Source organism: Rana temporaria, chromosome 8 (genome assembly GCF_905171775.1).
Source record: "Rana temporaria chromosome 8, aRanTem1.1, whole genome shotgun sequence".
Taxonomy (NCBI): Eukaryota; Metazoa; Chordata; class Amphibia; order Anura; family Ranidae; genus Rana; species Rana temporaria.
This window is the reverse complement of record NC_053496.1, coordinates 97330694-97402782: the sequence shown is the minus strand read 5'-3', so window position 1 is coordinate 97402782 and position 72089 is coordinate 97330694. Positions and strand designations below refer to the sequence as shown.

At 42.2% G+C, this 72089-nt stretch overlaps 1 protein-coding gene across 1 annotated transcript; it reads right to left on the bottom strand.

Moving 5' to 3' along the window:
* Positions 1 to 44895: 44895 nt before the first annotated feature.
* On the bottom strand, positions 44896 to 61186 carry WNT8B (Wnt family member 8B). Its single transcript, XM_040362334.1, has 6 exons — positions 61091 to 61186; positions 58146 to 58284; positions 57516 to 57728; positions 52086 to 52211; positions 47303 to 47445; positions 44896 to 45663 (listed from the first exon to the last, which is right to left on the bottom strand). The coding sequence occupies exons 1-6, from the start codon at positions 61145 to 61147 to the stop codon at positions 45097 to 45099; spliced, it is 1245 nt and encodes a 414-aa protein (XP_040218268.1). The 5' UTR covers positions 61148 to 61186; the 3' UTR covers positions 44896 to 45096.
* Positions 61187 to 72089: the final 10903 nt, after the last annotated feature.

Below are 72089 nucleotides of genomic sequence, written 5' to 3'. Positions count from 1 at the left end.
ATTGGATTTAGATCTGGCAAATTTAAAGTGGTTCTAAAGACAGAAGATTTTTTATCTTAATGCATTCAATGCATTAGAATAAATGTTCTCTGTGGAATTCTTACCTGAGCCCCATCTCGATCCAGCGATGTTGCATGAGCATCTCTGCTGTCTGAGACTCTCCCTCCTCATTGGCTGAGACAGCAGCAGGCGCTATTAGCTCAAGGTCAGTGAGCCAATGAGAGAGAGCGGACAGGGCCCTCCCACGGCTCTGTGTCTAAATGGACACACAGAGCATCGGTTCGGGTGCCCTCATAGCAAGCTGCTTGCTGTGGGGGCAGGAGGGAGGGGTCAGGAGCGCCGGCGGGGGACCCGAGAAGAGGAGGGCCAGGGCTGCTCTGTGCAAAACCACACTGCACAGAGCAGGCAAGTATAACGTGTTTGTTATTTTTAAACAAAACAAAAAATCAAGACTTTAACCTCTTCCCCACCGAGCCATAGTAAAATGACATTGGTGGGGACCTCTCGTCCTTCAGACTGGACGTCATATGACGTCCTGGCTTTTCCGGCCGCTAGGGGGCTTGGGCGCCTTGCCGACGGTGCGCGCCCCAGCCGCATTGCTTGGAACCCGGTCCATGTCCTGTCAGCGGTGAGGAGACTGATGTGTGTTCCTAGTACAGAGGAACACACATGGATCTCCTCCCCTTGTGAGTCCCCCTCCCCCTAACAGAACACACTTCAGGGAACATACAGTATTAAACCCCTTCAGCGCCCCCTAGTGTTAACCCCTTCTCTGCCAGTCACATTTACACAGTAATCGGTGCAGTTTTATAGCACTAATCGCTGTGTAAATGTGAATGGCCCCAAAAATGTGTCAAAAGTGTCCGATATGTCCGCTGCAATGTCACAGTCCCAATAAAAAAAAGAAAATTGCAGATCGCCGCCATTACTAGTTAAAAAAAAAAAAAATGCCATAATTCTATTTCCTATTTTGTAGACGCTAGAACTTTTGCGCAAACCGATCAAATACGTTTATTGCGGGTTTTTTTACCAAAAATATGTAGAATAATACGTATCGGTCTAAACTGAGGGGGGGAAAAAACGTTTTTTTTTTAAAAAAAAATTATGATATTTATTAAATCAAAAAGTAAAAGATATTGTTTTTTTTTTCAAAATTGTCGCTCTTCTTTTGTTTATAGCGCAACAAATAAAAACCGCAGGGGTGAAAATGCCCTGTATGGAAGTGGTTAATATCACTTTAAAATGTAAATGATTCCGACCACATTATAAAGTAGACAATGGGAATGATCTTCGTTTTTGTATTCCTGCAGCTTCACTGTCTTGTTTTTCAGCTTGGTAAAATCTGGTTGATTGGAGTTGTTTCTCATATTGCTTTTTTCATTTCCTCATGTTGACTCCATAGACATTATTTAAGAACCTAAAAAGTACAGTAACCTACAGCAAATGTGAGTTTATATTAGGTTGACCATACATGGGTTGATCAGACTGCCCAAAGCATCTTTCCTCAAAGGCTGACAGCCTTATTTACAACAAATTTCACCATTTGCTGTTATGGCCAAAGCTGACAGATGCATATGTTTGGCACATGGATTTTCCCAATCAGGAAAAGTACGATCGAAATGGTCAATGGAAGACCAAATATACAGTATGTGGGGACACTACCCTATGAGACGTGCATCTTCTACTCTACCTTAGACATGAAATATGAGTTTCATTTGTCAGCCTTGATGATCAGAGTAGATTCTAATATTGAGCAGTTTTCTGCAAGTAAGATAAAAATAAAACTGCAAAAATGTATGTGGTTGCCTCAGGCAACACTGCCATGCTATTAAAGTCCTCATTGTGCTTATGAATGGGTTTCCTGCTTAACTAATAAACGTATCCTGAACTACATGTATGCTTTTACTCTGTGCCCTTGTGGCTATGAGGGGATTAACTCCAGCAGGCTCACAGTTAATGCAAATACTTTAAAATCCTTCTAACATGCTCATAGATGGGGATTACCTGGATTTGTCATGGTAGGTCAGTGCAGTCCATGGAACCATTTTCAGATCAGAGGCAATAAACCTTCCTCGGTGTGCATTTCTTTTAGATGGCATTTATCTTTCCAGTTAACCAATACTGGGTTACATCCGAATCTACACCCCTTTTTCTCCAACCAAATCCTTGCCCCAGGTTTATCCACCTAGTTGCAAAATGTGTATGTTTTATGTACCAGTGAAGGTTGGTGCTATGGTGAGTTCATGTTTATATATAGTTTTTTTTTTTTTTTTTTTACTTCTTGTTGAACACCAGGAGGCTGTCATTGCTGAGCTATCCTGCTGATACAGTGGTTTTAATGGTTTCTAAAGGCTCATACACACGGTAGGACATCCAACAAAATTTCCCTTGGATTTTTGTCTTAATTGATTTGTCCGATCACACCCATAGCATACACACGCTCGGACTTTTCTGCAAACTTTTCTAACACTTTCCCAACATCACGTGGTTTTACTTGCTCTTTACCGCCACCCTTTGGTTAACTTCTGCTATTGTTGGTTGAGTTTAACATTGGTTCTGAGCATGCGCATTTGTACTTTGTCCAAAAGTCCGATGGTTTGCTGTACACACGGTCGCACTTTGCACAATCGGACTTTTCGGAACAGAAAGTTGGTCCGTTCACAGACCCAACTTTTTGTCCGATTGAAGCCAAAAAAGTTGGTCCGATGGAACGTACACACGGTCGGACAAATACGAAAAGTGCCGGATTTTGAAGTTGGTTGGGCAAAAGTCCGACCGTGTGTACGGGGCTTAAGACACTTCCTTACAAGTATGCAGATCGAGTTGTGACTTCACTCTGAGCTAATTTTCATCTTCTTCTAGATCAGTGTTTCTCAATTCCAGTCCTCAGGCCCCCCCAACAGGTCAGGTTTTCAGGATTTCCATTATTTTGCACAGGTGATTTGATCAGTTTCACTGCCTTAGTAATCACCACAGCCTTTTCATCTGAGGGAAATCCTGAAAACCTGACCTGTTGGGGGGGCCTGAGGACTGGAATTGAGAAACACTGTTCTAGATCAATATTGAAATCTAAGACAGCCAAGTAAGGCTACGTTTCCACTAGTGTAACTTGGGATTGAAAAGTCGCATGACAAGTCGTAACCCATGATTTCCAATGAGTACCGTTCATATCTGTGCAACGTCAAATTAGTCCCTGCATTACTTTGGTCTGACTTTGATGTGACTTGATGTCCATAGACCTCAAGAATACACAGGCATATTGCTTCGAGTCGCATCAAAATTGTGGCAAAAATTGCCGCAAAATAGTGGAAACCTAGGCTAACTGGTATTATTAGAAGGAAATTAGCAATGGCAGTTCCTGTGTTTCTCAGTACAGGTTTCCTTTAATTTTCCTGAGCCAAGTGCCTCATTTGTGAACCTTTACTTGTACATCAAACTTTTTTGAGCAAGTGTATACAGGGAGTGCAGAATTATTAGGCAAATTAGTATTTTGACCACATCATCCTCTTTATGCATGTTGTCTTACTCCAGTGTTTCTCAATTCCAGTCCTCAGGCCCCCCCAACAGGTCAGGTTTTCAGGATTTCCATTATTTTGCACAGGTGATTTGATCAGTTTCACTGCCTTAGTAATCACCACAGCCTTTTCATCTGAGGGAAATCCTGAAAACCTGACCTGTTGGGGGGGCCTGAGGACTGGAATTGAGAAACACTGTCTTACTCCAAGCTGTATAGGCTCGAAAGCCTACTACCAATTAAGCATATTAGGTGATGTGCATCTCTGTAATGAGAAGGTGTGTGGTCTTATGACATCAACACCCTATATCAGGTGTGCATAATTATTAGTCAACTTCCTTTCCTTTGGCAAAATGGGTCAAAGGAAACACTTGACAGGCTCAGAAAAGTCAAAAATAGTGAGATATCTTGCAGAGGGATGCAGCACTCTTAAAATTGCAAAGCTTCTGAAGCGTGATCATCGAACAATCAAGCGTTTCATTCAAAATAGTGAACAGGGTCGCAAGAAGCGTGTGGAAAAACCAAGGCGCAAAATAACTGCCCATGAACTGAGAAAAGTCAAGCGTGCAGCTGCCAAGATGCCACTTCCCACCAGTTTGGCCATATTTCAGAGCTGCAACATCACTGGAGTGCCCAAAAGCACAAGGTGTGCAATACTCAGAGACATGGCCAAGGTAAGAAAGGCTGAAAGACGACCACCGCTGAACAAGACACACAAGCTGAAACGTCAAGACTGGGCCAAGAAATATCTCAAGACTGATTTTTCTAAGGTTTTATGGACTGATGAAATGAGAGTGAGTCTTGATGGACCAGATGGATGGGCCCGTGGCTGGATTGGTAAAGGCCAGAGAGCTCCAGTCCGACTCAGACGCCAGCAAGGTGGAGGTGGAGTACTGGTTTGGGCTGGTATCATCAAAGATGAGCTTGTGGGGCCTTTTCGGGTTGAGGATGGAGTCAAGCTCAACTCCCAGTCCTACTGCCAGTTTCTGGAAGACACCTTCTTCAAGCAGTGGTACAGGAAGAAGTCTGCATCCTTCAAGAAAAACATGATTTTCATGCAGGACAATGCTCCATCACACGCGTCCAAGTACTCCACAGCGTGGCTGGCAAGAAAGGGTATAAAAGAAGAAAAACTAATGACATGGCCTCCTTGTTCACCTGATCTGAACCCCATTGAGAACCTGTGGTCCATCATCAAATGTGAGATTTACAAGGAGGGAAAACAGTACACCTCTCTGAACAGTGTCTGGGAGGCTGTGGTTGCTGCTGCACGCAATGTTGATGGTGAACAGATCAAAACACTGACATAATCCATGGATGGCAGGCTTTTGAGTGTCCTTGCAAAGAAAGGTGGCTATATTGGTCACTGATTTGTTTTTGTTTTGTTTTTGAATGTCAGAAATGTATATTTGTGAATGTTGAGATGTTATATTGGTTTCACTGGTAAAAATAAATAATTGAAATGGGTATATATTTTTTTTTTTGTTAAGTTGCCTAATAATTATGCACAGTAATAGTCACCTGCACACACAGATATCCCCCTAAAATAGCTAAAACTAAAAACAAACTAAAAACTACTTCCAAAAATATTCAGCTTTGATATTAATGAGTTTTTTGGGTTCATTGAGAACATGGTTGTTGTTCAATAATAAAATTAATCCTCAAAAATACAACTTGCCTAATAATTCTGCACTTCCCTGTATTTGTTCATTAAAAATATGGTGTACTTTGATTTGGTAAATAAAGTTGCTTTGCCTAAATGTTTTATTTGCCTAAATGTATTATTTAGCTTGTGGAAACAGAGTATCATCTACATGACCCACATATACTGTAAATAAATCTGTCTTTTGAAGCCTTTGGATAGGCAATACTATCACCAGAAATATGTATAGATTCTGTTTTGAGAAAGGGGCTGTTGAAATATAATCAGAAAGAAATTGTGTCAGGGTAAATAAAATCTAGTAGGTTGTCGATGAATTTAAAGGCCGAGTTCAGCGGGTGGTCGCTCCATTAATCCCTGCTGAGCAGGCAGATGACCGTTCCGTCTATGCTCACTGTGCAGGGCCACGGACCTGTCAGAACCCTGCTGTTCTCTATGGCGAGATCGGAGGAAAACCTGCTGGACGGATGGCGAACGTATCGCCATCCGTCTGTTTTGAGCAGATCTTGACGAATCGGACGGCAGGCGGGTGTCGGCAAACACATCTCTGCTGATATCTGCCTGCCCATAGAAGTCAATGTGTGGCCAGGTGAAAAACGGACAGGCGGATCTGAGCAGGCCAATCATGTGAAAGGGGCCCAAGTTACTGACTTGACTAAATAGTAAATAAATTATGTCGATTCCTTTAAATCGATTAGGAAGCAATGATTGTGCTTTATATAGGTGCAGGATCTTTTGATTATTGCAAGAATTAATTTTCTCAAATTTATGTTTGCTATGAAGGGCCAGTATTGATGGCTATTCACTTCTAGATTGTAAGCTCTAACGAGCAGGGCCCTCTGATCCCTCCTGTATTGAATTGTATTGTGACTGTACTGTCTTCCCTGATGTAAAGCGCTGCGCAAACTGTTGGCGCTATATAAATCCTGTATAATAATAATAATAATAATACTACTGCTACTCTTCCCATGCAAGTCTATAAAAAACAAAAGCGTTAAAGCAGGGCAATTTCAGGTCACATGCCACTGCAAATAATTCTGAATCTCGGAAGCATTTCCATTTGATGTCAAAAGAACAAAACATTTTTTCCCACAAAGTCCAAAAAACACAGGCTCTAAAAGATTTAGATTTATTTTTTTGTCAGTTTGTTTTATTAGTGGGGTTGTGTGAATAACTAAAATGCCTAAATATGAGAGGTTTGGTTTGCTCTCCCACAGAGTTCCTGAAGATATGAGTTAAATACTTTTGCCTGTTGATGAACCAATGAGATAACGATGGCCTCCATGCCAGATCGTTAGAACACAAAGATCAAAGAATTCTTAGATTGGTAATGGATTGCATCGTCTGTTGTTACTTATACCAAAATTGTTTAGCACTAAGGCCCCTTTCACACTGGGGCGTTTTTCGAGCGAAACCTCATCTGCAATCCCAATGTGCTGGTAAAACATTTCTAAGACCCTAACGTTTTAGGGCGTTTTGCAGTGTGAAAGGGCAAGGCGTTTTTACAGCGCTTTCAATTCATTTCAATGGAGAGGGGAGTTTTTGGAGCGTTTTTTTTCAGCGCCCAAAAGCTGTTTCAAAGATGCTGCTTGCAGGACTCGGTGTGAAAGGGTCCATTGAGATGCATGGAGACCGTTTTTAATAGCGCTATTTTTAACGCTAAAACGCTTCAGTGTGAAAGGGGTCTTAAAGTGTTACTAAACCCACAACAGTAAAATTTGTCTATATATGCAGTAAAGCATGCTTGTTATACTCGCTGTGGAACCTAAGGAGTTAATCCGCCTCATTGAGTCTTCTCTGATCCTCCCCTTCTTTTACTGCCCCAAATCCATCTGCTGATAGCACAGAGCCCTAGGAGGCACGATCTACTCTGCACATGCTCAGTTTAGTGTGTATTGCCAAAGAGGTGTGTTTTTTTTTTTTTTTTTTTGAGGATGCATGTGATCAGCCCAGGGCCAATTGGCACTGCCCAGACAGAGGGTAAGGGGTCCTGCATTCTCATAGGATAGTCACAGGAGAGTGAAAATGCCTTCTGCAGGCTTTAACCAGTGCTTGGCCGGACACTAATAGAAGTCACAAGACTGTATATTGCGTATGAGAAAAGATATTTAGTAGTTTTTTTTCACTTAAAATAATTGCATTTTCATGTATTGCAGGAGACCAGATATAGTGAGGTGCTGGGTTTAGTAACACTTTAAAGAACTATTAAACCCTATCATTGCTAACTAATCGTTGCTATTTATGTACACTGAGGGGAAAAAAAAGTATTTTATACCCTGCTGCTTTTGTATGTTTGCCCACTGACAAAAAAATTATCAGTCTATAATTATAATGTAGGTTTATTTTAACAGTGAGAGATAACAAAAATTACCAGAAAAACGCATTTCAAAAAAGTTATAAATTGATTTGCATTTTAATGAGTTAAATATTTTAATTTCGTTAAATATCAATCAGCAACATTTCTGGCTCCCAGGTGTCTTCTATACAGGTAACAAGCTGAGATTAAGAGCACTCTCTTACAGGGAGTGTTCCTAATCTCAGCTTGTTTCTGTGTGTCTTTTATACAGGTAACAAACAATCAGATTCCAATCTCTCTACCATGTCCAAGGATGTCAGGGACAAAATTGTAAACCTACACAAGGCTGGAATGAGCTACAAGACCATCGCCAAGCAGCTTGGTGAGAGGGGGACAACAGTTATTTTTGTGTTTCTTTCATTTGTGAATAAATGCACTGTCAATCTCCCTCGGTCTGGGGCTCCATGCAAGATATCACTTTGTGGAGTTTCAACGATCATGAAAATGGTGAGGAATCAGCCCAGAACTACAGGGGATAATCTTGTCAATGATCTCAAGGCAGCTGTGACCATAGTCGCCAAGAAAACAATTGGTAACACTACTCTGTGAAAAACTGAAATCCTGCAGCGCCCGCAAGGTCCACCTGCTCAAGAAAGCACATGTACAGGCCAACTCGCTGTGTTTGGAGGAGGAGGAATGCTGCCTATGACCCCAAGAACACCATCCCCACCGTCAAACTTCGACACTTTACAGGCTCCAGAAGTCTGCGGCCCATTTACAAAGCGCATGCATAGTACGAAACCGGCTGTGAAGCTGCAAGTATTTGCTGCCAATTTGCCTTAGTGAAGATAGTCAATTGAAAAATTGGCTCGGGTGAGGACACCGCTGGATTCCTGGACAGGTAAGTATCCTAATATTAACAGCAGCTACAGTATTTGTAGCTGCTGACTTTAAGACCCCTTTCACACTGGGTCAGTTTTCAGGCGCTATTGGTCTAAAAATAGTGCCTGTAAAGCATCTGAAAAACACCTCCCCTGCACCCCCAGTGCAAGAGCTCGAGTGCTTTCACACTGGGGCGGTGCGCTTAGCAGGACATTAGAAACGTTCGAAAAAGTTCTGCATGCAGCATCTTTCGGGCGGTGCAGAAGTGGTGAATACACCGCTCCTCCAGCGCCCCTGCCATTAAAATCGATGGGCACCGCTGCAGAAGCGCCTGCAAAGCGCTTAGGCAGTAGTGCTTTGCAGGTGCTTTTGAACCCTTTATTCGGTCTCTAGCGGGGGGGTTAAAAATATTTAGTTATTACCGCATTAGTTAATGGGGTAATTTACTGCATTGAGCTGGTTGCTAAGGAGCAGGCTAGGAAGCTGGCCGATGCATCCCCCCAATGCATACCAGAGCCCATGCTCTCTGCGCCCTCCCCACCTCAAAGCACCTCATCCCCACAACCATGGCTGGTGGTTGTGGGAGTCTGCGTGCAGGGGGCTTATCGGAATCTAAAAGCCCCCTTTAAGAAATGTGAATGAGTATCCGGTACTTGGCACCCCTACCCATTAACCAAAAAAGTGTCACAAATTAATAAACACCGTTTTTGAAAATTCCTTTTTTTAAAAATAGTGTCCCCGATGTAAATCCATCATCAAAGATGCTCCAGCTGTCTAAGGCTTTCTGGCTACTGCAGGCTCTGCTGTTTGACATTTCTTATATGGGTAAGGGGCGGCCATCTGGTCCCGCCCCTTGTGATGTCACGACCTAGCATGCACCAGCCCGTGACAGAAGGGGGCGGGACCACCAGGTGATGTACCCAGATGGCCCTGCCCCTTACCTATATAAGAAATGTCAACCAGCGAAGACTGCAGTAGACAGCCAGCCTTCATCGTCTGCCTTTTTTTTTTTGGTTTTGATGGGCGGCGTGGAAGGAATCGTCAAACTGTGTGTGCTTTATTACTTTGTGACACTTTTGGTGAATGGGTAGGGGTACTATGAACCCAATACTAATTCACGTGGGGTTGCTGGGATCTGGTTTCCATATTCCAATAAGCCCCCTGCCCACAGACCCCAACAGTCATCGGCCATGATTGTGGGGACAAGGTGCTTGAGGGCATGTGGCCTAGTATGGTTCAGAAGGGGGTGCTCATTCACCCCCCTTTCCTGACCTGCCGGGCTGCATATTCGGATAAGGGTCTGGTATGGATTTTGAGGAGAACCCCACTGAATAAAAAAAAAAATTTGTTTAGATTTTAGCATCCATACCAGGCCCGATATACCAGACCTTGGATACATTGGGGAACTCGACACTTAAACTGTAATTGTAGATTATAATGACGTGGCTGTTTTCACAGAACACCGGCAACATATACACTACAGTACACAACGAGTCTGCTGTTTTGACAGACTAACGGCTAAGGAGTAAAAAAGTTGTCGCCGCCTTGGAGGCAGCCATGTTATTGGTTACTAGCGGGCGGACTAACAATGTCCACTCATATTGTGTACCGTAGTGTACAGTATATGCTGCCGGTGTTCTGTGAAAACAGACAAGTCATCCAAATTTTCTGCTACTGCTGCTGGAGAGTCACCGAAAGTAACGTGGCTGGAGATTTTGGCGAGTTGGCAGAACGGCTTCCTGGCCCGCTCCTTAGCAACCAGCTATTTGTCAAACAGCGTGTTTTATTTTTTTTAAAGCATTAGACTTTATTTACCGCATGCAATAATGTATGCAAATGAGTAATGATACCCTTATCACATGGGGTAAAAAATAGTAAATTGACCCATCAGTGTAATGCTTGACAGATGGCACTATACACTTCCAAACTTAAATCTAGAATGTTGGAACTTATTTATTAATAGTTTAGAAAAAACAACTAGTGCTCGTTGTATAAGAATTTTATTAACATATAAAGACCACAAACATACACAGCATGGGTCAACGATGGCGCTCAACAGGTTAAACATAATTCACTTGTGTACAACAGGATCAGTGAAAAGGCAGATTGTTGGGAAACGGACTCTTTACAGGTATAGAGTAACAAACCTGTGTAGTGTGATTACATCACAAGGTAGACTCCACCCTTACGCGATTCGTCCCAGGATTGTACTTCATCAGAGGGTCCCTTAGTGTTTCTTAACATAATTTACCTTTTGAAGAGGAGTATTTTTACTCTGGTTTGTGTTCCTTTTACTAAAAAAAAATTGGCACAGGACACATCTGAATATTTTTAGACATCATGCACATTGTACTTTAGGTTTCTTAATTTGTTGTGTTTCACTTTGTACATGCAGTACTGTATAAAAGTTGTAGACAGGTGTAAAAAAATGCTGTAAATTAAGAATGCCTTCAGAAATAGTGTTAAAAGTCAAAGTTTTATCAAAGTTTTATTAATTAACAACATTTTAAGTAAATGAACAGAAGGAAAAATCCAAATCAAGATTTGGTGTGGCCATCCTTTGCCTTCAAAAAAGCATACATTTTTCTAAATACACATGCGTACAGTTTTTGAAGCAACCCAGCAGGTAGTTTGTTCCAAACATCTTGGAGAACTAACAGATGTTCTGTGGATGTAGGCTGCCTCAAAGTCTTCTATCTACATGTAATCCCAGACAGAATCGATGATATTGAGATCAGAGCTTTGTGTGAGCCAAACAATCGCTTCCATTTTATCTTCACCTCGGTTCCTATGTTTTCTTGCATAGTTAACTCGCTTAGCCTTGTTTCCAAACTGTAGGCAACAGTGAGGCATGGTGAAGGTTACTTGCAAGTTGAAGGCTGCATTTCTGCAAATAGAGTTGGAGGTTTGGTCAGAATCGATGGTATACCCAATTCTGAGAAATACAGGCAGATAATTATCCACTATGACATACCATCAGGGAGGTGTGTGATTGGCCCCTAATTTCTTCTGCAGCAAAACAATGACCCCAAACATACAGCCAATGTCATTAAGAACTATCTTCAGTGTAAAGAAGAATCCCGGAAGTGATGGTATGTCTTTCACGGAGCCCTGATCTCAATATTGAGTCTGTCTGGGATTGCGTGAAGCGACAGAAGGCTTTTAGGCAGCCTTCATCCACAGAAGATCTGTGGTTAGTTTTCCAAGATGTTTGGAACTGTGTGCAAGTGTACCTAGAAAAACGGATGCCGTTTTGAAGGCAAAGGATGGTCACACCAAATATTGATTTGATTTGTATTTCTCTTCTGTTCATCCATTTTGTTAATAAAAATAAAGTATTAACACTTCTGTTTCTGAAGGCATTCTTAATTTACACCATTTTTTACACCTGCCTAAGACTTTTTCACAGTACTGTATGTATAGATTACAATATTCAAAGGTTATCTGTTTACTATTATTATTATTATTATTTATTTTTTGTGGGTGAAACTGTGTGTGGACGCTTGCTTTCATTTTTGACAATCTATATGTTGCTGCGTAGTGACATTTAAAGCATATCATAGGTAATATGTGCAAAAAACAATTATTTTTGTGTACAGCATAATAATAATATATCCTGCAAATTGGTGCAAAACATAGTTACATAGTTAGTCAGGTTGAAAAAAGACACAAGTCCATCCAGTTCAACATGGGTGAATTGGAGAGTAAAGAAGTAAATTAATGTACATTGTGATAAGTCCGTTTTGTTTGGGTCAGCCAGATTGTCATCCGAGACAAAGGCTAAGCCATTTATTGGGTATACCAAGATAAAATTCCTCTAAAAACCTTTTTGATTTAATGAGACAGAATATTTTATTGACTTTCTCAATAAAATTTTCTGAATGATCCACTTCCTTCCATTTTATTTGCAAAATATGAGAACATTCACATCTTTCCTGCTTAAAAAAACATGTAATTTTTCCACCACAGTAATACTATCGCTTACAATTATACAAACTATAGACAGGTTGGTGAAAATCCAGTTAAACTACATCTGTCTTTTGGGTAATGGAAGTGGGTCACCTATTGCAAATGCAGGAAATTGTACAAACATTTCCTGCTAAATATGCATATGGTCTATTAATCCTTTTGGTTTTTGTCACAATCAAAAGCTTAGATTGTTTAGCTACACAGTAACAATCTGTGTCCTTTCTGCCCCAAACATCTGTGTAAAACATAGCTGGCCCAGCTCCTCTCACATACAGAAATGGCATTTGTTATGACAAAAGGTACAGAGAGGTGACAGGGTGTTGGCTGGCAGCTCCACCGCATTGAGAGATCAAGCCTCTAATCCTGTTTTAGATAACATCGTGTCTGGGGACTAGAATGTTTTTGTGTCCGTGTGTGTGTTTGGGAGGGAAGTGGGGATTGTTAGGCAGTATTTGTTTGTAAAGCCACTTGCTCTGTGAATAATACTTGCACTAACTTCTATTGAGAGTGTTCTACGAAACCCTGCAAAGTATTTTCCCAAAGTGTCTTTGAAGCAAGGAACTCATTGAAAGACATAAAGCAAGGGAGAGGGGATTAGTGTGTTCAGCAGCTGTGAATTTCGGTGGGAGGTTGATGAACTCTGAAGTCTTTGTTTAAATACTAGTTGAAAAAAAGATATCCTTCTCTGTTGGGTTTAAACACACACAGGGGCCACAAACTTAACTCGAGAAGAAACACAATCTGCAGGGAGCTGCATGGTCTCGACCAAGATCTTGCTTTAACTATTCTGGAATGGGTGAAATCACTCAAAAACAAGACATGATAATTAAATGGATTAGCCAAAGTCATTACCATGCTGCACTGACATATTTGACAACGTTGTGTGTTACACACGGTCGGTTTGGTCCGATGAGAATGAACCAAAGTTAATTTTCATTGGACCAAACCGGCCGTGTGTATAGGCTATCGGTCTGGTTTCCTTCGGTCCAAAATTTCTAAACATGCTTCAAAACCGAACCGATGGACCGCTGCCCCATCGGACCAAACCGATGGTTAGTACAGAAAAGCATCGGTTCAAAACCCACGCATGCTCAGAATCAAGTCGACGCATGCTTGGAAGCATTGAACTTAGTTTTATTCAGCACGTCGTGTGTTTGACATCACCGCGTTCTGACCCGATCGGATTTTGGACTGATGGTGTGTACACATATCAGGCCGTACGGCCACTTCAGAGGTGAACCGATGAAAACGGTCTGATGGGCCAGTCTCATCGGTTTGGTCCAAACGTGTGTACGGGGCCTTAGAGTTTGCTGTGTGCTAATCATAAAAATGGCCCAAAAAAAAAAAGGAAAATGGCACCTGCTAGGTCAGTATATGACTAGTAAGGGAAGGAGCATGTGAAAAGGACATTTGTACATTACAAACATTTCTGAGCATTCAGCCCTTGCAGCCAATCTGGAAAGCCAATAAAAACATTCTACCAGTTTCATAAAAAACAATATCTCCTCTGCATACATTTGTCAAAATTTGTTGAAGCCATACTTCTTAAAGGTGCTGCCATAAGTGTGGACCTATTATGTGAGGAAACAAGTTATTTGGACATAACCAGCAATCAATTAATCAAAAGCTGGTTTCCACTTTGTCCTTGGTAAAGGTACAGCAATATGTGATCAGACTCGCACAAAGCAGGGAAGTTCTTGCCCCACATGCATACACCTTCTTTTCTAGTTAAAAATTGTCTGGCTGGCTATCACTTTCTCTTTCCTGTTTTTAAAGTTTTCAACTGCTTTCTACAAGTAAGCTAAAGCCTCGTACACAGCACATTTTTTGCATGGTTGTATGAAAAAAAAACTGCCAGCTCCGTTTGGGAGCCAATGTACTAAACATACAAGGTTAGTCCATCGATCTCCCCTGCTGAACTGTTGTGTTCTGAAAGGGGGACGCCACCCCCTCTCACCAGAACACTCCGATCAGCTCTCTCTGCTATTGGCTGAGAGCGCTGATCAGGAGTCGGTCGAATGCTGGTTTTTCAGCATGCACATCCGACATTCTGCCCGTGTGTATAGGGCTTTATTTTCAAATGTTTAATTGTTTTATATGTTGTTTGTTATGTGTGTTTTTTTCTTCCACAAATTTGACTCGGAGGCGGGGCACAGATTGCCAGACAAACCTATATACATCTACAGCAGTGGTCTCACGGACCACTAAACTCACAATTTTAAATCCCGCAGACCGCTAACATGAATTTTACATGCCTTATACACACAATGCTCCAGCTCTCTGCCCCCCTCCTAGCACTTTACGTCGAACTGACTCATTATTGAATCTCACCTCCTTATCCAGCCATGTGCTCGAGCTCTGTGTTCCCTCCCACAGTCTGATCAGGGCTGCCATTGGTAGTCCCCTCCTTTACCTCCCACTCACTACGCTACTCCCAGCGCCTCCCTCTGAGTTCACAGGAGCAGCAACTACAGAGAAGGCATTGGGCATCAATGCACACTGACAGTATTAACTGTCCGCATGCATTGAGAACACCACTGGAAACATTGGGCGGTATACATCTGCCACAATGTATCCAAACCCAACACTTTTCTCTCTCCCCTACACTTGTCATCTTCAGAGTGCTCCCTCTTATCAAAGTATTTATTCCTTTGATCTCCTTCACAACTTTTTTTTAAAGTCATTTTCTGTCTCAGGGTTTTCTGCTCTTCACCCATAGCTAGGTGTTGCCGTTTAGCACATATACTCCTACCTCACAGTATATGGCAAGCAACATTTATCTCTTGTCTGCTGGAATGCAGTGCTCTTGTTAAGTCCCCTGAGTGTCTCATATGTGGACTTTTTTATTATTAAATTGAGTACAACCAGACCCTTTTCCTATGAACGTATATCCTTTTTTCAATGCACAACAGTATCTTGGGTAAGACTGGAAATCGAATATGTTGGAGTTCTGTTCTTTCTGCACCTATTATCTCAAGAAATGTGGTATTTGAATCTGCTACTTGTATTCCTTATGCACAGAGCCTTGATTTCTTAAACTGTGTGGTATTAAAAGGGCTATACTAAATTGGCCAATAACACATTTGCAGTTGAGTGAGAATTCAAATTCCATGTAGTGCCACAATTATTTTTAGAATCTTTATATATTGATAACATAGCTGCTTGCAGTGCTTGTATAATAAACTTTGTACAATGTGGCTAAGATAGCGGACTCTACTCAATATGTCCGCACTCCATATTCTTCTACAATACCAATTGGCTATGATATCCAGTCATCGAGTGGTTCTTCTAGATCTAGTGTGCTAGGGACCACCATATAAGGATCGAACTCTTCTTTTTCAGTTCTTTAACTTTATGCTGTATAACCAAATTTAAACCATGAGCCTCAAGTAATCTAAAATGTTTACCGTGAAAGGTGGACTTTCTAGTAGCAACCGACTCGGCTATCTCTACTAATTAGGCCTTACTATTAACCTAAACCAACAGGGAATAAGATCATCGTTTTAGATTCACTCTACATTTGTAGATGCAACATTGTAAGCTCTTTATAACATGGCTTCCATACAAGACTTGTCAGGGAATAATGTGATCCTTTCTTCTCACTTTCTCTGTTGATTTTTTGTATTTTGCAGACCATTGTTTTTTGGATAAATGTACATGAAAAAAATAAAATTATTCTTGACGGGGTCATCTAAGCAGTGGAAGAAGAAAATGCACCCGTGATAGCGGTACCAGGCACCCTAATTATATGTGTTGATAGCATAGTTCTCTAAGAAAATGATTTACTAGTAAGCAAGGCAGGGAGATCTTTTCATAAGATATAAATTTGTATGAAATATACCTGGACTGTTTTGTATTTTATATTTTTTCTTGGTGATCAATCCATGTATTGTACCACACATTCTATATCAAGGACACTAATACTTATTGGAGTAGAAAAGACAACTTTTAGCTCTTGTTAAAGCTAGATTCAGACATGATTAGTCTTTTCTGTGATCTGGTAAAAATAATTTGGAAGTTGTGTGCAGTCATGTGTTCGAGCACATGATCTGATCCTTTTGAAATGCCAGGGCCGTAATTGCATATGTTATTTCTGTTTCTTCAGTTTACTTTCCCCTTCTGATTATTTCATTTTACTTTTTTTCATTAATTTGCTTAAGAAGCTATTGTATTTTTTATTTTAACTTCATTTCCATAAGTATAGCTGTACAAGGACAAGATCTAATGAGAACTTTGCAAATTGGTCATGTTTTGGTTGAAAATTGTTTCAATAAATTCAGCTCAATGTGAAAATGAGCAAAGAAATGCTATATTTGTCAAATCAGTGGATTCTTCATCAAAACAGCACCACAAGCAGATTTTTAGGGGGAAAAAATATTCGAATTTTCAGCACGTGAATTTAAATTACTATAATTATCAGCATTCAAAATACATTAGGATCAGTTGTAGATTGCGCTAACTTCAATGCCAATTTAAAATGTTATCGTGCCAAGAACATATGTAAAGATACATAAATGAGTATACCCTATTTAATGTGAGGGTCCTTATGGATAGTGCTCCCAATACCTACTTCTAAATCAATATGATATACCAAACAGATCAATACAAATATTTTTCTGGTTCAAATGTGCAATATTCCCACTGAGTTATCAATTATTAACTCAACAAAGTGCAGATGCAAAAAACCTGTGCAATGTTATAAACTTTTGCCAGTAATTAAACAAAGTCCAAGTACAGATCAAAAAAGGGTATAACACACAATATAAGTGCATATGGTATCTTCCAACTTATTCCAATGAATCCGTAAAGTGCAATGGGCAAAAAAGAATTTATATAAAATAACAGATTATAATGAATGTCCTTAGTGAGTGATCACTCCTTCCAATGTTGGTCCTATTACGTAGTCTGGTGATTCTACTTCCACCCTTAAAGTGCTTGCCACCACCACCTAGTAAAATTGGCCACTCGCCAGATAGATATGAGTATGCCTTTGGTTCATTACAGGATAACCACTCCGTTGCAATGGATCAGCCAGCAGCCTGTCCCAGCAGTGTGGTAGAATGTTTGGCTCTAATATTTCTCATAAAAAATGAATAGTCATGGTATATAGTATGTTACCACTATTTATTAAAAAGTATAATACAGATTTAAAACTCACATTTTATGGTGCCATTAGGCCGGCACCAAGCTCATACGGCCGTGTATGCAGAGTGGGTGATATCGGCTACTTCGCTGATGTGTGTACTCTGTCGGCGTGCGCCTCACCCCTTGTTCACATATGGCAGGAAATGATGAAAAACTCCCAGCAGCCTCTACGCGTTTCGCAGTATCGTTTGTGTCATCAGGAAAGCTAGGGTGGCATAAATCTGATTGCAGCAAACTAAATCACTAGAGATATATTTGTGTTTTTTATATAGCTATGAATGTGGCATTCACCAAACATTTTTCTGCAGTTTTTTATTCCTGGTGCATGTTTTAGAATTATTATTGATTCACCTCCAGTGAATGTCATGTTTACTGCTTTTAAAAATAAGCCCTAAATATCTGACAAATATTTTTATACCAATAGATTGATTACTTGATGTTAACATAAAATAAAATGTAAAGTTATCAGTGCAATTTCAGCTCAACTAATCAGACTGCATGGTGTATAGAAAGATGTTTATTAAAAATGTTTTTACCATCTTTGCATCCCCCCAATAGGAGCTTATCCTGCTTCTAGCTAAACATTCTTTTTTTAAAAACACAACAAGTTTATTAGGGCTTTTAAAAAGTTTTTAAACAAAAAGGACGCTTGATAAATGGATAGATAAGATAACAAGTTAAAAGGGATAGAAGTTTAAGGACTTCCTGTTCTGTTAACATTTTTTGTAAGTAATAAACATTTTGTATTTTTATTAAAAAGGCTGTATATAATGATTTGTTGGGAGCAGGATAAGCTCCTATTGAGGAATGCAAGGTTGGTCTCAATAACCTATGAAGTATCCAGTCGTGAATTTTATTAAAAAAAAAAAAAAAGGATTTTTGTGCATTGGTAACCGCTCCTGTAAAAGCTGTTATAAAAAAATATATATTTATATATGTCAATCAGCCAAAATATTACAAATTCACCTCAAACTGGTCCCCTAATCGAATTTACTCTAAAAATTTATGAAAACACTGCTGAATAGACATCTCCGTTTCAATAATGAATTTGTTTACTTTTGTGTTTTTTATTTTGAATTATACGGAAGAAGTAGACTGAGGGCTCTCCAGAGCCGCTGTGGGCCTGTATGGGAATTTTGGATTTATTTATTTTGTCTACTGCTCTCCAACTCTGAGAATTTTAGGTACATTTTTTTTTTCATCTGTGTGATATTTTTTTCCTGTGATAATAGTGTAGGATTAGTGGGTACAGTAATTCTACATATGAACATTCAACTTGCGAACTTTCACAGATACCAACATGCATTCTCATGTCCTATCTTGTAAAGCTGGGTACACACAGTTTTTTTTTTATCGTTCAACCCAGTGGGCTGAATGAAACAAAAACTGAAAGATCGTCATACCAACACAAGCAATGTTGGTGCAGCGATCCCCCCATCTTTGCCCTTCTGCTCTGACAGGGAGTCCCCCCACCAGAACACAATAAGCGCTCGCAGCCTTTGTCTGCATGCAGTGATCTCTGCTGGATTTAAGAACAATTGAACTTATAAACAAGCTCCCAGAACTAAGTAAGTAGGAGACTTGTACTAACTTAAGGTAAATGTACAGTATTTTCAAGGTTGGATTTGAGGGTCAAGGGTAGGGATGCACCGATACCAAGCACTTGCATGAGTATCGGTACTCATGGAAATGCTCCGATGCCTAATCCGATACCTGTTGTATGGGACCAGGCAGCCTCATAGGACATCGGAGTGGCGGTGGGGGCAGTTACAAGCACCGATCTCCCTGTATAGCTTTTCTGACAGCTGCTTCTCCTCTTTCCTGTGGCTGTCAGATTCTTTATTGAAAACTATACAGGGCAATCCGTGCATTATACACAATCACCCCTGACTGTCTTCCTCTGGGTCCCTTCTCCCTCTCTTCGGGTCCCCAGGTCTTCCTCCTCCCTGGCTCCTCGCGTCGTCCTCCGGTCCCCCTCCCCTTGTCCCAGATCTGTCAGGATGGAGAGCGGAAGAAAGAGTCGGTAAATCTGTCATTTACCGGCTCTTTTTCTGAATTCTGTCCATTTATAACTGAAACCTCTGTGTTTAAGATGCTTCAGTTTATGAATGGAGAGGTGACCTCTGCCCCCTCCCCATTCATTTTTAGTGCAGCTGAGGCTGCAGAGAAAGGGACAGGGGAATCTGTCTCTTCAGTCCCTTTCCCTATCTCAAAGGGGAGATGTCAGGGGTCTGTTCAGGCTCCCCAAGGCCCCTCTGTCCCCCTAAACAGGGCTGATAAAAAAAAAATTTAATAAGTATTTAAAGGTTAAATTATAAAAATAATAAAAAAAGAAAAAAAAAACTCTGACAACCTATATAGCTATATGGCTGTAAAGAAGAGCATAACCACGCTCTGGGTAAAAAGGTAGCTTACATGAAAAAAATAATAATGGCTAATGAGTTTCTTTATTTTTTAGGAAATAGATATATTTTCAAATCTGGTTTGAATATGTTAATATTTTTATAATTTGGGGTTATCAATTTCTTGAGTTTCACATCAACATTACCTGCAGTTTCTTTGTTGTTATTTTGGCTGCTTTGACCTGTCTCCCTTAAACTTCCCCCTCAGCCTGCCACATTGTCCATGGGAATTAAATAGCAGCACAACTGCATGACAAAGTTCGCAGCATAGCAATGGTTTGGTAGAACTACAGGAGGGCTCATAGAGTTTTGCTCTTGGCAGCAGGTGCCACTGTGGTGAAAAGAAACCTCCATAGAAGGTTCACGTCACGCGAAAACATGACATAAAGAGATGTGCTACCAGCCATTGTATGAAAGGCATTGAGAGCTGCCTGCTGGCCAAGACAGGGAAACACAAACAGTGAATGTGCAGAATCATGAAAAGAGAATTTATGAGCATTGATATCTGGTTTGTTTCCCTCACCCAGGGCTTTGTGTTGTGTACTATCCAAATTCTTCCTCTCCTTCTATGAAAGGTGGAAGAAAAGAAGAATATCCTTGCTAATGAGGAAGTTTCTGAAAGGCATAAAAACTGACACATGCCTTGGGAAATGGAAAATGATTGTGTTTTTCTGTGAAAAATGGGAGTCTGTGTTATCAGTTAGAAGAAGTATTTAATTATGCCCAGGCTCCAAACCGCTTATTTGCTTTGTAGCCACTTTCCAAAAGTACATGATAACTATTTAGACAGGATCAACTTGCCTTTTAAGACTATGAAAATACTAGGGCAGATTCAGGTAGACTTACGACGGGCGTATCAGTAGATACGCCGTCGTAAGTCCGAATCCCCGCCGTCGTATATTTAAGTGTATTCTCAAGCTGAGATACGCTTAAATATTGCTAAGATACGACCGGCGTAAGTCTCCTACGCCGTCGTATCTTAACTGCATATTTACGCTGGCCGCTAGGGGCGTGTACGCTGATTTACACCTAGAATATGTAAATCAGCTAGATACGCCTATTCACGAACGTACGCCCGGCCGTCGCTGTACAGCTACGCCGTTTATGTAAGGCTTTTTCCGGCGTAAAGTTACCCCTGCTATATGAGGCGTAGCCAATGTTAAGTATGGACGTCGGGTCAGCGTCGAATTTTACGTCGATTACGTCGTTTGCGTAAGTCGTTCGCGAATAGGGCTGTGCGTAATTTACGTTCACGTAGAAAGCAATTGACTATTTGCAGGTTAATTTGGAGCATGCGCACTGGGATACTTTCACGGACGGCGCATGCGCCATTCGTAAAAAGCGTAATTTACGTGGGGTCACGATGATTTTACATAAAACACGCCCACATCTTTCACATTTGAATTAGGCGGGCTTACGCCGGCCAATTTACGCTACGCCGCCTGCAACTTACGGAGCAAGTGCTTTGTGAATAATGCACTTGCCTGTCAAAGTTGCGGAGGCGTAGCTTAAATAGGAAACGCTATGCCCGCACAGAGTTACGCGCTCCCTACCTGAATCTGGCCCACTATTTATAGTTGTTGGTGATGGAGTTGGACATTTAGTACAAAATTTCACTCTGTCCTAAATATGGCAAAGCAGTGTCTTCCTAAAAGCTACTACATGTTTCATTATCGGCAGAAATCCCCAAAATTAGGGTTGTGTTCCACAGTTTATGATGGTGGGTAGAACCATGCAAATTGTTCCCCTATACCCCATGACGTGTACATCCAGAACCACTGGCACAGGTGCAGCCTAATATTAAAGAGCCAAATATTGTAAACTGCATACAGCTGTTTCAGGCATGTTGGCTATCGGTGTACAGTACACGGATACCATGGCACATGGAACTATTGTTATCCAGAAAAGGCAGAGATCAGTGAAAAGGCAGAAACTTATATTTTAAGAGGCAGCAAAATCATTTTTGTTGTCACATTGGCTACTGGATATGTCTTGTGCTTTATGTGTATGTACAGCTCATGGCCGGGGTGTATATACAGCAAAGCAAACAAGGTGGCATTTTTCAGGGTGGTGCTGCTGTCCCCTAGGCAACTGTGCTATAGCCGAATTACTGCTTTGGACACCGCTGATCAGTTTGGGTAAAAAAGAGCCAATCAAAGCGGCTCTATAACGCTTGATCAGCTGTGTCCAATCACAGCTGATCACCATCTAAACACACTTGTCGGATATCGCCATTCCTTTTCTCATGCTGTCACAGCGCGAGGAGAGAGCCAGCAAGTGTGGGACATCTACACTGATTATCAGTGCAGCCCCAACAATGCCTATCCGTTCCCATCAGTGCTGCCAATCAGTGCCCCCCCAGTGCTGTCTCATCCTCTGCCCTGTTGACCCTGTCCCATGTCCCGCTGATCTCATCCTCTGCTCCATTGACCACATATGTGGCACTTGGATGAATCATGTCTCAGGATCTGATGAGGAAGGCGCAGTAAGGAGTCATCCTCTCTTGCGCTGTCCATGTTAGATTCATTCATATCCTAGATACCTAAACTTAAGTCTTCTGCTTTTTAATTTCTAGGTATCTTTGGTTTACAAGGAAATTCTTTTATGTAAAATTCAGTAAATGTGTATTATTCTGTGTTGGATACAACATTTGAGTATGGATATTGCGTACTGCTTTTGTTATACACTTTGTCACATTTATGTACAAAGAACAAAAGTAGAGAAATATATCCAGAGCACCTCTTCTGTATGCTGGGTGCAAATCTCTGTCTCAGTTTATTTATTTTTTCTCTTTGTATAGATAATGCACATTAGAACTTGTCTTGTCCTGTATGCTGGGTTTAGAAGTGTCTGTTCTGAGGCTGCATGCATAGAGGATTCACATTGCCACTTGTATGCTGTATCTCAGTCCACATTATTTAATATGTATACATAGACATTTGCCCTTGCATCTTGCAAGTTTATAAGCATTCTTATAGAGCATGCTCCAATGATTGGAGGTGTCTGGCAATAGATACTTGGAAAATTTTCATATAAACACTTTTCTCTTTCGTTCATGGATGGACACAGCCTTAATCTTGACAAAGTGGGTATTAGCCTTCCTTTAGTAGTGACCAAGCAGAAAGTGTTAACAACTTCAAAGCTGAACAGCCCCACCCAGGGGGCGGTCCTACTGGCTATATCCCCTCAGCCTGCACCAAACAGCTCAGTTTTTTTTTCTGCCTAGTTAAGGAGAAAACATGGCTCCCTTCGGGCCCATAGGCCTGGAGGCTTTATTTCAAATCTCCTTTGGATTTTTGGTTTTATTTTTTTATTTTTTCCTGTGATCTTCGATCAACTGCCGACTGGGCGACAGGCTGGATCCCAGATCCTTGTAGTCCCCCCAGTTTCGACCATTGAGCGTATGCTGACCATAGCTACGCACTGGGTCATCCACGACAGGCCTGTTGCTCTATGGGTGGCCAGTGAGCTATACGCTCCAGGGCATGCATATGACCAGTCTATAGGACCGAGTTGCAGCAGTCGGGCCGACAGTCACCTCCGTCACCATGCGGGAGATGGTCTAGGATGCTTCCAACACAATCCTCAGAAAGGGTAATTGGTAGTCCCCTGCTTCGGTAGGAAGACAGAGCTGGGCATCCCTGGAGAGGTAAATAAAGGGCTCTATTCTTCCCTTCTCCCCTCCCTTCCTTCCCTCCTCCCTAGGCTCTCTGAGCTAGCTGCTGGGGTGGGGTTCACCTGGGGAGGGCTTCACCTGGGGAACTGTGCATATACGTCCGCCAAAGAATTGTTATAAGCTGCTTAAAGAGATTATGCTTACCTGTGTGTCCTGCTCCATGCTGTCGGCGACCTATGTTGCTTTGATCCATGCTGTATTGCTCTATCTGCACTGGCGGCCATGTTCTTGTGGCCGCACTATATTTGGCCTCTATCTTCTGCTCGGCAGCCATGTTTTTGATGATCCTCCTGTGTTTACTTTCTACTGCACTGGCGGCCATGTTCTTGTGGCCGTGCTGTAATTGGCTTCTATCTTCCGCTTGGCGGCCATCTTTGCTGTGATCCAGGGGGTGTTTGACTATTCATGCTCGGCGGCCATGTTTTTGTAGCCTCACTGTGTGGGCTTCTAGCTGCCGCTCGCCGGCCATATTCTTGTGGCCCGCGATCGTTCTTGGCCTCTAGTGGCCGCTCGGCAGCCATTTTGCCATCTATCGGACTGCGCTTAAACGGCACAGACTGACAGACACACGCTGCTGAAGGGTCAGACTGCTCATTTGACAAGGAAGCAGCTCTACGAAGTGGCGGATGGCAGCATACTACTGTTCCAGGGTGGTGAGTCCTCTGAGTGGGAACCTCTCGTCTCTGCTGCAGCTAGGAGGGTGGGTTACTGTGCCTTGCCTTGAAGTCCCTGTGTCAGGCGTGTGGGTCAGCATGGCATCAGAAGCAGACACTTTTTCCCCTGTAACACCTGAGCTTGCAATTGATGCCCCTGCACCCGATGTATCGGTGGACGCTAGGTCGGCAATCCTAGATGCCTTTGTTGCCAAGGTGGAAGCAGCGTGTGGGAAATGGGGGCTAGCAAGAGCCCCCTCCCACTGCCATTTTCTGGGGACAACTCTGATACGGAGCCGGGTCCAGCTACGGCTCATGACCCTGGCTCTGAGGTATCTGAGGATGCAGCCCGAGATCGGCCGGATAGTGAGGATGACTCCGGATTCCAGGTCAGCACGCAATAGGGCTCTGGTAAGTGACCTTATCACTGCAGTGCGAGATACTCTAAAAATAGAGCGGTCTGCAGAAGCAAAAGAAGCGCCGGTCACTTTTGGGTTCCGTAAGGCGAACCCGCACTGCTAAGGTGTTTCCTTGTGTGTCTTATTTAGACAAACTTTTATACAAGGAGCGGGACAAACCACAGAAGGTTTTTTCAGTCCCTAAAAATCTGTTACCCTCTTGAAGAGAGTTTCTTGAAAAGATGGACCTTGCCCCCAATAGTGGACCCTCCTGTGTCCAGACTAAACAAGCTAACCACCATACCGGTGGAGGGGGCTCCCGCCTTCATGGACCCTGCGGACAAAAAGGCTGAAGCGATTACCCGCAACCTATACACAGTAGTAGGTTCGGCTGTACGCCCAACCATAGTTGGGCCCCTGGTGTCTCAGACACTCACGGAATGGGCAAAGATGCTGCTCAATGGGTTACAAGCACGTCGGGCTTCCCCGAACGAGGTAGCTCTAGCTGACCAACTGGTACAAGGCCTGAAATTCATTTGCGAATCAGCCTTGGACACTATTCTTCTGCTGGCCAGGGCTTCAAGTCAGGCGGTGGTGTTGCGCCGTCTTTAACCAATCTTCCAAGAAGGCCCTGATGGACTTGCCCTTTAAGGGCGACAGACTTTTTCTAGCTTCCCTGGATGAAATATTTAAAGATGCCACAGGAGGTAAGAGCACACTGCTCCCACAGTCCAAAAAGGGGAAGGCGCCACGCCGCAGGCAAGGGCCCTTCTTCACCGCGCACAAGCGTTTTTTTCGTCTGCCCAGTGCGGCAGGTAAAAGACCTCAGGCCGATAAACGCCTGCTCAGGGACAATGACGTCCCTGGTTTCGCAAACCTGCTGAAAAGCTACGTCCGCATGAAGGTTTGCCCCCATCCATCTCTCGGGTGGGGAGACGTCTTCGCGACCCGGTGGACATCTCAGTTCCCCGACCGGTGGGTTTGCGAGGTAGTCTCTTCAGGATACAAGATAGACATTCTATCTTGCCCACCAAACAGATATTTTTCCCTCCAACCACAACCGACTTGTTGGGAGGCCCTATTTGCGGTAGTTCAAGACCTGCTGAAATGGGCTGCGTTGCGGCAGTTAACATCCTCGAAATGGTCGTCACTCCGCTTTTGCATGCGAGTCCTGGGCCTCATGGTGGCCTCCTTCGAGGCGGTACCATATGTGCAATCTCACACGAGTGCTACAGAAGAAAATTCTGTCCAGATGGGACAAGCGCCCATCATCCCTAGATTATCAAATCCGGGAAAGCCACCTGGTCAGGACCTCCCTTGTTTGGCTGACCTCACCGGCACTTCTGTCCGGAAAGTCGTTCCTTCCCTTTCACTGGATAGTCATCACGACGGACTCCAGCCTTACCAGTTGGGGGGGGGGGAGTCTGGGGGGGGTTCAGTCGACCCAGGGTCGCAGGTCTCCAGAGGATTCCCACTTGCAGAACAATGTCCTGGAACTTCGGGCGATCAGGCTGTGCCCTCTCCACATGGTCTCAGAAGCTACAAGGGCATCCAGTCAGGATCCAGTCGGACAACGCCACGGCAGTGGCATATATGTCAACCATCAAGGAGGAACAATAAGCGAGGCTGCAGTGTCAGAGGTCGCTCACACCCTAAGGTGGGCAGAAAGTAGAGTACCGGCCCTGTCGGCCATATACATTCCAGGCATGGAAAACTGGCAAGCGGACTACCTGAGCCACCAGATGCTGGACCAAGGAGAATGGTCTCTGCACCCGGATGTGTTTCAGCTCCTTTGCCCAAGATGGGGCACGCCAGACGTAGATCGCCTGGCGTCTCGACTCCATAAGAAGGTATTGGGTCTCTTGACCTGGCCACAAACCTCATGGGCAGACGCGACAGATGCGTTAGTAGCACTGTGGAGTCAGTACTGGCTAACCTTCCCTCCTCTAAAGCTCCTTCCTCATCTGCTTTGCAGAGTGGAGACAGAGGGGATTCCAATGATCCCAATTGCTCCAGATTGGCCTCGGTGTCCGTGGTATGCCGACCTAGTGCATCTAGTTGCAGACGTTCCTTGGCGTCTACCACTAGGAAAGGACCTGCTGTCTAAAGGTCCCATACGCCATCCTGTTTTACAGTCACTGGCTTAACGGCAGGGCTTTTGAGAGCCAGGTGCTAAGAGACCGGGGCCTGTCAGACTCGGCGATCTCTACCATGAGGAGTGCTCGGAAATCGTCCTCCAGGAAGATTAACCATCTCACTTGGAAGACCTAAATATCCATTCGTGAGGAAATGAGGTGACATCCGCGTGCTTATTTGGTTTCCAGAGTCCTGCTGTTCTTACAGCGTGGGGCGGACCAAAAATTTGCTTTACGTAAAATTGTGGGGCAGATATCTGCCCTGGCTGTCTTTTTTTTTTTTTTCCAACAACTCCTGGCGGCTCACTCTGAATAGCAGACATTCCTTGGCGTCTACCACTGCGGGAGGACCTGCTGTCGCAAGGTCCCATAGGTCATCTTGCTTTACAGTCAATGGCTTTAACAGCATGGCCTCTAGGTGCCTCAGAAACCACCGTTTGAAAACATTAGGGAAGTTTTCCTTGTTGACACTTTCTCAAAGTGGTCCTTTTAGTGGCTGTTAGGTCAGTTAAGACGGGTTCTGAGCTGGCAGCCTTGTCATGAAAGGCTCCCTATCTGATCTTTCACAAGGATAAGGTGGTGCTGCGTCCGCAGCCTTCTTTTCTTCCTAAGGTCATTTCGACCTTCCATCTCAAGGAAGACATTGTACTGCCATCCTTGTGTCCTCATCCGTCGAATCCTAAGGAGACGATGTGGCATTCCTTGGACATTGTCCGAGCTCCGAGAGTATACTTGTCTGTTACTGCTCCGTTCCGGAGTTCAGACTCACTGTTTGTTTCGGTGGCTAGTCCCAAGAAGGGCCCAGCGGTTTCATCGGCCACCATTTCAAGGTGGATCCGACAGATCGTGATCAGGCTTGCGCCATAAAGGGCCGACCCTGGCACGATGCTTTTGACCAGGCCAATGGTGCCTCTTGGGCTTTCTGACATTGATCGTCTGTTTCCCAGGGTGTAAGGCGGCGACCTGGTCGCCCGGTCACACTTTCACTTAACTTTACAAGTTGATGGGAGTGCATCTTCGGATGCTTTTTCGGCCGCAAAGTTTTGCAGGCGGCTGTTTAGAGTTACAACTCCTCAGTTTTGTTTTGGGGTGAAGTTTAATTTTATGCTGTTCCCACCCCTCATTTTGACACTGCTTTGGGATATCCCACTTTGTCAGGATTAAGGCTGTGTCCGTCCATGAACGAAAGATAAAATAGGATTTTTTACTCACCGTAAAATCCTTTTCTCTGAGTTCATGGACGGATACAGCACCTACCCCTCTTTTTTTAAGTTTGTACTTTTTGTTACGAACTGAGCTGCTTGGTGCAGGCTGAGGGGATATAGCCAGTAGGACCGCCTCTTGGGTGGGGCTGTTCAGCTTTGAAGTTGTTAGCCTTCCTTTAGGAGTGACTAGGCAGAAGGTGTTATTACCCACTTTGTCAAGATTAAGTCTGCGTCCGTCCATGAACTCGGAGAAAAGGATTTTACGTTGAGTATAAAATCCTATTACTTCTTACTCTTAAACATAACTTCATTAAAAAAAATAAAAAAAAAAGTTGGCTTTAGATATGCTTGAAACGGAGTAGGGAATTGAATAAAACCCCTGTCATTTTTTTGGCTGTGTCCCAGACGGGAGATTTCCCTTTGCATCTGTCCTTTACACATGCATCAGTAAGTGAAAGGAAATCTGTGCATTGTGAGGGAAACTCTCTTATGCCTCGTACACACAACCAGTTTTCCCATCGGGAAAACTGCCATGACCGCTTTTGGCTGGGAAAACTGGCAGTGTGTATGCTCCATGGCAGCTTTCCCGACACGAAAACCGCCGGGAATCCCGGTGGGAAAAATTATCTCCTTATTTCCTGCCGGGATCCCCGGCGGTCTTTTTACTAGCAGTTTTCCTATGGGAAACACTGCAGTGGAGCATACACGTGGCCAGGTTTCCCGACCAAAGCTGTCATGGCAGTTTTCCTGCCAGGAAAACCGGCCATGTGTAGGGGGGGGGGGAAAGGCTGCCGAGCAGGGTCTCGGTTTTCCCAGCGGACTTTTTACTGCCGGGAAAACCGATCGTGTACAAGGCATAACTCTCCACTCAAACACATGAAAAAACTGATGCAAAAGTGTAAGTTTGTTTTGTGCTGTGTTTACACACGTTTATTCACACTTTTTATGCACATTTATGGCAATTCTTGCATTTTTCACGTTTTTTTTTTTTTATTATTTGCTTATATTGAATGCTATGGAGCTAAAATTTTACAAACAAAGTACCAAAGTACCTGCACCTTTTTCAAAGTTACACTGCAACAAGAGTTTCTAAAGGAGGACTTCCCCTCTATTCTTCGTTCCATTTTCAACTTAAAGGATAAGTTCACCTTTAACATGTTATGTTACACCTGTATTCAGGGTGTAACATGTTACTAATGCTGCAGCCTTTCACCCCCCTAATCCCCCACTGTGACAGTAGGGAGGGAATCCTCTCCCTGCACCCTCTGTCACAATTTAAGAACAACCCGTCTGGACAGGGTTCTGCCTACACAGGCACATCATTTATTCACAGTAATCTGTCCTATCTTCCACTGCGGCAGATGGCTTATAGTCCTCAAGGGTGTTCATCTGCACCCTTGTAATTCACTGACACTTCCTGCAGTTGAATTACTATCTCTCCATATGAAGGTACAGTCACACATGCTGTCAGGAGTGCCTGCATAAGCCTGACATTGCACCTGTGATCCACTGATCGCGGATGTAATGCTTTGCAGGCTTCATGGTAAAAACGACTCTACTCAAAATGGAAAAAAAAAAGTTTTGGCTAAGATACACCTTTAGGTTGTTTTTTCTTTTCCCACAGATTGTTAAACTCTCATACGTTAACTACTTGCCGACCAGCCGCCGTCATTTTACGGCGGCAGGTTGGCTCCCCTGCGCGAGAGCCCGTAGCTATACGTTGGAGAGGAACATTTTAGAAGTTGGCAGCAGGACAGGTAAGTATTAATGGTCCTCTTCTTTCCAGTCCAAGCGGGAAAAAAGGTTTACACGTTTTGGCAGGTTTTATTTTGCTGTTCGTCTCTCCATTTATTGTGACACTAGGACAAGAATTAAAGACAAACCAGTTTCATCAGGACAATAAGTAATGGTCAACAACAATGTAAAATCTCTTACATGTCCACCAGCTTGTTTTTGTTTTTTTTTGCTTACGCTGTCCTTTCTGGAAAGACTTCCTATCACTTCCACTTCCTCAGATCTCCTGTCACATTGAACCTGACAAAAGTTCTAAACCTTCCCCAAGTTGGCTAGGATTGAGCTTTAAATAAACATGAAAAATGTGGCATTAGAAGTATGTGATCACCCAAGCCATAATACACAGTAAGATCAAGGCAACTTTAATAGACGGATTACAAAAACATTTAACGTTATGGCAACCATGGGAAGATCATTTTTTGCCATCGGGTTTAGATGTCTCGCTCCTCAAACCGTGACACGTGCTATAGTTTATATTCGTTGTGTTCCTGTCCTGCTTGGGTACGTACAGAAGTCCTCTTATCTCTTATTTTCCTCTCGTTTCTCCCCACCCCCCCCCCCCTCTACTCTCTGACAGTGCAATCTATTTGGTTTTCATCACTTAATTGCCCCTCTAATTCTCAGTATCGACCTAAAAGTCTATTTCTGAGCTTTGTGACTGAAATGTTATTATAGTCTTGGGCTGTTGGCCCCTAAATGAATTTGTATGTGCCGAGCCGATACCTGTTTGTTTAGTTCTTTTTGCCATTACTCTGTACTATAAAATGCACTTAACACATTTATACTTTATTTTTTATAGTGAAATGTAACTATAATGCTATCCATCACTGAATAAAAATATTATATAGTACCTTGAAAAAGTATTCATAGCCCTTGAAATTTTCACATTTTGTCATATTACAACCAAAAACGTAAATATATAACGTTAATATATAACCAAAAACACAAAGTGGGACATAATTTGTGAAGTGGAAGGAAAATGATAAATTGTTTTTCAATTTATTTTTTTCCAAATATCTGAAAAGTGTGGCATGAATTTGTATTTAGTCCTCCAGAGTCAATACTTTGTAGAACCACATTACTCAAACAGGTTTTTGTCTAAGATTGCCCTGTATTTGGCTCCATCTATCTTCACATCAACTCTGACCAGCTTCCCTGTCCCTGCTGAAGAGAAGCATCCCCACAATAAAGATGCTGCCGCCACCATATTTCACAGTGGGGATGGTGTGCAGTGTTAGATTTCCGCTACACATAGTGTTTTGCTTTTAGGCCAAAAAGTTCACACCTGACCAGAGCACCTTCTTCCACATGTTTGCTGTGTCCCCCACATGGCTTCTCGCAAATGGTAAATGGGACTTCTTTATAACTTCTTTCAACAATGGCTTTCTTCTTGCCATTCTTCCATAAAGGCCTGATTGGTGGAGTGCATGACTAAGAGTTGTCCTGTGGACAGATTCTCCCACCTGAGCTGTGGATCTCAGCAGGTCCTCCAGAGTTACCATGGGCCTTTTGGCTGCTTCCCTGATTAATGCTTTCCTTGCCCAGCCTGTCAGTTTAGGTGGACGGCCATGTCTTGTTAGGTTTGCAGTTATGCCACACTCTTTCCATTTTCAAATGGATTAAACCGTGCTCTGTGAGATGTTCAAAGCTTGGTATTTTTTTTCTAAAACCTAGCCCTGTGTTAAACTTCTCCAACTTTATCCCTGACCTGTCTGGTGTGTTCTTTGGCCTTCATGATTTGTTCACGAAGGTTCTCTAACAAACTTCTGAGGGCTTCACAGAACAGAAGTTTGTTAAAGAACCTTAGTGCTTCACAGAATCGGTACCCAATGCCATTATTGTAGGAAAAGGAGCTGCAGCATCTGCAATTTAGAATTTTTGAGTCGGAGTAGAGTATACCTCCAATATCTGTATTTATACTTAAAGTCCACCTATGTGTAATTTAATCTATTTACTAATTAGGTGACATCTGAAGGCAATTGGTTCCACTAGATTTTAGTTGGGGGTATCAGAGTAAAGGGGGCTGAATACAAATGCACGCCACACTTTTCAGATATTTATTTGTAAAAGATTTTTCCAACCATGTATCATTTTTTTCCACTTCACAATTATTTGCCACTTTGTGTTGGTTTATCATATAAAATCCCAATAAAATATATTTAGGTTTTTGGTTGTAACATGATAAAATGTGAAAAATTTCAAGGGGTACGAATACTTTTTCAAGGCACTGTAGAAAACCTAAATTAGATGAAATTATTTTGGACAAAAAGTCTTTAGTGCCTTTTGATCTATGTACACATTTTAATGCTGTGAACGCTAATTCACTGGTAAATTTAACTTGTTTTATTTGAAGAATTCATCTAAGCATGTTTAAAAATAATTCTTTATTTATTGAATTTTCTAAAAAACATAGAAAAAAAACTACAAAACTTTACAAGTATAAACAAACATTTATCTACAGAGTTGACATGGGTAATCTGTCCAGCTCCTACTTCCACATACAGCTAGCAAGCAACAGTGTTTTACTGCAGGCAAAGTGAAACTATAAAGTTGCAATGCTCTATATTGAAGTTCTCGCATTCTCATAGTTTTCCTCCTTCATGTGCAATGAGCTAGTCAGTGCATATGAAGGGGCTTCAGTGGAAGAAAGGGCCTTTTTTCAGACCCAAAATCTTCTACCAGGGAATAGGCCACACTAAAATCGGTACCCAATGCTATCATTGTAGGAAAAGGCGCTGCAGCATCTGCAATTTAGAATTTTTGAGTCGGAGTAGAGTATACCTCCAATATCTGTTTGCCAACCATGACCAGAATTATAGGCTTTGTTAAAAGGAACTGTCTATTATGAACTTAGAGGGTGTGGGCTTAGTAATGGCTCCTCTCTTTGCATACCAAAGTCGAAATAAGAGTAGAAGTATTTCACTATAGATGCTCACTATGAGTTCATGTCATACAAAAAGAGCTGGACAGATATACCTTTACACAGTGTTTTACTATGCTGTTTTCCAATTGCATTACCATATTAAGCATCAACTAGAAGAATGTATCAAAAGATTTCTGTTCTGTTCATGATAGCAAACATGCTGTGCAAAATTCAGTAACCTCTGCAGTTGGTGCTACAGCTATAACACTCAATGGGATTGTTTATTAAAGGCAATTAGGCTGTTCACTTTGAAAGGTGAGTTTCACTTTGCAAGGGAGTTGTCCTAGAGCTAAAAGTGAAGCAGCACTATTCCAAGATTACACAACTAAATGCAAGGAAAAAAAAATATCCCTTTTTTTTTTTTGCATATGATTGGATGAAGTCAACATAGCCTCACCACATTCACTAAGCTCTAGGTGCAATTCATTTGCAAAGTGAATAGTCTATTTGCCTTTAGTAAATTGACCCTAATGATTTTAAGATGGAATGACAAAAGATCATCCAGACACAAAATATGAGACTGCTGCCTCAGTCTTGCAATACATTTTTGTCGCAGGGTTATAGATAAAAAGTTATTTCTTGACCAAGTTGTAAATTTCAAACATGCTGGAAAAGTTGAAACCAAATCTACAGCTTTTTACTGCACCAAAAAAAAAAAAAAAACAGAGAATCTTTGTCAAACTAGCCAAATATCAACAATTGTATGGCCAAAATGACACGCAATGTAAAGTTTGTACCAATAATGTTATTTGTGGTTGAGCACTTGAGCTTTCTCCCTCTGTGTTATGTGTACACTTCAGTACCTGTGCAATAAATTAAAGTAAAAAGTGCTTCACTTTCTATATACAACTTCTAAATATTAATCGTTAGTAACCAGAAAAAAAATAAACCTAGATTATTATATTCAGTAGCACAAATGATCAATTATTTACAATATCTCTCTATAAAAAAATTATGTTATACAAATTAGGCTATTAATTTGTCATTCAAACAACATATTCAATGACCTGGTGGTTACCTGGCACAGTAAACCAGGGTGATGGCACTATTGTTCTAACTGTGCACAGTACTGTCACTTCATAAGGGAGGATGAATGCATAGGCAGTTTGTGTCTGTAGGGAAAGGCTAGGGAGTGAATGCCAGTAGAGCGAACGGAAATTATACAGTTCCTTTTCAATGTTGTTGGAGGGGATTGGAGTAGATCAAAACTGCTACCTTGCCTAGGACCCAATTTTGCTTCAGTACATCCCTCATCTCTAGCAGCACATACCTTTCCTTTCATGCTGTTCCAAGTCAGCCCTCGGGAGTTAGGAAATGCTCCCAGATTGTAAGCTCTAATGAGCAGGGCCCTCTGCTTCCTCATGTATTAAATTGTATTTTAACTGTGTTGTAAAGGTACTGTGCAAACTGTTAGCGCTATATATATCCTGTATAATATGAATACACAGTACTGTCAGGTATGGCCAAGTGTTGACTCTCTGAGCTTCCTCTCATGTGACCGTACAAAGATCCATGACTGACCTGGCACTGTCCCATTGACAGAGTGTCCTTATCCCGATATAATCTCCAACTGCAGCAACTCAGAGCTTAAACAGGGCTGTTTTTCTTTGCTTCTATACGAACATACAATTCAATTTGCAAAAGTCAGACCCGTACAAGAGGAAGAATTGAGATTGGCTGCTAGGAGTTACTGCATTTAATAATTAGCAAGAAGTGAAGAATTAAAGGAGAAGTATGGGATAGGGCTAGGCTAAATTGGTGGTCTCCAAATTGTGGCCCACCCTGTTATGGCAATGGTGCAAATCAATCTCCACCAAAACCTGGAAGCCTCAGCCAAGCAGGGCGATAAAGCTGCTGCAGCGATGGGCTGAGGTGAAGTAACTTATTGTTTTATCTGTTATACACCTCTATATTTTTACTCTAAACCTTGAAATGTGTGTGTGTGTGTGTATATATATATATATATATATATATATATATATATATATATATATATATATATATATAGATATATAGATAGAGAGAGAGACACAGCTGTGCTCATATGTTTACATACCCTGGCAGAATTTATGATTTCTTGTCCATTTTTCACAGAATATGAATGATAACACAAAAACATTTCTTTCACTCTTGGTTAGTGTTTGGCTGAAGCCATTTATTATCAATCAACTGTGTTGACTCTTTTTAAATCCTAATCACAACAATAACTACCCTGATCGAAAGTTTACATACCTTGGTGATTTTGGCCTGATAACATGCACACAAGTTGACACAAAAGGGTTTGAATGGCTATTAAAGGTAACCATCCTCACCTGTGATCTGTTTGCTTGTAATTAGTGTGTGTATAAAAGGTCAATGCGTTTCTGGACTCCTGACAGACCCTTACATCTATCATCCAGTGCTGCACTGACGTTTTTGGATTCTGAGGGAAAGCAAAAGAATTGTCAAAGGATATGTGGGAAAATGTAGTTGAACTGCATAAAACAGGAAAGCGATAAAATAAGATACGTAAGGAATAGAGAATGCCAATCAGCAGTGTTCAAACTCTAATCAAGAAATGGAAAATGAGGGGTTCTGTTAAAACCAAACCATGGTCAGGTAGACCAACTAAAATTTCAGCCACAACTGCCAGGAAAATTGTTCAGGATGCAAAGAAAAACCCACAAATAACTTTAGGTGAAATACAGGACTCTGAAAACATTTGTGTGGCTGTTTCAATATGCACAATAAGGAGGCACTTGAAGAAAGGTGGGCTGCATTATCGAGTTGCCAGAAGAAACCCATTACTACACAAATGCCACAAAGTATCCTACTTACAATACGCCAAACAGCACAGAGACAAGCCTCAAACATTCTGGCATAGTTATTTGGAGTAATGAGACCAAAATTTAGCTTTTTGGCCACAACCATAAACGCTACTTTTGGAGAGGAGTCAACAAGGCCTATGATGAAAGGTCATGGAGGTGGATCACTAATGTTTTGGGGATGTGTGAGCTACAAAGGCACAGGAAATTTGGTTAAAATTGTTGGCAAGATGAATGCAGTATGTTATCAAAAAATACAGAAGGAACATTTGCATTCATCAGCCATGAAGCTGCGCATGGGAAGTACTTGGACATTCCAACATGACAATAATCCTAAACACAAGGTCAAGTCAACCCTGTTCCTAATATGTTTTCTGTTTTTTCACTGTAGTAACTCTAGTCCCCTGCAGCCAAACTAGGGCAGTTGGCTGGTTTGCCGTCGTGGGTACCATTGCCGGATCTGGTCTCTAGTTGACTTGGGGTAGGTTTGCTTGCTTATTTAACAGACTGTGTGCATAGAGGCCACGGATGTTGGTGGACTACACTACGACCAATATGACTCTGATATGTTTATTTCTCAGTCTGTATATTTATGTTCTAAAACGTATATTTATATTAAAATGTTTGTATTATTAATTATTTATTTTTCTTTGTAGAATTGTAAACATTATTATTTTGTACCTTATTCCCTGAAGAAGCCAATGGTTTGGCGAAACATGTTGGGACTCTCTGCTGTACAATTCAACTATCTATTTTGATTATTGTATTGATCAACAATAAATTAACATGTCTTTTTAAAAGCAATTAAAATATCTTTCTGTTTTACTTGTTGCTGTAATCCCTACGCCCCCTACTTTTTCTATTATTATTTAGGGAGGAGGTGCCATATCTGTTAGGAACACCTTAGCCACTACCACACTTTCGACCTGTCATTCGCTACAGCGTAATAAAGTGAAGGTTCTAGAGTGGCCATCTCAGTCTCCTGATCTCAATATCATTGAGCCACTCTGGAGAGATCTCAAATGTGCAGTTCATAAAAGACAGCCCAAGAATTTCCAGGAACTGGAGGCTTTTTGCTAAGAGGAATGGGCAGCTTTACCATCTGAGAAAATAAAGGGCCTCATCCACAAATATCACAAAAGACTTCAAGCTGTCATTGATGTTAAAGCGGGAGTTCACCCAATTCCTTTTTTTTTTCTATTTTCCCCTTAGCTTCATGCTCGTTTTGTCTAGGGGAATCGGCTATTGGTTTTAAAATATGATCCGTACTTACCCGTTTTCGAGATGCATCTTCTCCGTCGCTTCCGGGTATGGGTCTTCGGGAGCGGGCGTTCCTTCTTCATTGACAGTCTTCCGAGAGGCTTCCGACGGTCGCATCCATCGCGTCACTCGTAGCCGAAAGAAGCCGAACGTCGGTGCGGCTCTATACTGCGCCTGCGCACCGACGTTCGGCTTTCGGAAAATCGTGACGCGATGGATGCGACCGTCGGAGGCCTCTCGGAAGACTGTCAATCAAGAAAAAATGCCCAGTCCCGCAGCCCATACCCGGAAGCGGCGGAGAAGATGCATCTCGTAAACGGGTAAGTACGGATCATATTTTAAAACAAATAGCCGATTCCCCTAGACAAAACGAGCATGAAGCTAAGGGGAAAATGTGTAAGCTATGGGTGAACCTCCGCTTTAAAGAGGCAATAAATAAAGCAGTGCAGCTCTAAAAAACTAAAACAAACAACACATGCACAAGTCCAAGGGTGTAAAATGCTGAGGCCAGAGGATAATGACAATGAAGAGTAATCGGAGACAGGAAAGAAGACTCCTTGAGCAGTGGACAGGGTGCTTGAAAACAATCAATGTGCATCCGTTTCTGTGTCTCCTCCACCAGAGATGCAAGCCTCTCACCTTAGCAAATGGACCTCTGGACAAACAGAAGGTCATGCAAGCACTCCCTTATCAAGGGTAAATGTGAAGATGAGAGGGAAGCTGTCTTCATACATAATCCTTCACTCTATCGTCTCAGTCTGTTAATGGCCTCCAAACTCTCTCATAGACATTCATGTAAAGAGGTAAAAAACATACATAGTGCTCTCCATATGTATATGTAAACACTATTTTTTTAAAATGATAAACTACTCACAAAACAGGCACTGTGTCCCAGTGTACAGATAAGAACCAGGTAGGTGGCTGTCCTGACATCACAGCCCCTCGCACGCGTATCGTCCATAGGTAAGGACTTCCTTAGTGAGTATAAAGGGGGCAATACACAGTATTAAGAACTGGCGCATGTAAACTTTTGATCAGGGTCATTTGGATAGTTTCTGTTGCCATTATGATTTAGAAAGAGTAAACAGTTGATTAATAAATGTCCTCAGCCAAACGCTAACCATGAGTGAAAGAAAAGTTTTTGTGTAATCATTCATAGTCTCTGAAAAATGGCCAAGAAATCATAAATTCTGCCAGGGTATGTAAACTTATGAGCATAACCATGTATGTATATGTGTGTGTGTGTGTGTGTGTATATGTATGTATATATATATATATATATATATATATATATATATATATATATAAAAAGTCAGCACTATGACAACATCCAGTTTAAGTAGTGACACTGGGTCTGTCTCAATGGTAGAGATTCCCATGTCTGGCTGAAAGTCCCAGCTAGGATTTTTAAAGAGCAAGTCTTGAGTCCACTGTGTAGTCTCCTGAACAAAAATTGAAAAAGCTTCCTGTACAAAAAGATTTGTAATACTTACCTTTCTTACTGCTTGCGCCACTGGTCTTCACTGTCTTGAAGAGCGATCACTGTTAAAGAGGAAGTAAACCCTAATGGGTTTTACTTCCTCTCTTGCTCCATGCAAACCCTGCAAATGAAAAGCATAATGGGCTAGTATGCATCGCATACTAGCCTATTATATGACACTGACCTGCAAACGAAGCTAACGTTGTCCATTGAGCAGGACGCGTCCATCCTCTTTCTTTCGGGGCCGCAGACTCCGGCTCTGACTGGCCGGAGCCGCGTGACATCACGTGGCATGCGCGTGGGAGCCGTCAGTCACGACACACGCTGGGGAAGAAACAGCATGAAGGTCTGTTTCTTCGCAGTGCATGCGCTGATGAGGACATCAGTGCACTACAAGTGAAATATCTCCTAAACGTTTAGGAGATATTTCCATTACCTATAGGCAAGTCTTATTCTAGGCTTACCTATAGGTAGAAGTCGCACAAATGCGTACAAACACTTTAAAGGGTCATCTGTATCAAGTTCTTGGTCTCCTACTGTGCACAATAGTTTGTCAGTCCCTACCTGACCTGTAATTGGAACCACAACATAGAGTGGAGAAACCAGGCATCCAACACGCCCCAAACTGTGTTGGATGCTTTGGATTTTTTTTTAGCACTGGTAAAACAAGATGAAAACAGTGGCATGGACAGTGTTTGTTTTTTTCATTTTTCCCAGGTAACAACGGAGTCTCTTAAAGCAAGGTTTATCCATATAAGAGGTGGAACCACAAATAAAACCAACTGATGCGCATGTAAAGAGTGTCACAAATTATTATTCAAAGAAAATTCAGATATAAAAAACAACAACAATGGATTTCAAAGTTGAATAGCTGCCCCCCTGCATTAGAGCTGCAAGAACTAAAGAAATAATGTATAAATAATATTTATTAAAACTAGCATTTAATGCAGACTTTTTTATGCCAGAATTTTCTTATCATTTGTGGTGCTCTTGACATTCATGTTAATTAGCACAGTAGTTCACAGAGATAACAGGCCAGATAAGGATACTTATTTAAAAAAAAAGTGATAGTTCTCCAATGGGATATGAAAACTTCAGTCACAGGCTGAAATAAAGGTCCTTATCCTGACATTAAAGATTCCTGAATTGAGTTTTTTTTTAGGTTTCTTTTATTCCAAGGATTGAAACAAGTCCTCTTGCCAACATCCCACCCATACTATGTGGAATAAAAGTCAAGACAAAAACAACCCCTTAAGGCTGGGTTCACACTACTACACTACTTTCATCCTACTTTGCTCTGCTACATTGGTCCTACATTTGTCCTACATTGGTCCTACATCCATCCTACTTTCATGAACAGGATACTACTTTGGTCCGACTTCAATGATATTCAATGGGCCTGAAGTAGGATCAATGTAGGACCAAAAGTAGTACAGGGAGCATTTTCAAAGTCGGACCGACTTGTGTAGGACCAGTTAAGACAGCTCTCATAGGGAAACATTGATTTTCACACGTCATGCTACATGAGGCTCCCAATGTCGGAGCGTTTGTCAGACAAGTGTGAACCCAGCCTCGAGCAAAGGAGAAGTGATTGTACCAGGTGCATGACGCACCTAGTACAATCAGTTCTCCATTGCTTAAAGGGGTTGTTTTTGTCTTTAACCACTTAACCCCCGGACCATATTGCTGGTCAAAGACCAGAGCACGTTTTGCGATTCGGCACTGCGTCGCTTTAACTGACAATTGCGCGGTCGTGCGACGTGGCTCCCAAACAAAATTGGCGTCCTTTTTTTCCCACAAATAGAGCTTTCTTTTGGTGGTATTTTGATCACTTCTGCGTTTTTTTATTTTTTGCGCTATAAACAAAAATAGAGCGACAATTTTGAAAAAAAATTTTTTTTACTTTTTGCTATAAAAAATATCCCCCAAAAATATATATAAAAAAATTGTTTTCCTCGGTTTAGGCCGATACGTATTCCTGTACATATTTTTCGTAAAAAAAAAATCGCAATAAGCGTTTGATTGCTTTGCGCAAAAGTTATAGCATTTACAAAATAGGGGGTAGTTTTATGGCATTTTTATTAATATTTTTTTTTTTTACTAGTAATGGCAGCGATCAGCGATTTTTTTTTCCGGTACTGCGACATTATGGCGGACACTTTGGACACTTGACACTTTTTTGGGACCATTGGCATTTTTATAGCAATCAGTGCTATAAAAATGCATTGGATTACTATAAAAATGCCACTGGCAGGGAAGGGGTTAACACTAGGGGGCGGGGAAGGGGTTTAGTATGTTCTAACTGTAGGGGGGTGGACTCACTAGGGGAAATGACTGATCGCTGTTCATACATTGTATGAACAGACGGTCAGGCATTTCTCCCCTGACAGGACCAGGAGCTGGGTGTTTACACACACAGCTCCCGGGTTCTCGCTCTGTAACGAGCGATCGCATGTGCCCGGCGGCGATCGCGCCCGCCGGGCACGTGCACGGGAGTGGGGGGCGCGCACGCACCCCTATTGGCTGCTGGGCGAGGTGACGTATAGCTACATGCTCTCGCCCAGCAGAGCCGATCTGCTGCCGTATAACTGTTGCGGCTGGTCGGCAAGCAGTTAAGCTAGTGCATTGTTGGTTCACTTACCTTTTCCTTCGATTTCCCTTCTAAATGTTTTTTTTCTTTGTCTGAATTTCTCACTTCCTGTTTCTCCTCAGTAAGCTTGCCCCCATCAGCCAGAACAGCTTACTGAGGAGGAACAGGAAGTGAGAAATTCAGACAAAAAAAAAAAACATTTAGAAGGGAAATGGAAGGAAAAGGTAAGTGAACCAACAATGCACTAGCTTAAAGGAACCTATTTAGAAAATAAAAAACAAATCTTTTCAACCCCTTTAACCACTTCCGAACAGCCCACCACACATATACTGCAACAGGGTGGCCGGGCTGCATGAGATAAAGTACATATAAAGTACCTGTATATCATTTTGTGCATGAGATACTGTGTGCGCATGCCAGCTGCATGCTGAGGGTGTGTCCACCAGACTCTGCCAGCGACTCGCCATCGCTCCACAGAGAGGCAGAACGGGATCTGCCTATGTAAACCAGGCAGATCCCAGTTCTGACAGGGGACAACACTGAGATTGACTGTTCCAAGTAATCAGAAACAGCGATTTCTGTGTTGTCCCAGTGAGTCTATCCCCCACACAGTTGGAACACACCCAGGGAACACGGTTGACCTCTTCCCTGCCAGTGCCATTTATACATTGATCAGTGCTTTTTTTTTTTGCATTGATCACTGTATTGGTGTCACTGATTCCCAAAAAGTGTCACTTGGGGTCAGATTTGTCTACCGCAATGTCGCTGCCATTACCAGTAAAAACAATAAAAAAAAATCTATCCCCTATTTTATAGACGCTATAACTTTTGCGCAAACTAATCAATATACTCCTATTGGTATTTTTTTAACCAAAAATATGTAGAATATTTTTTGGCCTAAACTGCTGAATAAATTCATTTTTTTTTTTTTGGGATATGTATTATAGCAAAATTGTCGCCCTTTTTGTTTGTTTGTTTATAGCGTTAAATAAAAACCGCAGCGGTGAGCAAATACCACCAAAAGAAAGACCTATTTGTGGGAAAAAAAGGACAGTTAAAACGACGCAGTGCCATATCGCACAAAATGGCCTGGTCAATAAGGGTGTAAATCCTTGCCTTAACTCCAAAAATGTCATTCACTATAACAGTCACTAAGAAATTTTAACGACAAATTTTGTAAAACCAGTGGAAAACTCGATGTTGCAACAAATGAGCTGTTTTCTGTGTTTGATTTGGTTGTGTGTATGATTCAACACAGATTTGAAGAAGGCTAGATGGTTGAACTTGATATTCGGATTTAATAGACATTTGAACCAAAACTGATAATTGATTTTTAATGCATGCTTTATACCTGATTTCAAAAGGTACCTTTTAGGTGACTACTGCTGTTAACTGTACTAACGCTATAAACTGGTAAAGTACAGTTGAACCAAATGAATCAACTTTTTTTTTTTTTCTACTGTCCACCAAGATAATTATTGTTAGAAGAACCTGTCACTAGGTTTGGGACTATTTCAGTATTCTACAGTTACTAGGAAAAAACATATACGGGCTATTCATAGTACCCCTATATGTTTTAAGCACCAATTTACTAGTAGGCATCTACATGCAGGAAACCATTTGGGAAGCTGCATTTTCCCTGCACACCTGGGTCACCACAACTGGTGCCCCCATTTGAAGATTTACCCTTTATTCCTGTTTTTGAGACATTCCAAAATTGTACATTTTCTTTCAATTGCACACTACAAATAACTGTAACCATAAAAAGTAGGGAGGGGTGAAACTCCCAGATGGGGACACCTGACGGGTGTTATAATCATTCTCCACTCTAACCAAAACTCTAAAACGTATGTCGTTAGTTATACTTTAAATATCTGAACGGTTACTATGAGCAGTTGCCAGCACAGAACTTGGTTCTGTATCTGCAGTGTCCCCTCTGAGAGCTTTAATAGCTGTACAGTATGGGTGCGCATCCTGTGGCCCTCCAGCTGTTGTGGAACTACAAGTCACATGAGGCATTGCAAGACTGAGGCCGCGTACACACGGTCGTTCCAAACTGATGAGAATGGACCGAGGTTCAGTTTCATCGGTCCAAAACGACCGTGTGTACGGCCCATCGGTCTGTTGTCCTTCGGTCCAAAATGTTAAAACATGCTTTAAAATCGAACTGATGGACCGCTGCCCGATCGGTCCAAACCGATGGTTAGTACACAAAAGCATTGGTTCAAAACCAGCGCATGCTCAGAATCAAGTCGACCCATGCTTGGAAGCATTGAACTTTTCTTCCTTTTGCAATCACTGTTTAATATTTAATTGTCATTCATTCTGATTGGAGCATAACACCATCCTGCGATTTCCTCTGTGACTGCATATATTATCTTTACGCTGTGATTTTATTTATGCAACCGAGTCACCTTATCTGCACTGTTTGCACATTCATTCAGTACACCTTTGGATGCACCTTATCTTAGCATTTATAGCGATTTTTATCTTTCAGTCAGTCTATTTGTATATTTGCACATTCATTTATCAATTATACTATTTTGGTAATTTATAACATTTTTACCAATTACACCATTCTATGCTATTGGAGCCCAACACCATCTCTTGATTTTTTCCAATTCTTGCGGATTGATGCTTTTTAAAGCGGGAGTTCACCCATTTATGAAATTTTTTTTTTCTCCCATAAGGTTCCTGCTCGTTCGGTCTAGGGGAATCGGCTATTTGTAGTAAAATATGAGCTGTACTTACCCGTTTTCGAGCTGCATCTTCTTCCGTCGCTTCCGGGTATGGGTCTTCGGGAGCGGGCGATCCTTCTTGATTGACAGTCTTCCGAGAGGCTTCCGACGGTCGCATCCATCGCGTCACTCGTAGCCGAAAGAAGCCGAAAGTCGGTGCGGCTCTATACTGCGCCTGCGCACCGACGTTCGGCTTCTTTCGGAAAATCGTGACGCGATGGATGCGACCGTCGGAAGCCTCTCGGAAGACTGTCAATCAAGAAGGAACGCCCATTCCCGAAGCCCATACCCGGAAGCGACGGAGAGGATGCGTCTCGTAAACGGGTAAGTACTGCACATATTTTAAAATAAATAGCCGATTCCCCTAGTAAAAACGAGCAGGAATCTAAGGGGGAAAAGTTCCCTCTAAGGGTGAACCCCCGCTTTAAAGAGGACCAAGTATAAGGGTCATATTGCAAACAAAACTGTAAATATCCTATTTTAATTTAGTATAATTTGACACTTAAAGGGTTTGTAAAGACAAAAATATTTTCCTCTTAAATTAAAGTCTGACAGTAGCTGATAAAGTAAAAAGTAATGTTTTGAATTATAACTAGTTTGATACCTGTTGAAATCGAGCTGTTTTATTCACCTCCAGCACTCCTGAATCATTATTCTCACTGACTTCCTGGTTTGCGGTGCACATTCATTCTTGCTACATCACGGCCTAATGGGAACTACAGTTCCCATTAGGCTTAGCCTCCATGCCTGTGAGGGATAAGAGAGCATCTTCACGCAGGGCTGTAGACATAGGGAGGGGGTGAGCACATTCTGCTTTCCACCATGCAAAACAGCTCAGATGCTGGTGGAAAGCAAGAAGAGGAGTGACAGGAAATAGCATTTTCAAACCTGGATTACTGTATTTTGGAGGTCAAAAGGAAAAACGAGGTAAGTGATTTTTAAATGCTCTAGCTGACAGCAATCAATTGATCTAATAAAATACGAACCTTTAGTGTTCCTTTAAGGTTCTTGTATCACTAGCTATTCCTCACCTTTTCCATATAAATTCTAAAGCCTTTGCATTTTAGCATGTATGTCGTTTCCTTGTTTTATGTTGCTTCGGATAGAGAGTGACAGTCTGAAAGCAAACAGCTCTGTGTTTCAGTGCTCTGTAAACCTTACGTCATGAGTGCACATCACAGCAAATGTTAAATTGAAAATCAAAGATTTTAGATAATAATTAGGAAAATCTATAATGCATCTAAAAATGTATAATGTTTAAAACGGTAAATAACCCCCAAACCGCTATTGTTTCTCTTTTAATTACTGTAAGTAGTTCGACTGGACTCTTTTTTTTTTTGCTTAGTGTAGATTATTCTGTTTTGTTGTTTTTTTGTTTTTGTTTTTGCTTTTTTGCAAGGTCCATTTTAATACACCTGTGATCCTCTGTATAAAACATGCACAATTATAGTGAAGAATGGTTTGGAAAATACTGCTGTACACCATATAGTTTAGTCTCACCAGATGGAGAAATCCATTGTGGATATCCGCCTGCATAGGCTGCAGTCTCACAAATGTTTTAATTACAGCCTTCTAAAATTTCTTTCTTAGTTTGCTTCCTTTCTTGCGGGGGATTCCACCACCACTCCTCTCACGCTTCTCCTTTTTGACGCAGAAATATTTTGTGACCGTTTTCCTGCACTGTTCACATTTAACAGCACAGCACCAATGAAACTTGCAGTTGCAGCTGGAGACCATATCTGCTCTTCTCTCCTCCACCACCAATCCGCAATCTTCGCACAAGCGTCTGCAGCTCCTTTTTTCCCACTTGCTAAGCATCTTATCTCTCTTAAGACACTCTCTGCCTTCTGTTCCCAGCAGGCCCAAAGTCTTGTTCTCCAGGCAGTAGTCTGGTGAGTCTTCTAGGTGGACAAGTTCTTTTTTTGAAATGGAGCTAAATGTTTCGGCTATAGCACCCCTGCTGGCTGCGCTATTCCCTGCTCCTTGCAGCAAATCAACTTTCAGAGCTTTGTGATATTTTTCCTTTAAATGGTATCCCACTTCTCTAAATTCCGGTAACTGTTGCCAGCAGGTTTGAGTTGTACAGCTTCCAGAAACCCCATGACATTTACATGTCGTCTTCATTGTAGTCTTTACTGCCTAAATAGAATGGAAGTAGGAAACAGGACATTGCAGTATTTTACTATATAATACACAGTATATACCATATCAAAGAGAAAAGTTAACATATACTTTTCTGTTCTGCAATAAATAGGTGTGTGTCTGTTTTTTTGTTTTGTTTTTTGTGTTGGTTGAACTAGCTAGATTTGAGTATCTATGTAACTTAAGTATGGACCCTGAAGTGGCAACCATAAAAATCTAACAGGTTTGGAATATTTTTTGGACCTCCCAAGAATTTACAAGTTTGTATAAATACATTTCTGACTGTGACAATAACTGCACCTATTATCATTAATATGCCGTCCTTGAGCTCCAGGTAACTGACTTTGCCTAGGTTGAGATGTCTCATCAGTTTGCTGCAGTCTTCTTGGCCTCAGTGATCAGATTGCAACATTTTTACTTTGCAGCAAGTAAAAGTGATCAGTGGGGTGTGATCTGTATCATCTCTACACCAAGAAATAAATTCTGACTCTAGATAATTCCTAAACAAAGTTGGTTCTGTCCCTCGGATGAGCAGGCAAAGGCTTTATTAGGGAGGGTACTGTGATTTCTGTGAAAACTAATGTAGCACCCTCTAGTGTGCCAGAATAGGTTTTTGTTAGTGCAGGAAAATTGTTTAGGCTCGGGTGGCAGCCAAGTCTGTGTGTTTTTTTTTTGTTTGTTTTTATCTGGGTCAGGGTGAGTGACTCGTGGAGGGCTGGATGACTCACTTGCAGCACTTCTGAAACCTCCCCCTACTTCTGGAACTTGCTGGAAACTTCCAGAAGAATGGAAATGGAGGTGAGGAGGATCTGCCTGGAGTTTTCCTGAGGGTCCTGACCATACGACATCTGATATCTGACAGGGTCCTGACCATACGACATCTGATACGACAACAGATGGGGTTGGCAGGCCCCCCTCAAATACTCTGAGTCTGCTCAGCTGGGGCAGTAGAGTTTGGGTGGAAGCTGGAGATGAAGTGTTAGGAGGCTGTTGGAGAACCTTGAGGGTAACCCGCTAGTCTGTGGAGGGGTGGTGGCCTTGGGTCTGGGAGCTTGGTTGCATAAGGGACCCTCTTCACAAAACACAGGGGTGTCCTGACTGGAGGCATGGGAGCAGAAGGAGAACACTGCCAGGCAAATCTCCAGGAAGGAAGACAGCTAGGTGGGCTGGTGAGTGTTACAGTCGGGGAAGACCGAGTGAGAGCAGTCTGAGATGGATACAGAGTCAATCTGGGAGGACTGTGGAAGTTTAGCCAAGGGGGCTGGAGAAAAGGGCAGCCAGGTGGGCTGGCAGAGCCTGAAGAGGTGGTGCTGGGACCAGTAGCTACAGGACAGCTGGGCACTAGGACGTTGCTACACAAACAAGGGGCCCACGGTCTCTGCCTGTAAAGGGCATTTGCTATTTATCTAACAGTGTCGGCTGGTCCTGGAAAGTGTAAATGAAAATCTGTCTCTCTCGTTCTGTCCAGTGGGCTGTAAATCCTTACATGAATGATCAGCTTTACAGTTACACATCACATACATGGACTTAGCATATAAGCATATCTTATATTAGGCCCACTCTAACCAGTGAATAAATAAAGAGCACCAGAACAATAAAAATTATGGAAAAAAATAAACAGTTGACATGGCTATACCTTCCTTCCAGCCTCATTATTATGAAGATTCATGGCGGCTCTAGCATCTTGTCCAGTCTCCAGTGCATCCACAAACTGCTTAGATATTGCCTCTCCAAAACCAACATTGTCACTGCAACCACCCCAAAGCCACCCTTGTCCTCCTGTGAGCAGACAAATGAAACACCTGATATGATTTGTTTAATTATTTTAACGTTAGATATACTGTTTTTAATGCAGGATATGCTTAAAAGGTCAGACTACCCAAAACTGGTATTGCTGGGAATTTAAACACCTGACAATCCCTTCATTTTTTTTTTGAGGGACTCTGTTTTTAATATTTGTACACTTGTGTTCCTGGCTCTTGTGGCCATCGTAGGCGATTCCCATTTTTTAACTGGAATTTTATTTTATACTATGGAAAATGCAACAGTAGGGGAAAAGATGGGCAGGAACACTGAACACTCCCATGTGGAAAAGAATAGAGTTTTGTAGAAAAGAATAGAGTTTTGTCAGGCTGATTTACCTTTCAAGATAAATTAGAAGCCAGGGACTTCAAAAATATCACTTTAAGGTAGGCTGACCCTTTAAAGATATGTGTATTCATAACATAGTACAGCAGAGGCATCTAGTGCAGATTGGACAACAGAAGCAAAGTTGTCAGGCTAAAAAAAAAAAAAAAGTATTTACATATTATCAGCAAATATCAGTGAGCCAGAGAGTTTTCCTTTTGTCATATTTACTTTTTAGGGAGAATGTACACAATAAATTGCCTCCAACGTCATTGCAGTTTATTCTACTAAAGGCAAATAGACTGTCCACTTTGCAAGTGCAGTTTCACTCATTTTCCCCAGAGTTTAGTGAATGTGGTAAAGCTTTGTTGATTCTATCATCCAATTACGTGCATGCAAAAATGCTTTTTTTTTCTCCTTCCTTGCATCTGCTTAGGTATTCTTTACAAAGATGATCCTCACCACATTCACTAAGCTTTGGGGAAAATTATTGCAACTACACTTGCAAAGTGCACAGTGTATTTGCCTTTAGTAAATTAACCAAAAAGATTAGCAGACCTGTGGTAAAAATCTGTGGCTGGGTTCACACTGATACGACACGACTGTTCTAAGACTGTCATCCTACTTTGCCCTGCTACATTTGTCCTACATCGGTCCTACTTCCATCCAACTTGAATGAACAAGATAAGATTTTGCTCTGATTTTGATATGGTACGACTTGTCCTTTTACCAATCAAAACAATCCCAAAATGACATAAATTCTTTTTACTGCTGCTGCAATCACCATGTCGGATATCACAAGTCGGATGGTTAGGACAAGGATCCTACTTTGATCCGACTTCAATGATATTCAATGGGCTGAAGTTGGATCAAAGTAGTACAGGGAGCATTTTCAAAGTCGGACCGGACCGACTTGTGTCGGACAAGTTAAGACGGCTTTCATAGGGAAACATTGATTTACACACGTCATGAGCTTCGAAAGTCGGAGCGTTTGTCATACAAGTGTGAACCCGGGCCTATGCAGTGTTTGCAATTATTGGTTAAATTATAATAAAGTTTACGGAGTACCATACTTCAATATCAGATTACAGCAAAACATTCTAAAGGCAGTGCACATGATGCCTTTCACACTGAAAGCGCGGGAGCGTTGGCGTTAAAGCACCGTTAGTTTTAGCGGCGCTTTACCATCGTTTTAAAGGTCCTTTTCGGCCGCTAGTGGGGTGCTTTTAATCCCCAGCTAGCGGCCGAATAAAGGGTTAAAAGCGGCCACAAGGCAGCACTGCCGAGGCATTTTGCAGGGGCGCTTTAGGAGCAGTGTATACACCGCTCTTAAAGTGCCTCAAAGAAGCTGCTTAAAGGACTTTTTTTGATGTCCTGCCAGCGCAGCACCCCAGTGTGAAAGCACTTGGGCTTTCACTCTGGGATTGCAGTTGGGGCATTTTTCAAGCACTTTACGTGTGTTATTTTTAGCTATAAGGCGCCTGAAAAATTCCTCCAGTGTGAAAGGGGTCTAATACATTACTAAAACTGCACTTTACCAGGCTCACTTTATGTCTTTCCCCAGCTGAGTGCTACATACAGTTGGGCTCATAAATTTACATACCCTGGCCAAATTTATAATTTCTTGGCCATTTTTCAGAGAATATGAATAATAACACAAAAACTTTTCTTTCACTCATGGTTAGTGTTTGGCTGAAGCCATTTATTATCAATCAACTGTGTTTACTTTTTTTTAAATCATAATGACAACAGAAACTACCCAAATGACCCTGATCAAAAATGTACATACCCCAGTTCTTAATACCGTGTATTGCCCCCTTTAACATCAATGACAGCTTAAAGTCTTTTGTGGTATTTTTGGATGAGGCTCTTTATATTCTCAGATGGGAAAGCTGCCCATTCCTCTTGGCAAAAAGCCTCCAGTTCCTGTAAATTCTTGGGCTTTCTTGCGTGAACTGCACGTTTTGAGATCTCTCCAGAGTGGCTCAATGATATTGAGGTCAGGAGACTGAGATGGCCACTCCAGAACCTTCACTTTATTCTGCTGTAGCCAATGACAGGTCGACTTGTCCTTGTGTTTTGGATCATTGTCATGTTGGAATGTCCATGCGCTGCTTCCTGGCTGATGAATGTAAATGTTCCTCCAGTATTTTTTGATAACATACTGCATTCATCTTGCCATCAATTTTGACCATATTTCCTGTGCCTTTTGTAGCTCACACATCCTCAAAACATCAGCAATCCACCTCCGTGTTTCACAGTAGGAATGGTGTACCTTTCATCATAGGCCTTGTTGACTCCTCTCCAAATGTAGTGTTTATGGTTATTGACTCCTCTCCAAATGTAGTGTTTATGGTTATGAAGCTCAATTTTGGTCTCATCACTCCAAATAACTTTGTGCAAGAAGGTTTGAGGCTTGTCTCTGTGCTGTTTGGCATATTGTAAGTCGGATACTTTGTGGAATTTGCGTAGTAATGGCTTCCTTCAGGCTACTCGACCATGCAGCCCATCTTTCTTCAAGTGCCTTCTTATTGTGCATCTTGAAACATCCACGCCACATGTTTTCAGAGAGTCCTGTATTTCACCGGAAGTTATTAGTGGGGTTTTCTTTGCATCACAAACAATTTTCCTGGCAGTTGTGGCTGAAATTTAGTTGGTCTACCTGACCATGGTTTGGTTTCAACAGAACCCCTAATTTTCCACTTCTTGATTTAAAGTTGCAACACTGCTGATTGGCATTCTCAATTCCTCGGATATCTTTTTATATCCCTTTCCTGTTTAATACAGTTCAACTATATCCCTTTCCCGCAGATCCTTTGGTAATTATCCAGAATCCAGAAAGGTCAGTGCAGCACTGGATGAAAGATGCAAGGGTCTGTTAGGAGTCCAGAAACTCATTGACCTTTTATACACACACACACACACACGATCTACAAGCAAACAGATCACAGGTAAAGATGGTTACATTTAATAGCCATTCAAACCCCTTTGCGTCAACTTGTGTGCATGTTATCTGGCCAAAATCACCATGTAAACATTTGATCAGGGTCATTTGGGTAGTTTCTGTTGTCATGATTTAAAAAGAGTAAAACACAGTTGATAATAAATGGCTTCATCCAAACACTAACCATGAGTGAAATACATTTTTTGTGTTATTTCATATTCTCTGAAAAATGGCCAAGAAATCATAAATTCTGCCAGGGTATGTAAAACTATGAGCACAACTGTAGTCATATTACACCACATGGATACGTAGGGGAAAACTCCACTTAAAACACTAATATATACTGCATTATTGTTAAACCATTTTGTAATTTAATGTTAATATTGGTATTTCAAACTTCATTTGGCTATGGCAATCCAAATATTACTTCCTGTACTTAGTGTATAAATACCCACCGGATAGTCAGTAACTGCCTATGTGGATGCTTTGATGCTTTTCCAAACAGTCTATCTCTAAAAGCACCTTCACTGGTCATTCCCAGTGTTTTTTTGAGCAAGCAACCTGTACATGCCGGGTTTAAAATGGTTTACCAATTTGAATGGTTCATCACACCTTGCAGCTGGGATGAAGGGTAGCATTATTTAAAGCGGGGGTTCACCCTGTTAAAAAAAAAAAAATATGTTTTTTTTTATTAGACCATTACATTCGGCATCGTAGCGCGAGCTACGGTATGCCGGTCTTACATTTTTTATCCCCGTACTCACTGTGCTATCGATGATTGAAGAATCCGGGGAATGGGCGTTCCTATGGTGAGAGAAGGTGATTGACGGCCGGCCCTGGCACGTCACGCTTCTCCGGAAATAGCCGAAATAGGCTTGGCTATTCACGGCGCCTGCGCATAGCCTGTGCGCAGGCGCCGTGAATAGCCGAGACCTACTCCGGCTGTCTTCGGGGAGCGTGACGTGCCAGAGCCGGCCGTCAATCATCCTCCCTCTCCATAGGCACGCCCATTCCCCGCGGGAGTCGGATTCTTCAATCATCGATAGCACAGTGAGTACAGGGATTAAAAATTTAAGACCGGCATACCGTAGCTCGCGCTACGATGCCGAATGTAATGGTCTAATGATGTGAAGGAGGGTGAACCACCGCTTTAAGTATGTTCTCTGCATTGTTCTGACCAGGGTTGCTTATCGTTCACTCTGCATTAAGTGCTGATTAAGAAGTGATAGGATATAAATACAATACAGTGTGTGTGTGTGTATATGTATGTATGTATGTGTGTATATATATATATATACACACAATCAGAGAGAGAACACAAGAGAACTCTTTAGTTGTATTTTCTTACCAAGTTGTCCATTTCTGGAGTCATCGCAACCACAGTTATCAAAGTCTCCAAGGCTACAGTTCCGTGTGAGTGTGTACATTACTCCAGCTGAGCTGATGGCATGCACAAAGGCAGTTTCTCGATTTGCTGGAATAAAATAATAATGCATGTTTAGAATGTAATTTTTTTTTTACTTATATTATAGCTAAGATTAACACTTAGGCCTCGTACACACGACCGAGTTTCTCTGCAAAAATCGGCAAGAAACTTGCTGGGAGATATTTTTTTGCCGAGGAAACCGGTCGTGTGTACATTTTCGTCGAGGAAACTGTCGAGAAACTCGACGAGCAAAAAAGAGAGCATGTTCTCTTTTTCCTTGACGGGAATGGAGAAAATTGGCTTGTCAAGTTTCTGGACGGCTTTACAAGGAACTTGACGAGCAAAACGATGTGTTTCGCCCGTCGAGTTCCTCGGTTGTGTGTACGAGGCTTTAGGCTGGGTTCACACTGTGTCCATGCGCCCCTGTTCTCCGTTTCAGGCCTGAATTCAGACCTGAAACTTAGCCAAAGACGCACAGGACCCCTGTGCAATGTGCTCTGTGGCCATCCCGGAGCTGTGTGAACCGGCTTCATTGAGAGCAGGTCACAGTCTCCTATCATGCAAATTGGATGTGGGGAAATCCGCATCTAATTTGCATCAGTGTGAACCCAGCCTAAAGCCTCGTACACACGGTATGATTGTTGATTGTTGGCCAACCGAGCGTCTGATTTTTGTCAAAAGGGCATGTGCCAGGATCTTGTCTTGCATACTAACGGTACACAATTGTCGTGCCACAAACACGAACTAAGTGATGTACTACAAGGATTTTCAGCTCTTGAGCTCCACCCTTTGTGCCCCTTCTGATAATTTCATGTTTGGTGAGCATTGATTCCAACCTTCCTTTTTTGTACTTTTGACTTTTGTGTGACCGATTTGTGTACTGACCATACGAAAATCAGACAACAGACCGTTTGTCCATCTCTAATATAGTTCTCAATGCAATTTGTCTTGAAAACACTGTTTTATGCAAATTTGTGCACATGATGCATAAGTCCACAAACACCTTCATAAATGGTGATATCTATACATTGTGCACCAATAAAACCTACATTGCATAAAGTATACAGCACTGAATACCCTCCTGGGGTCCCCTTCACCTGGAGGCCCACATGCCTTGCTGCTTGCATGTCCACGCTCTCCACCTGTGGTGTTGGTTAAAGTGGACCTGTGAGGATAGAAATATGGAAACTGCTATTGCTCACATTGTTTTTAAAGGTGCAGTCCTAGGTGCTGTCATGCTAATCCTTGTTTCACTACCTAATAACTGTCCTGGAACAAGCATGCAGCTATTCAAGTCTGAAAAGTATCATCCCCTGCCCTACATGCTCGTACTAGGTCAGTGACTCACTAAGCAAAGATCAGGATGACAGCCCTGGAATATGTGTATTAAATACGGAGTCAAAAATTAGAGCTATTTCTTTCCCTACAGATTCAAATTCTCAGTCACTGTGGGAGAGATTTACTAAAACTGGTGCACACAGAATCTGGTGCAGCCATGTAGAGTAACCAATCAGCTTCTAACTTCAGCTTGCTCAATTAATCACTTAAGGACCGCCTAACGCCGATATACGTCGGCCAAAAATTTGAGAATGTGAAAATTAATATTTGTGTCAAAGTCTGCTGCTTAATGGTTTTTAGGTCTTTTTGTCAGATGTTAATATGGTATACTGAAGTATTATTACAAGCATTTCATAAATGTCAAAGGCTTTTATTGACAATTACATTAAGTTTATGCAAATATTTGCAGTGTTGACCCCTCTTTTTCAAATCCCCTGCAATTTGCCCTGGCATGCTGTGAATCAACTTTAGGGTCATATCCTGACTGATGGCAGCCCATTCTTGCATAATCAACATTTGGAGTTTGTCAGAATTTGTGGGGTTTTTCTTGTTCACCAGCCTCTTGAGGATTAACCACAAGTTCTCAATCAGCTTAAAGTGTTGCTAAACCCAGTAATATGAAAATAGTTAATCAGGCGTCCCCACCCCCCACAGTGCCCACAGCTTCTAAATCTTCTTTTTACATTAAAATACTGTCACTGTATACCTTTTTGGATGATCTGTATACCATGGTTACATGAGAAACTGCACAGTTTCTCCAGTGCTGAGAGTTCAGGAAGGAGGAGATTTCCACTGCAGCCTGTATACACGCCCACATGTGTGATGTCAATATCATGTGACCTAGCTATCTCTGAGAACAAGTAATTGTTCTCTCCAGCATAAAAGACAACTGAGCATGTGCAGTTTGGCTACTCTGCCTGTGTTAGCTGGCTTTCCCCAGATAGACAGTGCAGGAGGGAAGGATCTGTGCATACAGGACAACACAGCCTTTTTACACAATGAAGAGGGAAAGCCCCTTAAATTCCACAGTGAATATAACATGCATGCTATGCCGCATATACATACTGATTTTACTGTGGTGAGTTTAGTAAAATTTTAAAGTCTGGGGAGTTTTCTGGCCATGGACCCAAGTTTTCAAAGTTTTGTTCCCCAAGCCAATTGGTTATCACTTTTGCCTTATGGTAAGGTGCTCCATCATGCTGGAAAAGGCATTGTTTGTCACCAAACTGTTCTTGGATGGTTGGGAGAAGTTGCTCTTGGAGGATGTTTTTGTACCATTCTTTAATCATGGCAGTGTTTTTTGGCAAAATTGTGAGTGAGCCCATTCCCTAGGCTTTACTGTTGGCGTGACAAAGGACTGATGGTAGCACTCACCTTTTCTTCTCTGGATATGTTTTTTTCTGGATGCCCCAAACAATTGGATTTATCAGAGAAAATGACTTTACCCCAGTCATCAGGACTCCAATCCCTGTATCATTTGCCAAATATCAGTCTGTCCCTGATGTTTTTCCTGGAGATAGGTGGTTTCTTTGCTGTGTGTGCAGATGCACTCACACCTGTCAACTGCCATTCCTGAGCAAGCTCTGCACTGGTGGTGCCCAGATCCCGCAGCTGTAGGAGACGGTCCTGGCACTTGCTGGACTTTCTTGGGCGACCTGAAGCCTTCTTCCCAACAATTGAACCTCTCTCCTTGAAATTCTTCATGAAGTGTTCACTCACCACTGATTTCCATATTCTTTCAGAATTAAAATCACAATTCTTTATGGTCCACAATAGAACAGCTGTGCGGGTGGAGTGTGAGTTCCTAAAACACACTGTCTTAGGCTGCTTGCACCAAAAGATCTGGTGTGAGAATTGTTGATGTCACTACACTTTCATTCAGTGATCTTCTTGCAGAAGATGACATTTTACCTTGATCTGCAGTGCAAGAATCTCCTTTCTTCTATTTCATTCTTCCTCCGTTAGTCTTTATATAACCAGTCATCAGGTGGTCACTCTGACGTTAGAAAGCAAAGCCCTATTCTTCTACCAATTTGGCACCTCCACACAGGGACACAGGCATGGTACGCAGGTCATGGAGAAAAATATTGCAGTGAGACCACAGACAATACTGATGCCTAGTCTTTGCTCTCCGCTTGAACTTTTTTGAGTACAGTTTTTCCTCTTTAATCCTTATATTGGCAATAAACAAAGTTGTTTTTAGTGTCCACTGTAAGGGTACATTTTAATTCTTGCCCTCAAAAATAATGGTAGTAGTTTTTTCCCCCCAAAATATAACATATTTAAACTTATAAAGGTATTTCTTAAAGTAAAAAATAATGTCGGGGGTCATTGACAAAAACATATAAGATCAAATTATAGACTGTCTTTTGGAAGCCCTCGATAGCAGTGGTTGCCATTTACCACTCACCAATTACAGATGTTCTGAGGTCATGCATCTAGAATAAAAATCAGATGTGTAAACTATTATTTTTTTTAAATGTATTCTCCACTACTTTGATTTCTGTTTAAAACATTGTACCACAACATGAAGACATTTTCAGTTCAAGGTTTCAGTTCAAGGTCTCAAAGTCATAAGCTCTAGGTCAGTGGTTCTCAACCTTTATAATGCTATGACCCTTGATAACATTTCCCAAGTTGTGGGACCCCTAACAGTAAAATATTTTTTTTGGCGTGGGTTTTCAGCACCCAAGGCAAGACAAGTAATTTGCACCCCTAACCCACAGACATTTAGCACTCCCTTCCACTCGTACAGTATTAAAACCCCCTTATGGTACATTTTAGAATGTACCACTCATTCTCTTTGTTCTCCTTTATTTCCCTTTTGTCCCTCTCTATCCTAATTTCTTGTTTTTTTCCTCCATCCCTCTGTCTTGCCATCTTTCTGGTTCTCTTTTTCTTTCTCTCCCTTTTTTTCTGTTCCTCTTATTCTTTTCCTCTCCCTTCCAGGTATTCTCTATTTTTATTCATTCTCTTAATCCTTGGTGGGGGGTGGGGGGAATGGGATGAGTGGCAGTGCTGGTGGGGGGTGGAATCAGTGGCAGTGCTGAGGGGAGTTTTGATCAGCCAACTTAGGTGCTCTTGATCAAGGTCATCTGCTGATCTGAGAACTGTAGTGGGGACTTTTAGTAGCAACTATAGTCACATGTGTTACTCACTGTGTCTCTGACTTTGTGGTGTCTCTCAGCAGTGACACCTATGCCAAAATCAGGAGACAAGGTCTCCTCCAACCCCTCCTACTTCACATTCTTCACCAGTCAGCTGACCTCTAGTCTCTGCCCCCCAGCCATGTGGTGAACTGAATGGGTGGCTGCGAAGAGGCTGAGTGGGTGGCTGCGGGCTCCAGGGACAGCCCTGCTGGGCGACCATGAAAAAAAGGCTGAGAGAGCGGTGCAGGCTTCACGAACAGCCCAGGATTCGGTGATCCCTGCCAAATCATCATTCGACCCCCAGGATGAGAACCACTGCTCTAGGTGCTACATGGTACCTGGTGCTCAATGTTTTCATGTGGTCAATTCAACCAATGCTTAGTGAGTTCTTTACTGAGCACAAACATATATTGAGCTATTTGTTTCAATATAATCTCTGAGATCTTAGTGTCAAGAAAAGCCTGGTGGTGTTAGGCTCTTTAGATAGTTGGGAGCTTGGTGCATGCTCCTAAGAAGAAGAAAAAAAATGTCTTTAACAGTCCTTATTACCTTAAGGAATTGATCGATGACACAAAGAAGGCTAAGACCTGTTTTACTATATAGTACGAAGCATCCATCAAGGGAAAAAGAAACACAAAAAAAAGTTTTCATGAGAGAAACTCAAGCTGAAATGATGGCGTAGAACTAGCAGGTTATGTGGCAAAGATTTGTTAATGATACAAAAGAATAAAATATTGATTTTATAATTAAACCCAAAAATGGAAATGTCTGTAGGACTGGGAAAATTACTTTGTAAAAGTACAGAATCTGGAAAGAAATACTTGCACTGTAGCAATGGAGCCATGAAATAGAAGAAAGCTCTAACCTGGAGAAAGGAATCCTGCAGAAAGAGATACTCCAGGTGGGTAATTCGGTGGAAATGGGATCTGGAGACGAGATAAGAATGTCCGGTTGTACTGAGATTCGAGTCTAGAGAAGAGGATCCTGTTGAAGTGAATGCTCCAGACTGGAGAAGAAGGCCCGGAGTCATAGAGGCTGCTGCCTGTGGTAGAAGATCCAGTAGAAGGGGGGGTCCAGTCTGGAAAAGAGGATACTTGGGAAATTGAGGGATTTTAACCCCAACCAACTTATCTTGAAATATATATCCTGAATTGATTGATAGAATGGAATCAATTTGGACTCCGGGAGGCATCCATTGGCAATAGGTCAAGGGGGTTAGGTGATAGATCTTGGGTAGAAATGGCAAAACACCACCACCAGGAAGAAGAACCAAAATCCCCACATTACCACACAAACTTTTAGAAAAGTCGCCCAGGAAATATTTCATAATAAAGCCACAGAAAACACGCTATAACTTAAGTAAATATATTCCTAAAACAATTTAAGTAATTAACTTCTTCCTACCTAAATAGTTTATAAGATATTCTTAAGAAGGGAAGAAGAGCACACAAGATACAACAATCAAGATATGATGAATAAATTAAAAAAGAATTACCGCTGCGTAGACCACCATGGCTGGAAAGCTGTATTGTTCTCTCTGGGCAGTTCCACCGGTCCCAAGCAAACTGGTATTTACACTCTTCAATACCACTTTGTGCCCCAGCTGCCACACTGCTTGAGTAAATAAGATAGGCCTATGGGAAAAAAAAATCAAAGTAGATGGTGATTTCATCTACTTCCATGTAGTAGTAGAACACAATTAAGACAGGATGGTCTTGTTTTTTCAACAGATGTTAGGCTTTGGCTTCTATATTCAATATCCCAATAATGGGTCCTAATTTAAAAAATTGGTGAAGCAAATGCTGGTCATTTTGCTACATTTAACCCTTCTGCAATGCTAATTTTCACCTGTGTTTACACCAATATTTATGAAAAAAATGCTAGGTTTGCAATTCCCTTGTTACTCCCTCAATGACCACTGACATCTTTTGACAGTTCTCCTGTGGAGAGTTATATTGTCCCCTAACTGCATTTTACAGATACTGGTGTAGCGCTTGCTCCTATTGAGGGGGCGCTATGTTTTAAATTATAGTTGTCTGAGCAATAGTTTGGCTCAGAAAGATTATGCTAAAATTGACAGTTCTGTTTCAGTTCAGCTGGGTTGCATGATTTTCCCCTTGACAGTGGGTGTTGCTGTCACCGCAGGTCAAGGTTGGAAAGGCAACCGGCTGGATGCATTGGGTACATCTTTCCAGAAGTGGCCCAGGGGGCGTGGTCAACCCGCTGTGCATTTTGGGGGAGGATACTTAAGAGAAAGATACCATTATGGCGGGGTCTTCCGATCCTGACCTGATGGCCCTCCTGGCCTCAGGTGATGTGTGAGCTGTTTATGGTCTTGGGGCCGGTTGGTCCGAGGCTTCCTAACTGAGGTTGCCTGGGCCTACTAGTCCAGGGATGGTCCTTTACTATCTCACCTACGTCAAGGGAGCTGAACCACTGGGATTCAATTGAAGGACTTATCCTGTCAGTGTTACCTCACTGTGATGCCGGGTTGGCTGAAAGATTCCTGGCATCGTGAGTTGTGTACTATTGAAATTTCTACAAAGTGCGTGAGTAGTCACACAATCTTGTGGCATAAGATCGGAGGGGGGCCCGACAAACTTATCGAGTCTGTGGCAGAGACTTTAGCGAGCTTCACACCAGCTGCTAGGCCAGTGAGAGTAGGCCTATCTAGTGGTTGCTGGAATCCAACGTGGAACCAGGTTAATCCTCTGAATCTAAGTTTGTACCCATGATCCGCAGTCTCCTCATCCCTCTACCTATCTGTTGGAGAACTGTTGTTCAATAAAACCCTTGAAAGAGACTTCGTGTTTGGTGCATACATTTCTTATGGACAACTCTTCAAGGAGAACTCCTGAGACAAGTGCATGGAAAAGTAAGGTAACGGCGGGCCCAAATCTGACCCAGCAGCTCCTTCGAGTGTAGTGCTACACTGGCTTTTTGGAAAACACTTTCCTAAAACACTCTAGCTTACAGTATTTTTTTATTAGGGGAATTTTGTTCCACTTTAAAAAGAACACAAATTGCTAAAACAAGGCAAAACGCTGATGAACTGCAGATCACAATCATGGACGCAACTTTAAAGAAAGTTAAAATAAGGTTGTGCACAGAATTGGTGTGCTGCCATGTTCTGCTTAGTTACTGCTAAACGAGCCATACCTATTTTATTTACGAGAGCCTTGAGAAAAGAGTTGTCCCTGAAACAAGTCAGTCAGAGGGATGCATGCATTTCCTTGTGTCTCTAAAGCCCCTTTCACATTGGAGCAGGAGCCGCTGTGGCGGAATAGCGCCGCTAAAAATAGCGGCGCTTTGCCGCAGGAATCGGCCGCTAGCGGTGCGGTATTAACCCCCGCTAGCGGCCGATAAAGGGTTAATACCGCCCGCAATGCGCCTCTGCAGAGGCGCATTGCGGGCGGTATTACCGCGGTTTCCCATTGTTTTAAATGGGAAGGAGCGGTATACATACCGCTCGTCTCACCGCTCCAAAGATGCTGCTGACAGGAGATTTTTTTCTCTCCCACCTGCGCATCGCCTCCGTGTGAAAGCCCTCAGGCTTTCACATTGAGTATGCAGTGAAGGAGTTTTTCAGGCGGTATAGCAGCGCTATTTTTAGCGCTGTATCGCCTGAAAAACTCCTCAGTGTGAAAGGGGTCTAATACAGTTCTACTCAAGTCTTTTCTGTGGACCCGTGCAACTGGGAGATTTACATACGATAAGTCTGAATGACATAATCGTTTGTAAGGTATTTTCAACTATCTTGCTCTATTTTTATGGATACCTATTTTATTTAGTCTGACTTGGTCTAAGACAGGAGGAGATTTAGGTACTTATAAATGTGACAATCTCTTTATGGACAGGGCACAGCCTGACATACTGGAAGACCTCTAAAGAACAACATTTTTATCACACAGGATGTAAAAGGTTGTACAGTTTTGCCCCCTTTTTTGACACCCGTAATGACAGAATGTGTAGACTGCAATTGCAAACCATATCTTCTGAAAATTTGTCTGTCATGCTCATTCTTTTTTTCTCTGAGTTCCTATGTTACTGTTACCGTTTCCTATACAGTTAGGAGAATTTTTTTTAACGGGCACTAAATATAAGATATTACCATGCAGTGCCCATACAACTCAGTAACATTGTTCAAGTTATTTCTGTGTTAATAGACTACCAACGATCATAAACTATGGGTGGATTATAATTTTGTCAAGATGGAATCTTTGCTTTGCTTCTGCCTTTGCCTCTATAGTAGTATCCCCATATTCAAGGTAAGGAGCATTGCAGTTTCAGATACTGTACAATGCAGATGCGTAAGCCTCAAAAACGACATGAATGTGTAGCTGTAATATGCGACGGGCCTCCAACTCTGCAAAGGAGACCTCATACAGGACAGAAATCACTCTGCAAAATGTAAATATAGATCAAAGGAATGTCTCTTACCTTGGGACCAGTCATCAGAAAATTGTTCACTGACCTGCAAGAGACAGAGCAGACCATTAATTGAAAGAAACATACTCCAGCTTCCCCATCCAGAACATGCCAGGAATTCTTCATTCATTTGTCTTAAGAGATGCATCCATTATAATACAGAAAATATAGAACATGTGGAAGACCGCTTCTAAAGAGTATGGCCAAATATTATAAAGGCCATGTTGTGTGGGTCACTGTTGTGCTGGATTAGATTTAGATTTTTCAATCAAACAGAAAATCATACCCAACAGTTAGTCTATTTAGCTAAAGTCTGCATATGCTTTATTTGCATAGAACAATTTCCCTTGTACAAGAGAATACTAAAATAAAAGGACAAAGCAGCTGTATCCTATAGGAAGTTAACCGAGTTACAAATAATGGGGCAGATCCACATACCTTTTTGAATCCTCAAAGAATTCGCGCCGTAAGTTACGGCGGCGTAGTGTATCTTTGGCGGCGTAATGGCGCGCCATTCAAATCTCTGTGATGGGGCGTGTTTTATGTAAATACGTTGTGACCCTACGTAAACGCCGTTTTTTTAACTGCGCATGCGCCGTCAGTGGGGGTATCCCAGTGCGCATGCTCGAAATTAAACCAGAAACAGCCAATGCTTATGACGGTAACGTCATTCTGCGCAAATTCCTATTTGCGAACGACTTACGCAAACAACGTAAAAAATTCAAAATTGGACGCGGGAACGACGGCCATACTTAACATTGAGTACGCCTCAGAATAGCAGCTTTAACTATACGCCGGAAAAAGCCGAACGCAAATGACGTAAAAACAATGCGCCGGACGTACGTTTGTGGATCGCTGTAACTAGCTAATTTGCATACTCGACGCGGAATACGATGGAAACGCCACCTAGCGGCTGCCAAAAAATTGCAGCTTAGATCTGACGGCGTACTAAGACGTACGCCTGTCAGATCTAGCCGAGATGCCGTCGTATCTTGTTTTGAAGATACAAAACAAAGATACGACGCGCAAAATTTGAAATTACACGGCGTATCAAGAGATACGCCGGCGTAATACCTTTGTGGATCTGCCCCTAAGTGTGCATATTCCTGCAGCAGACCAGTCCCTAGCAAAGATCGCTGAACAGTATTTTGGGATGAAAGGTACTTTAGCACAATATAACCTTGTGCTAATGAGAACTCTAGTCACACCATACAAGCAACTTTTTCTGGGGTTAAAACATCTACCTCCGGTTACAAAAATGGGAATCAGGCAAAATCTACAATCCATTAATGCACTGATGTGCAATTATTTTAAATACAGGTGGTATTAATTAGCATTATTTTTTTTTTGCTTATGGTTGCCAAGTGATGGCAGAAGTATTGGTTTTTTTTTTGGGACGCAGAATTATAAACAGGCTACACAGGGTTAAATTAGTCTTCCAAATTAATGATGCAGTTCGGAGGCTGTCTACAACACCCCTCAACTGTGTACCAGCCTCCTGTTCCTCTCTGTTGCTTGAAATTTTGTGTAAAAGTAAATGTACATTGAGGCTGGGTTCACACTACTACACTACTTTCATCCTACTTTGCTCTGCTACATTGATCCTACATTTATCCTACATTGGTCCTACATCCATCCTACTTACATGAACAGGATACTACTTTGGTCCGACTTCAATGATATTCAATGGGCCTGAAGTAGGATCAATGTAGGACCAAAAGTAGTACAGGGAGCATTTTCAAAGTCGGACCGACTTGTGTCAGACCAGTTAAGACAGCTCTCATAGGGAAACATTGATTTTCACACGTCATGCTACATGAGCTCCCAATGTAGGACCGTTTGTAGGACAAGTGTGAACCCAGCCTGAGGCTGCATTTAGGAGTCCAGAAACTCATTGACCTTTCACACACACTAATTCCAAGCAAACAGATCACAGGTGAGGATCGTTCCTTTAATAGCCTTTCAAACCCCTTTTGTGTCAACTTGTGTGCATGTTATCTGGCCAAAATCACCAGGGTATGTAAACTTTTGATCAGGGTCATTTGGGAAGTTTCTGTTTTCATTATGATTTAAAAAGAGTAAACACAGCTGATTGATAATAAATGGCTTCAGCCAAACACTAAATATGAGTGAAAGACAAGTTTTTGTGTTATCATTCATATTCTCTGAAAAATGGCCAAGAAATCATAAATTCTGCAAGGGTATGTAAACTTATGAGCACAACTGTAATATATATATATATATATATATATATATATATATATATATATACACACACAGTAGCTCACAAAAGTGAGTACACCCCTCACATTTTTGTAAAATATTTTATTATATGTATTTGTAAAAAAAAAATGTATAGTTGTCCCCTTCCACTTCACATGTACCACTTTTGTGTTGGTCTATCACATAAAATACATTTACGTTTTTGGTTGTAACATGACAAAATGTGGAGCATTTCAAGGGGTATGAATACTTTTTCAAGGCACTGTATACATATATATGTGTGTGTATATATAATTATTATGATCTTTGTGTAGAGAAACAACTCTTTTTTTAGATCCTCAGAGAGTTGTTTGCCATGAGGTGCCATGTTGAACTTCCAGTAACCAGTATGAAAAGGTAAGCGATAACATCAAATTTAACACACCTGCTCCCCATTCACACCTGAGACCTTGTAACACTAACAAGTCACATGACACAGGGAGGAAAAATGGCTAATTGGGCCCAATTTGGAAATTTGGGTGTACTAATTTTTGTTGGCAGCGGTTCAGACATTATTGGCTGTGTTGTGTTATTTTGAGGGGACAGCAAATTTACACTGTTATACAAGCTGTACACTCACTACTGTACATTGTAGCAAAGTGTAATTTCTTCAGTGTTGTCACATGAAAAGATAGAATAAAATATTTACAAAAATGTGAGGGGTGTACTCACTTTTGTGAGATACTGTGTATGTATCTATATATATATATATAGATACATACACAGTATCTCACAAAAGTGAGTGTGTGTAGATAGATTAATAATAATTATTATTATTATAAATATATATACACAGTGCCTTGAAAAAGTATTCATACCCCTTGAAATTCTCCACATTTTTCATGTTACAACCAAAAACGTAAATGTATTTTATTGGGATTTTATGTGATAGACCAACACAAAGTGGCACATAATTGTGAAGTGGAAGGAAAATGATAAATGGTTTTCAATTTTCAATATCCGCTGACACCTGCTGCTATTCGATCCGCTCCTGTCCATGAAATCCAGATGGATTGTGACCCTATTTTCTATCTGTCTGGCGGATCGGATGAAAACAGACAGTTTGGTTTCATCCAATCTTCCCCCAGAGCAGAGCAGGACTCTGACAGGCCTGTCCGTCTCAGCACAGTGAGCAGAGATGGACCTGTCATCCGCCTGCTCAGCGGGGATCAGCAGATCGATCCCCCGCTGAGCAAAGCAGAGTCCGCCGGGCGGACCGCCAGTGTAAAAGAACCTTAAGGGGTATGAATATTTTTTCAAGGCACTGTAAATATAAAGTTGGTGTGCTACAGTGTAGTTCACCAAATCGCCGCATCCTCAATCTCCCTATTGCCATGACTGCTAATAAAATTAGACAGTCCCCTGCATTCATTATGTCTGGGGAGCCCAAGGGAAAGGCAGCAGTTCTTTGCGTGCAGCTAGTAGGAGGCGAGCAGGTTCTGCAGGGCAAAGTGGTGGTGGGCCCACACCACAAATGCACCCTCTCCTTCTAACTCCTTCTTCCTTTTTTACAGCGAATACCCATTCCATCCCTTCCTCAACAAACTGGCATGGAGCTGTTGGCTGGATTATTTAGCACAGCATGAGTCACTCGATGAAGGAGGATGCTTAAGGATTCTTGTTATCAAATGTTGAGAAAGAGAATGCCAGGATGTTAGACGGAGGAGACAACAGGCAAGGAGCACCAATTGCCACTGATGTTCCTGCAGCTGCTGCCTACTGCCAAGTGGGTTTAATAATGAGGAGATTTGGGGTGTTAGGCCATACCTGGATGCCAGAGATTTTATAGGAGGAAATTGAGGGAGAGGCACAACAACAGTGAAGCAATATTTCATACAGGGGGAGAGCCAGATTTTATAGGAGTGGAGGGAGCAGCCATTCTTTTCAGCCGGAAGTCAAATTTATGGGAGTGGCGTCCTACAGTATATGTGTGTGTGTGTGTGTGTGTGTGTGTGTATATATATATTGGAGAGGAGGCAGGGTTAACCCCACACGTAGGCTGCCATGGAGTCCATCAGGTAAGGATAATTATAGTAAGTATTTGATAGGAAATTTTCAGTTTTTTCCCTGTTTGTAAGTGATCACATAATCTCTGCTCTCAGCTGCAAAAAAGCTGGGGGATGAGAACCAGCAGCACACTGGCCTTCCAAGTGAATGGATGGGGAGAGGGGCACACACCTGATCATTGGATTAGCTCCCAGCACAGGCAGAAAACTGACCATGCTGTGCTCTTATGCTTAGTGTGGTAAGTTTTTAACAGGAGAGCATGGGGACTGGCAGGGGACAACAGATATTTCACACAAAGGGAGCAATACAAAGAGAACAGGATACTTTTTCATACAAGTACATGGTACAGCAGGCACATACCAGGAATATGAAATGTTGGGTTTACATATTCTTTAAGCCAAGCAAAATGTAGCTGGAAAAAAAATAATTACACATGCATAATACATGATGTTACTCATGCTGTTCGTGAGAATCCTTCTGTTTTGTATAACCACATATGGTTTAAATACATTTCTGAAGCATGTATTGAAAAATAAATTGTGTTTTTCCTATGTCACATTTTAAGTTACATAAAAAGGAGGACCCTTTCCCCTTTGAGCAGCATATTTTTGCAATGGCACATGTGTCCCTTGGCAGTGTCCTGTACACTTTGTTTTATGATCTCTTTCCAATTAGCCTTAAAAATTGCCAGAATTGAAAATCAATCCCCCCCACTTCAGTGGGGTTCAGATTAACCACTTAAGAACTGCCCCACGTACATGTACTGTGGCAGAGCAGCCCTTAAGCGCAAAATCTCATACCTGTACATGATTCCTCGGAACGGCACTGGGGCATGTGCGTGCGCTGCTGGAGCCCCGCTCCCACAGTGCTGTATCGCAAAAAATGGCCTGATCTAGAAGGGGGTAAAACCTTCCACAGCTGAAGTGGTTAATAGGCCTAATGATGTTTTTTACAAACTGCCCATGAACTGAATCAAGACTGGTTTGCTCATCCCTAGAGGTTTGTATAAATCTGATGGGCTGGGGAAGTCTTCTTAAAGGTTAACTCCATCTTGTTCGACTATGTTACATATTACAACCATATTTAGAGTGTAACATGGTGCCAAGCTGACCCACACCCCCAAACTGCCCCCTCCTCTGGCAAGATCATGGGGTTCTTCTCCCCAGTGGCTCCTGTTACCCACACAGCCAAGCAATTCATTCACAAAGCTCTATGAATGAATAAACTACATGTCCTGTTTACCACCAAGGCAAAGAGAACTGTTGAGTTGAGAGGTATCTTAATATAGTGCGGTCTTACCCCGAAGGGTCCCGACGCGCTTAGCGGAGTTCCTGGGGTAAAAAGACCCAGGGACTAGGAGCTACAAGGAGCATCAGAAAGGCTATGCAGGAAAGGCTTGCGTGAAAAGCCAAGTCTTCAATAACCCACGGAAAACCGGGATAGTAGGGGCCTCCTGGAGCTCGGCAGGGAGACTATTCCACAGCACGGGACCCTGGTGGGCGAAAGCTCGACCACCCTGGATCTTCTTGGGCACCGAGATGTAGAGGAGATCTCTCCCAGTTGATCTGTAGGTTATGAATGAAACCAAAGTGCTGTGATATACGCACCAGTAGTCCACTCACACTTACTGTAGCCCTGTGACTAAAGGTATGTACCAAGGTAGGGACCAGCAGCTGCAAAGAGAGTCTGCAGAAGTCTGTGTATTGCACCTGCAATCCAATAATCACAGTTGCAAAGCTTTGCGGTTTCCTATGCAAAAAAGAATAAATGGACATTTTTTATTCCTGCAAATATAGGTACATTTTATTTATTGCAAAAGGTGGACTTTAAAGCAGTTGATTTTTGTACCACCATTCCTAGACAGTGTGTTAGTTAAAGGGGTTTTATTTTCTAAATAGGTTCCTTTAAGCTAGTGCATTTTTGGTTCACTTACCTTTTTCTTTCGATTTCCCTTCTAAATGTTTTTTTTTCTTTGTCTAAATTTCTCACTTCCTGTTCCTCCTCAGTAAGCTGTTCTGGCTGACTAACCCTCAGACAGATGATGGGGGCAAGCTTACTGAGGAGAAACAGGAAGTGAGAATTCAGACAAAGAAAAAAAACATTTAGAAGGGAAATCGAAGGAAAAGGTAAGTGAACCAACAATGCACTAGCTTAAAGGAACCAATTTAGAAAATAAAAAACAAACCTTAACAACCCCTTTAAAGAAAGCATGCAAATTAAAAAAATATTGATGACTTCCTTTTTATCCCTATTTTGTTTCCCTAGTCTCTTCACCACTGTAAAGCACTGTGTATTGCCTTCAACAATGCATTCTAGCAATAGATTATACCTTGTTTCCCCGAAAGTAAGACCGGGTCTTATATTAATTTTGTCCACAAAAAACACACTAGGTCTTACTTTTGGGGTAGGGCTTATTTATTTACGGAATGTACACATTTTACAAAGATTCTGTGTCCCCCTGTCACCCCCCCCCCCCCCCAACAGTCAGGTCAGGAGTCATTATGGTATTTTGAGAAAAACATCTTGGCACTGTATAAGGTGCAGTACCATAGAAAATACCTTTTACCGTAGGGTATACAGCTCCCTGGTGTACCGTTATTCACCTGCTCTTCTTTTGTCTCCCGGGAGGAGAGAGTGAGAGGGACGAGATCCCGCTGACGTCAGGCTGCTTCGCGCGCTGAGGAGGAACGGGCTGAAGGCGGGAGGAGAGAAGGAGAGAGAAGAGCCGAGGTCACCTGTCATCGGCTCGCTCTGTGCAGTAAGAAGGGACGGGCTGAAGATGTCAGGGGGGAGGAGAGAGAAGAGCCGAGGTCACCTGTCATCGGCTCGCTCCGTGCAGTAAGAAGGGACGGGCTGAAGATGTCAGGGGGGAGGAGAGAGAAGAGCCGAGGTCATCTGTCATCGGCTCGCTCCGTGCAGTGAGAAGGGACAGGCTGAAGATGTCAGGGGGGAGGAGAGGAGGAGAGAGAAGAGCCGAGGTCATCTGTCATCGGCTCGCTTTGTGCAGAAAGAAGGGACGGCTGAAGATGTCAGGGGGGAGGAGAGGAGGAACGAGAAGAGCCGGCCCGCTGCTTACAGTAAAGAGGGACGGGATGCAGACGAGGCGAGAAGAGGACAGATCAGCAGTGGCTTTAAACATAACGGTACCATATTAATAAACGGAAACACTGCAGCAATGTATAGGTTGGAAAAAATAGATTTTTAATGAACTTTGACTAGGGCTTACTTTCGGGGTAGGGATATATTGCAGCCTGCCCCAATAATCACGCTAGGGCTTAATTTCTGGGAAACCCGGTACTCAAATAATAAAATAAGGCAAGGGTGAAGCTTGTATGAAAGTGAGTGTTTAGTCGCTTGTGCCTAGGACAGCATGCTGTGTAAATACAGCTCTGGTCACAGTGGGAGAAAAGCAATATCTGTGACCATTTTTCTTACTCCACTAAAGCTTACCATACATTATACAATTTTCTTGTACAAATTCCTGTAAATTTGTTATTTACCTTCGACTATGTAGTGCAAGGGCCTACCTGATTGCATTCAAATTGAAAGTGTTTAGGTGTGACCTCATATATGGTTTTGGTAAATCTAAAGGAAAATTGTACAAAAAAATCATATAATGTATGGCCAGTCTTACACTGGGGGCAGTTGTATTCATAATTCAGGAACTGCAGAAATATGTAAAGCAATGCACAGAAGTTTGCACTTATGTATGCAGATTCTAACTAATAAGCAAACAACCTGTATGTTGTATACATACAGAACCCTTTAAAGGGCTTGTGTATGTTAAAAGGGCTAAAATTTCTACTATCTTTCAACAAGCAAAAAATCTTGTAAAACAATGTATTCTAAAGATGGCATTCAATTACCCTGACCGCTTTACCAGTAAGTCAGGTATAGTTATTCAACGTGGCTCTTCACTGGACCACAAGGCTTGGCGCTGAACTTGCCTGCTTTGGATGAATGGATTGCATCTTTCCATTTCAGCCTCAACACTTCCATTTCTATCAAACTCTTGTCTCAGACCAGGTTCCAAAAATCGTTTAATTACCAAGAGGCTTGAAATGAAGACACGCACACCACGTGTTTTTCAGGTTACTTGGTAACCAATTCTATGGGGCTATTCTCAAACAGGATGTTGAAAGAAGGGGGAACAACTATTCTAGACTTGCATAATTCGACTTTTCCATGTGAATTTTCATTGTAAGACTGTTCTGAGGACTTCATGTGACCTCTTCAAACTAAATGCATTTAGGATGGGAAAAGCTAAAGGCTCTATTCCTTTTAAGTGTTTAGGACCAAACAGGATACCCGGGGATTAATTTGAAGAGGTAACCTCTGATACCATGGGACAAAAAAGGATAATGACCATGTGGAAAAACATTGAGATTGGTGGTTAGTCAATGTTATCTTAATCCTATTAACTCTAAACCCAGTCACACCTGGTATGGGGTGAAGCTGAAGAGTGGGAGGCTGTGCTCCTTAACACTAATTTCGCCTAATTTGCAGTTGGACTTTGCTGAAAAGAATGGGACAGTTTTAAAGAGACCAAATGTTCTAGTCTCCACATTGCCTGCTCTATGTACAAAATTAATATTAACTACACCTGTGCTTAAAGTGGAGGTTCACCCGGAAATGACAATTTTTAACCTTAGTTTCCTTCTTATTTTGTCTAGGGGAATCGGCTAGTTTATTTTAAAAACGAAGCAGTACTTACCGTTTTAGAGATACATCTTCTCCGCCGCTTCCGGGTATGGGCTGCGGGACTGGGCGTTCCTTCTTGATCGACAGGCTTCCGACGGTCGCATCTATCGCGTCACGATTTTCCAAAAGTAGCCGAACGTCGGTGCGCAGGCGCCATATAGCGCCGCACCGACGTTCGGCTTCTTTCGGCTACTCGTGACGCGATAGATGCGACCGTCGGAAGCCTTTCGGAAGACTGTCAATCAAGAAGGAACGCCCAGTCCCGAAGACCCATACCCGGAAGCGGCGGAGAAGATCGCTCTCTAAAACAGTAAGTACTGCTTCGTTTTAAAAAAAAACTAGCCGATTCCCCTTGACAAAATGAGCATCAATCTAATCTTAAAAAAAATTTGTAGGGTGAACTCCCGCTTTAAAGTGACACTAAACTCTGGTTTAAAAAAAAAAAAACGGAACGTATTCTGAACTGAAAAAAGGTATCTTCTATTGCCTTTAGAAACCTCCAGATTTTGCTGCTGTGATCCTATTTCCTGATGGAGGGTGGCTATGTTCATTCTCTGTGGTCCCACTATATGTGGCAATGCTCTTAATCACTCCTAAGATGGAATAGGGCAGTGATGGCAACTACATTTCTCATGATGCTCCTGCACTCTGCAGTGTAGTTGAGCATCATGGGAATTGTAGTTCCAAAACATCTGGAGTGCCAAGGTTCGCCATCACTGGACTAGGGTCTGTGGAATGTGTAGTGTGCATAGAGTGTGCACAAGTAATGTGAACTGCTCATTCCAAATAAAGAGAAGTGAGGTGGAAAATGAGAGATTTAGAAGCTAGTTACAAGGAGGCAGAAAAACACAGCAAGAAATAATCTCAAGAGAGACAGATTACAGGGCTAATAAGTAGTGGGGTGTGTATATATTAACCACTTGCTGTCAGAGAACCAACCGTGGAAGAACTGGCAGACCTGTCTTGCACGGACCTACGAGCACAGTGCGCATACGAGCACAATGCCCGCGCATACGAGCACAAGGCGCATGTGCACGCATACGGGCAACAACATCATAAATACATTGTTCTTTACTGCGCACGCAATGCGGGCGGGACACCTGGCGTCAGTGCCCTATTTAAAGCTTGCTGCAGCAGTCACCAACTGCTGCATGATCTAAAGCCCTTGGTGTGATCCTGAATCCTTGTTCCTGTTCTCCTTGTATTCCTGTTGACGACCCGGCTTGCCTGACCAGACTTCTCTGTGTATGACCCCTGGCTTGTCCCTCGGCTTATCCTTGTCCTGTTCCTGTCTGCTGGATCCAGTGTATGACCTTGGCTTGCCTTCTGACCTGTTCCAGTCACTTCCTGCTTCCTGTGTATGACTACCGACTCGGCTCCTGACTCCGCCCCTGGGTTTCCTGCCAGCCCACCTCATCTACTACTTCCGTGGTACCCCTGCCTGACTACGTATCCTGGTCTACAGCTGATCTCCAACATCTACTCAGCAAGTCGCAGCTGGCAACTCCTGCATCTCTGGGCATAGCTCTCCCTGTGTCACCTCCAGGGGGCGTTCTGCACTTAGTCGCAAGGGAAGCACTCTCAGCACTTCGGCCTCTGGTAAGGTACATGACACTTGCTGACCAGCTGCCGTCATTATACTGCAGCAGGTTGGCTCTATTACGCGAATCGCCCTAGCTGTAATCCGGTTGGTGTAATAGATACAGTGAGTGGGCCCGCGGAACTGGTGCGCGTGACCAGCAGCTGCGATGTCCGCCTACCACCCACAATCGCTCCCCAGAAATCCAGAACGGGGATCTGTCAATGTAAACAAACAGATCCCCGTTCTGTCAGGGCAGTAGAGAGAGATTGTCTGTTCCGTGTGATCAGGAACAGCGATCTCTCTCCTCCTCCAGTCAGTACACTACCCCCACAGTTAGAAACACCTCCCAGGGAGCACTTTTAAGCCCTTGATCACCACTAGTGTCATTTATACAGTAATCAGTGCATTTATATAGCATTGATCATTGTATAAATGTCACTGGTCCCAAAAAAGTGTCAA

Excerpts from the sequence above, each read along its gene's own strand:
- WNT8B (XM_040362334.1), bottom strand. The coding sequence starts at position 61,147 with ATGGTCTGCTCTGTCTCTTGCAGGTCAGTGAACAATTTTCTGATGACT. Across the intron at positions 52,212-57,515 it reads TGCAGGATTCCTTTCTCCAG|CAAATCGAGAAACTGCCTTT; the intron begins GTTAGAGCTTTC and ends ATTTTATTCCAG. Across the intron at positions 47,446-52,085 it reads CTCCAGAAATGGACAACTTG|GAGGACAAGGGTGGCTTTGG; the intron begins GTAAGAAAATAC and ends GTCTGCTCACAG.